General features: G+C 54.5%; 3 protein-coding genes across 4 annotated transcripts; 1 reads left to right on the top strand and 2 right to left on the bottom strand.

Moving 5' to 3' along the window:
* The first annotated feature begins 10,489 nt into the window (after window positions 1–10,489).
* Window positions 10,490–16,815, top strand: LOC133358715 (voltage-dependent calcium channel gamma-2 subunit-like). Its single transcript, XM_061577153.1, has 3 exons — window positions 10,490–10,575; window positions 11,188–11,328; window positions 15,880–16,815. The coding sequence occupies exons 1-3, from the start codon at window positions 10,506–10,508 to the stop codon at window positions 16,551–16,553; spliced, it is 885 nt and encodes a 294-aa protein (XP_061433137.1). The 5' UTR covers window positions 10,490–10,505; the 3' UTR covers window positions 16,554–16,815.
* Window positions 16,816–39,088: 22,273 nt separating this feature from the next.
* LOC133358723 (homeobox protein caupolican-like) lies at window positions 39,089–66,963 on the bottom strand. 2 transcript variants are annotated; one of them, XM_061577162.1, is made up of 3 exons: window positions 66,604–66,963; window positions 41,547–41,631; window positions 39,089–39,839 (listed from the first exon to the last, which is right to left on the bottom strand). In XM_061577162.1, the coding sequence occupies exons 1-3, from the start codon at window positions 66,961–66,963 to the stop codon at window positions 39,496–39,498; spliced, it is 789 nt and encodes a 262-aa protein (XP_061433146.1). In that variant the 3' UTR covers window positions 39,089–39,495. The 2 variants fall into 2 exon arrangements, with proteins under 2 accessions (XP_061433146.1, XP_061433145.1); XM_061577161.1 differs by having other exon boundaries at window positions 41,547–41,640; window positions 66,607–66,963.
* A 25-nt stretch (window positions 66,964–66,988) lies between these two features.
* Window positions 66,989–69,478, bottom strand: LOC133358718 (zinc finger CCHC domain-containing protein 14-like). The gene is made up of 3 exons (XM_061577156.1): window positions 69,343–69,478; window positions 68,608–68,779; window positions 66,989–67,679 (listed from the first exon to the last, which is right to left on the bottom strand). Exons 1-3 carry the CDS (start codon window positions 69,347–69,349, stop codon window positions 66,989–66,991), a joined length of 870 nt encoding a protein of 289 aa, XP_061433140.1. The 5' UTR covers window positions 69,350–69,478.
* Between the last annotated feature and the right edge of the window lie 2,611 nt (window positions 69,479–72,089).

Raw genomic sequence — 72,089 nt, 5'->3', positions numbered from 1 at the left:
ACTACTATACACTACACTACCATACACTACACTATTATACACTACTACTACTATACACTACACTATACCTACAACCACTATACACTACACTACTATAACTATGCTACATACACTACACTACTATACACTACACTATACACTACACTATACACTACACTACTATACACTACCTATACACTACACTATACACTACACTACTATACACTACACTATACATTACTATATACTATGCTACTATACACTACACTACTATACACTACACTACTATACACTAGTAGTCTGGGAGGTCTTGCCGCCGAGGGTTTTAGAGAGGGACGTTTGGGTTGGTTCGATTAGGGAAGTCGAACTCGTGATGATCTGTTAAGTTAACTGTCACGTTGCCATACATAGCAGGCGTGACTAAAAAAGATCTCCAAAATTATAAACAAACATAAGATCCAAGTCCGATTTAGTACAGTACATAAAATCCGTGATCTAATTCCATCTGTGAAGGATGTCATTCCTGACTTTCAATACCTGGAGTCTATAAACTGAGATGCAGCTGTGGTGATTGTTACATTGGGGAAACGAAACGTCATGTCTCTGATCGTGTCCGCGAGCACAAGTCAGATCTGAAACACGGCAAAATTGAGTCTTCCGCCGTTGCCGATCATTGCTACAACGCTGTGGGCTCTCATGAAATTGTTTAATCCGAGACCAAGGTGCTCTGCAAACCCTCTGGCTACCATCAAAGGTTTGTACACGAAGCCATCCAGATATACAAACACAGACATAATTTCAACCGTGATGATGGGTACAAACTGAGTAATCATTGGAAAGATGTTATTAACCATGCAAAAAGATTTAACTACACATTTTGTACAATCTTATTTGACAGGTACTATTCTACTTTACCGAGTGTTGACATCCCCAGCGTTTAACAGTACTCTCTTTTTTTGTATTGGGATTGTCAACCAACATTGGGTAAAACAACATATTAGCATTGTCGCTCTCTTCTAGCATGTGCACCTGTTGTTCTCTTTAGCCCCCCACGCCCCCCCAATACGTTCCATTCATTGGCTACCACATTCAGATAAGCCCCTCCCCCTCCTCCCCCCTTAACTTGTATTTAAGAACTTGTATCTTGGAATGTTTGCCTCATTTGATACAGTAATCTGGCTGTGACTGTCTCACCTGATGACGGAGACTTGTGTTGCCTCCGAAACGTCGTGATTTATTATTTATTTCTATTCTTACTTTAATTAATTTAAATTTTATTTTTTTACCTACGTGACTTTACCGAAAAAACCTAAGAGTAATATTAGACATTATTATAAACAATTAATAAAAAGTCAATCCTATGTGTTAGTGAATTTTTTTTATATTTTAGGCAGGAAATGAGTTTTCAAATTTCGATTTTTTTTTTTCTGGGGTGGGACCCCCAGACCCCCTGGAAGATTTGGTCCCCCCCAATGTTGACTCCATGGCTACGGCCTTGGTGTATAGTACGGTGTATAGTAGTGTAGTGTATAGTGTATAGCAGTGTAGTGTATAGTGTATTGTATAGAGTAGTAGTGTAATGTATAGTGGAGTGTATAGTAATGTAGTGTATAGTGGAGTGTATAGTAATGTAGTGTACAGTGTAGTGTATAGAGTAGTAGTGTAATGTATAGTGGAGTGTATAGTAATGTAGTGTATAGTGGAGTGTATAGTAATGTAGTGTATAGTGTAGTGTATAGAGTAGTAGTGTAATGTATAGTGGAGTGTATAGTAATGTAGTGTATAGTGTAGTGTATGTGCGTTGAACTTCTTTCGCACCGTACGTAGCCAACCGCACACCCCACACACCCCACACACACACACACCCCCACACACACACCCCACACACACACACACCCCCCCACACACACACCACCCCCCCCACACACACACACACCCCCACACACCACACACCCCACACACACCCCACACACACACACACACACCCCCCCACACACACACACACACACCCCCCCCCACACACACACACACCCCCACACACACACACCCCCACACACACACACCCCACACACACACACACCCCCCACACACACACACACCCCCCACACACACACATACACCCCACACACACACAGCGAAGGCACCCGACTCGGGAAACGAACCCGTCCCCTTCTTAGCTGCCGGACCACGTGGATGTGACCACTACATTACCCCCTACCGCCTCCTCCACCCCACAAAGCTGTCCGAGTGAAGCCCCGGGCGATGAGAGAGGCGCTTGCGTGCAAAACGACCACGTCAAGTGGTAGCGGCTGGCTGCTGCTGTTGCTGCTGCTACACGCACGCTGATGATGAGATATACTATATATATAATATGTATTACGGAGTGCTTAAACGCTGACAGATCATAGTTCTCATGGCGTATAGAGAGAGATATAGTTATGGCTTCAAACTGCAATAGCCTCCCTGTCAAGATTAAACGAAATCAATGACCGTGTTACACTCAATGGGCTGCTGCTGCTGCCAATGCCGCTGTTACCGCTGTTACTGCTGCTGCTACTACTACTACTGCTGCTGCCAATGCCGCTGTTACCGCTGTTACTGCTGCTGCTACTACTACTGCTGCTACTGCTGCTACTTCTACTGCTGCTTCTACTGCTGCTACTGCTGCTACTACTGCTGCTACTTCTACTGCTGCTACTACTACTGCTGCTACTGCTGCCGCTGCTGCTACTACTGCTGCTACTGCTGCCACTACTGCTGCTGCTACGACTGCTGCTGCTACTACTACTGCTGCTACTGCTACTACTGCTACTGCTGCTGGTACTACTGCTGTTGCTACTACTGCTGCTACTACTGCTGCTGCTACTACTGCTGCTGCTGTTGCTGCTGCTGCTGCTACTGCTGCCACTACTGCTGTGGTATAGAGGTTGACAACGCCGGACTTTCGATTCCACACTTGGACACACGTGTGTCGACAAAGAGCTTCCCGGCTCATCGGATTCCTCCAGGATGATTCCGATCTCCCGGCCGCGCGCCACTCAAAGCGGTGGGGCGAGCTTCTTGAATGAGGGCAGCGCAGAGGAGGGCAAGGGCAGGGCAAGGGATGACGGGGCATGGCTGGGCATGGCTAGGCATGGGCAGGGCAAGGCATGGGCAGGGCTAGAAGAGACGGTGGCCGGTGGCAGAGGTCGCAACCGGGTACCCGATACCCGTACCCTACCCGTACCCGGCCGGGTAGGGTACGGGTACGGCCGGGTACGGGTACCCGTTTGCGACCCTGGTGCGGCCGGGTACGGGTACGGGTAAGGAATCAAAACCCGTTTGCGACCTCTGGCCAGTGGTCACGAGCAGTGGCGTCGAGGCGAGGGATGGCATCGGGTCCGCGGGGTTTGGTGTAGGGGTCGCTGGGACGAGGTCTCGTCAAGGAATGACAGCCAAAGGCGGGAGAGAGAGAGAGACCCCCCCCCCACCCCCCCGAGAGAAACAAAAACATTTAACTGGCGACGGGCGACTACGGCCAGCCTCTATGTAACTGGGGCGACGTTTCGGGCAATGGCTCTTCTTCAGAGCACATCAATCATTTACGTGATGTGACTAAGGGTCCTTGTCGGAAAGAAGGCACGCAAAAAAAAATCACCGATGATTATCATCATCATCACGATTATTATTATTATTATACATCATCTTTGGGTCTTTCGGTAAAATCACGCGGATAAGTTCAAATAAATACAAAATAAATAAATAAAACTACGACGTTTCGTCTTGTGTTGCGATCGAAACGTCGTAGTTTTTTTTTAATTAATTTTAACTTTCTACGCGACTTTACCGAAAGACCCACAAATTGTGAATTCCTGCAGTCACGAAAGCTTTAAGTCAAGATAATTATTATTATTATGATACGCTTACGATCCGTAGGAGGAGTTTGGCTTCTATATTGGGGGGGGCGGTTAGGGGGATGGACAGGGGTTCGCTTTGTCCCTCACATTAGGAAATCGCAGGTGCATATGATGAATTGATGCATTTTTGAATCCTTTATATTAAGTTCACTTGCTTGCTTGCGCGCTTACGACCGTGCAAATCTTTCGGTCGTTTTTTAACCCACTTCCCGTGATCCAATCGAGCTGACATTTTGCACACAGACTCGTTGTGCGTGACAATTTATTTTCGTGAAAACAAATTTCCATAAATTTACACTGTTTAGGGAAAAATAAATTATATTTAATTACCAATTGCTTAATGGTGGCAGGCAATCATCTGACCCATAGGTGGCAGCCATCTCAAGCCAGAGGACGAGAGGACTCTAGCCGCCACTCATATCAAGGATTTATAGTGAAAAGCTTTGTTTTTACGTGTTAATTTTTTAAAATCTGAATTGTAGACGACTGAAAATTAATTAATAAACGTGCCCAGCCCACCGATGTGACTTATCCTGACACGCGGTGTTGTTATGGACAGGGAACGCGTTGAGTTGTTGATATTGTTGTTGATATTGTTGTTTATGTTGTTGTTGATGTTGTTATTCATGGGCAGAGTTTGCAGCGAGGGGGGTCAGGGGGGGGGGGCAACGAGGGGGTGGGGGGGGCAACGCCCCTACAAAACTGGGCACCTTCATGAATTTATTTTCAGTAGTTGACGATTAATATTTTAAAAATAAATGTTTTAGATGCACCCCCGATTCCTAATGGAAGGGACAAAGCGAACCGCTGGTTGGTGGGTGAAGTCACGTGTGGTATCGTGCATAGATCCGTGGGGGGTGTGGGATGAGGGGGGTTGGCGAAGTGGCGATCCGTTCCGGGTTTTGTGTTTGTGCTCGAGTCGCATTGCGTCCTCAGCGTGGCATCATCACCACGACGACGACGACGCGAAGCCACGTGCTAGACACCCCCCCCCCACATACCCCCACCACCACTCAGGGTGGTCTGACGTCACGTGTTACTCTGTGACGTCGGTGGCGATGACGACGACGACCCGAAGCCACGTGCAAGAGACACCCCCCCACACACACCTCCACTCGGGGGGGTCTGACGTCACGCATTGCTGTGTGACGTCGATGACGACGACGACGACCCGAAGCCACGTGCACGAGACAAAGAGACCCCCCGCTCCCCCCGCCCAAACATAGAAGTCAAACTCCGCCGATGGTGTCGTCGTTGTCGATGTTAACGGCGCTTAGTGCGCCACCGCCAACGCAGCAACAGCAGCAGCACCCAATCAGCTGTGAGCTCTGTCGGACTTGGTGCGCCAGTCGATGTGTCCGCACGAACATTGATTCGTCCTCGAGCCTGATCACGTGGGGCCCACGGCTCGCTCGCCAGAACCCCCACCCCCGTCCACCACATCCCTCGTCCGCGTTTCATTGGCCCCAGGAGACGCCTTTGAGTGGCCCCACGGCGTCCCCCGCGTCAGCAGCGTGGAGCAGACGAAACGAGTCGCGTCGCGAGACCTGGAATCAGTGGGGAGGTCGCTCCCTGCTCCTATGCTGCTCCCACTGACACGGAACTCCCCACTCACCCCCCCTCCTTCACCCCCCCGTGTTCTCCTCGCCGCATCCGCGAGGAGGTTTTCTCTGCCGCGTGCCGGGGTCCCCTCCCCGCACGCGCTCTCACCTGCCCCGTCGCGTTCATCTCCCCCCACCCCTCACCCCCCCTCCCTCCCCCCCTGTCTCCCCCTCCCCTCTGTCTCCCTCCCCCTCCCCTCTCCCCCCTCCCCCTTCCTCTCTCCTTCGCCCTCTGTCTCCCTCCCCCTCCCCTCTGCCCCCCTCTCCCTCCCTCTCTCCCTCCCTCGCTTGGGGCTGTGTTTCTCTCGTGTTTTACGCTCTCAGCACCCACTCCGCCTCCTCCGTGTCTCCAGCTCTCCCCACTCACTCCCCCACTCACTCACTCCCCCACTCACTCACTCCCCACTCACCCACTCACTCACTCCCCCACTCACTCACTCACTCCCCCACTAACCCCCCACTCACTCACTCCCCCACTCACCCCCCACTCACTCACTCCCCCACTCACCCCCCACTCACTCACTCCCCCACTCACCCACTCCCCCACTCACTCCCCCACTCACTCACTCCCCCACTCACCCCCCACTCACCCCTCACTCACTCACTCCCCCACTCACCCCCCCCACTCACTCGCTCACCCCTCACTCACCCACTCACCCCCACTCACGCACTCCCCCCTCACCTGATTCATCATTGAATTTGGGCGCACGGATCGAGTCGTGAAACGATGCTCCAGGTCAACTCTAGGGAAGTGGTTCACGACATTTTGCTTGGAGCGTAACTCTCAACTTGTCTGTGTACCCCTACCAGCCCTACCCCTGTCTGTGAACCCCTACCAGCCCTACCCCTGTCTGTGAACCCCTACAAGCCCTACCCCTGTCTGTGTACCCCTACCAGCTCCTACCCCTGTCTGTGAACCCCTACCAGCCCCTACCCCTGTCTGTGTACCCCTACCAGCCCTACCCCTGTCAGTGTACCCCTACCAGCCCTACCCCTGTCTGTGTACCCCTACCAGCCCTACCCCTGTCTGTGAACCCCTACCAGCCCTACCCCTGTCTGTGTACCCCTACCAGCCCTACCCCTGTCTGTGTACCCCTACCAGCCCTACCCCTGTCTGTGAACCCCTACCACCCCTACCCCTGTCTGTGAACCCCTACCACCCCTACCCCTGTCTGTGAACCCCTACCACCCCTACCCCTGTTTGTGAACCCCTACCAGTCCTACCCCTGTGTGTGAACCCCTACCAGCCCTACCCCTGTCTGTGAACCCCTACCAGCCCTACCCCTGTCTGTGAACCCCTACCAGCCCCTACCCCTGTTTGTGAACCCCTACCACCCCTACCCCTGTCAGTGAACCCCTACCAGCCCCTACCCCTGTCTGTGTACCCCTACCACCCCTACCCCTGTCTGTGAACCCCTACCAGCCCCTACCCCTGTCAGTGAACCCCTACCAGCCCCTACCCCTGTCAGTGAACCCCTACCAGCCCCTACCCCTGTCAGTGAACCCCTACCACCCCTACCCCTGTCAGTGAACCCCTACCAGCCCCTACCCCTGTCTGTGTACCCCTACCACCCCTACCCCTGTCTGTGAACCCCTACCAGCCCTACCCCTGTCTGTGAACCCCTACCAGCCCCTACCCCTGTCTGTGTACCCCTACCAGCCCCTACCCCTATCTGTGTACCCCTACCACCCTACCCCTGTCTGTGTACCCCTACCCCTGTGTGTGAACCCCTACCAGCCCCTACCCCTGTCTTTGTACCCCTAACACTCCTACCCCTGTCTGTGAACCCCTACCACCCCTACCCCTGTCTGTGTACCCCTACCCCTGTGTGTGAACCCCTACCAGCCCCTACCCCTGTCTTTGTACCCCTACCACTCCTACCCCTGTCTGTGAACCCCTACTACCCCTGTCTGTGAACCCCTACCAGACCTACCCCTGTCAGTGAACCTCTACCCCTGTCTGTGAACCCCTACCAGACCTACCCCTGTCAGTGAACCCCTACCAGACCTACCCCTGTCAGTGAACCCCTACCAGACCTACCCTTGTCTGTGAACCCCTACCAGACCTACCCCTGTCAGTGAACCCCTACCAGACCTACCCTTGTCTGTGAACCCCTACCAGACCTACCCTTGTCTGTGAACCCCTACCAGACCTACCCTTGTCTGTGAACCCCTACCAGACCTACCCTTGTCTGTGAACCCCTACCAGACCTACCCTTGTCTGTGAACCCTACCAGACCTACCCTGTCTGTGAACCCCTACCAGACCTACCCTTGTCTGTGAACCCCTACCAGACCCTACCCTTGTCTGTGAACCCCTACCAGACCTACCCTTGTCTGTGAACCCCTACCAGACCTACCCTTGTCTGTGAACCCCTACCAGACCTACCCTTGTCTGTGAACCCTACCAGACCTACCCCTGTCTGTGAACCCCTACCAGACCTACCCTTGTCTGTGAACCCCTACCAGACCTACCCTTGTCTGTGAACCCATACCAGACCTACCCCTGTCTGTGAACCCCTACCAGACCTACCCTGTCTGTGAACCCCTACCAGACCTACCCCTGTCTGTGAACCCTACCAGACCTACCCCTGTCTGTGAACCCCTACCAGACCTACCCCTGTCTGTCTACCCCTACCAGCCCTACCCCTGTCTGTGAACCCCTACCAGACCTACCCCTGTCTGTGAACCCCTACCAGACCTACCCCTGTCTGTGAACCCCTACCAGCCCCTACCCCTGTCTGTCTACCCCTACCAGCCCTACCCCTGTCTGTGAACCCCTACAGCCCTATCCCTGTCTGTGAACCCCTACCAGCCCTACCCCTGTCTGTGAACCCCCTACCAGCCCTACCCTGTCTGTGAACCCCTACCAGCCCTAACCCCTGTCATGTGAACCCCTACCAGCCCTACCCCTGTCTGTGAACCCCTACCAGCCCTACCCCTGTCTGTGAACCCCTACCAGCCCTACCCCTGTCTGTGAACCCCTACCAGCCCTACCCCTTGTCTGTGAACCCCTACCAGCCCTACCCTTGTCAGTGAACCCTACCAGCCCTACCCTTGTCTGTGAACCCCTACCAGCCCTACCCTTGTCTGTGAACCCCTACCAGCCCTACCCTTGTCAGTGAACCCCTACCAGCCCTACCCTTGTCTGTGAACCCCTACCAGCCCTACCCTTGTCTGTGAACCCCTACCAGCCCTACCCTTGTCTGTGAACCCCTACCAGCCCTACCCCTGTCAGTGAACCCCTACCAGACCTACCCCTGTCAGTGAACCCCTACCAGCCCTACCCCTGTCTGTCTACCCCTACCAGCCCTACCCTTGTCTGTGAACCCCTACCAGCCCTACCCCTGTCTGTGAACCCCTACCAGACCTACCCCTGTCAGTGAACCCCTACCAGCCCTACCCCTGTCAGTGAACCCCTACCAGCCCTACCCCTGTCAGTGAACCCCTACCAGCCCTACCCCCTGTCTGTGAACCCCTACCAGCCCTACCCCCTGTCTGTGAACCCCTACCAGCCCTACCCCTGTCTGTGAACCCCTACCAGCCCTACCCTTGTCTGTGAACCCCTACCAGCCCTACCCCTGTCAGTGAACCCCTACCAGCCCTACCCTTGTCTGTGAACCCCTACCAGCCCTACCCTTGTCTGTGAACCCCTACCAGCCCTACCCTTGTCAGTGAACCCCTACCAGCCCTACCCTTGTCTGTGAACCCCTACCAGCCCTACCCTTGTCTGTGAACCCCTACCAGCCCTACCCTTGTCTGTGAACCCCTACCAGCCCTACCCTTGTCTGTGAACCCCTACCAGCCCTACCCCTGTCAGTGAACCCCTACCAGACCTACCCCTGTCAGTGAACCCCTACCAGCCCTACCCCTGTCTGTCTACCCCTACCAGCCCCTACCCTTGTCTGTGACCCCTACCAGCCCTACCCCTGTCTGTGAACCCCTACCAGACCCTACCCCTGTCAGTGAACCCCTACCAGCCCTACCCCTGTCAGTGAACCCTACCAGCCCTACCCCTGTCTGTGAACCCCTACCAGACCTACCCCTGTCAGTGGAACCCCTACCAGACCTACCCCTGTCAGTGACCCCTACCACCCCTACCCCTGTCAGTGAACCCCTACCACCCCTACCCCTGTCCCTGTGAACCCCTACCCCTGTTTGTGAACCCCTACCAGCCCTACCCCTGTCTGTCTACCCCTACCAGCCCTACCCCTGTCTGTGAACCCCTACCCCTGTCTGTGAACCCCTACCCCTGTCTGTGAACCCCTACCCCTGTCTGTGAACCCCTACCCCTGTCTGTGAACCCCTACCAGCCCTACCCCTGTCAGTGAACCCCTACCCCTGTCTGTGAACCCCTACCCCTGTCTGTGAACCCCTACCCCTGTCTGTGAACCCCTACCCCTGTCTGTGAACCCCTACCCCTGTCTGTGAACCCCTACCAGCCCTACCCCTGTCAGTGAACCCCTACCAGCCCTACCCCTGTCAGTGAACCCCTACCAGCCCTACCCCTGTCTGTGAACCCCTACCAGACCTACCCCTGTCAGTGAACCCCTACCAGACCTACCCCTGTCAGTGAACCCCTACCACCCCTACCCCTGTCAGTGAACCCCTACCACCCCTACCCCTGTCTGTGAACCCCTACCCCTGTTTGTGAACCCCTACCAGCCCTACCCCTGTCTGTGAACCCCTACCACCCCTACCCCTGTCAGTGAACCCCTACCAGCCCTACCCCTGTCTGTGAACCCCTACCAGCCCTACCCCTGTCAGTGAACCCTTACCAGCCCTACCCCTGTCAGTGAACCCCTACCAGCCCTACCCCTGTCAGTGAACCCCTACCAGCCCTACCCCTGTCAGTGAACCCCTACCAGCCCTACCCCTGTCAGTGAACCCCTACCAGCCGCTCACAGCACTTGCCCCTAACAGTCTGTCGAGGCTACACGGGGGGGGGGTCCTTTGTCTTTGTGTAAATAATAACCCATGAGCTCGTGTGTTGCCCCCCCCCCCGACTCCGTGGAGGCTCCTTCAAGGGGATGTGCAAGAAGATCGATCACCTCCCAGACGACACGGAGATGGAGGCCGACTCTGCCGAGTACCTGCTACGTGAGTGGCTCCGTCTTCGTCGTCGTCGTTATCGTCAACGTCGTTATCATCATCGTCGTTATCATCGTTATCATTGTCATCATAATCGTCGTTATCATCATCATCATCGATATCATCGTCATCATCATCATCATCAATATCATCGTCATCATCATCATCAATATCATCGTCGTCATCATCATCATCGATATCATCATCGATATCATCATCGTCATCATCATCGATATCATCATCATCATCGTTACCATCGTTATAATCATCATCGTTATGATCTACATCATCATCATCGTCATCATCATCAACCAAACCATCGACTGCCAACATCATAAACACTCTGCCACTGCCTTCACTGCTTTAGACGAGGAACGGACGACGATCCGCTTCCTGATTCCGAACAGACGATCGAGTCGGGATAACCGCATCCAAAATAACATCTGCTAATCCGCCGCTATTAATCCGTACGATGAGAAGAAAGAAATCCCTCGACGGATGCACGATCGGAAATGAGACGCTCTCCTGCGCCAGAGGCAGACGAGAGAGAGACACAAACGTAATGATTGGGACCATCTGTTCCTCCACCCCCCCTCGGGTCGGCGTGTGTCCGCGTGCCAGGCGTGGTGCGAGCTTCCAGCGTCTTCCCCATCCTCAGCGTGACCCTGTTGCTCTTCGGGGGGCTCAGCATCGCCGCCAGTCGCTTCTACAAGTCCAAGAACAACGTCGTCCTCAGCGCCGGAATATTTTTCGTGTCGGCAGGTCGGTGTTTGTGTGGCCGCGACGGGTTGCGTGTCGTGATGTCACGTGGTGTCGTGATGTCACGTGGTGTCGTGTGGTGTCGTGTCACGTGGTGTCGTGTCGTGTCTCGTGGTGTCGTGATGTCACGTGGTGTCGTGATGTCACGTGGTGTCGTGTCACGTGGTGTCGTGTCGTGTCACGTGGTGTCGTGCCTCGTGGTGTCGTGTGGTCACATGGTGTCATGTGGTGTCACGTGGTATCGTGTCACGTGGTGTCGTGTCACGTGGTGTCGTGTCACGTGGTGTCGTGTGGTCACGTGGTGTCATGTGGTGTCACGTGGTGTCGTGTGGTGTCACGTGGTGTCGTGTCACGTAGTGTCGTGTGGTGCCACGTGGTGTCGTATCGTGTCGCAACATGTCGTGTCGCGGGCTTGGTTCACCCTCTCCTCGTTCTGCTTTGTCGCTTCCCTCCCAGAGGGTGGGGGGGGTGGAGGAAATAAAAAGAGACGATCTTTTCAAGAGGGTGCTGCCACGGTTTTCAAAGTAGGATGGGAGCGTGGTGGGTGGGGGGTGATATTGATGCTGCTGCGGTGGCTAGGAGATGTTAACTACCTCGCCTGGTGTTAGTGGTGTACAGGAGGTCGTGGGTTCAATCCCGACCCTCACGATGCCCGCTGCTGTATATTTGGAGTTTGGTGTCTCTCTCATCATCATCATCACGGTGGCGATTAGATGTTACCTACCTCGCCTGGTGTACAGGAGGTCGTGGGTTAGATCCCAACTCTGACGCCTGCTGCTGTATATTTGGAGTTTGCGTGTCTCTCTCCGTCATCATCATCACGGTGGCGATGAGATGTTAACTGCCTCGCCTGGTGTACAGAAGGTCGTGGGTTCGATCCCTCTTTCTCTCCCCGTGGTCGCGTGGATTTTTCTCCGGGTCCTCCGGTTTCCCCCCCCCCCCCCCCCCCCATCGCCCCGCGTTTAGAATCGACATCACGGAGTTATTTGGCTACTGCCATGAATTTCCACGTGATGATGATGACGATTAGAGACTTCGTTGAGGCTACCATTTGTGATAGCCACGTGGTTGCTTCTGAAAGAAAAGCTACTACGTTGCTCAGTCGGGGACTTAACACGGTAAAAGAAAAAAGAGTTGAGTTTGTAATTTGCAGATAAATATATATTTTTTTAAATCAGCGTTGGGATGGTTGCGTGGGTGAGTGGGTGGATGAGTGGGTGGGTTGGTGAGTGGGTGAGTGGGTAGGTGAGCGAGTGGGTGGGCGAGCGAGTGGGTGGGCAAGCGAGTGGGTGGGTGTGTGTGTGGGTGGGTGTGCGAGTGGGTGGGTTTGTGGGTGGGTGGGTGAGTGGTTGGGTGTGCGAGTGGGTGGGTGGGTGTACAAGTGAGTGGGTGGGTGTGCATATGGGTGGGTGTGCGGGTGGGTGGGTGAGTGGGTGGGTGAGTGGTTGGATGTGTGGGTGGGTGGTTGAGTGGGTGGGTGAGTGGATGGGTGTGTGGGTGTGTAGTGTACTAATTCAGAGACACTAGTAGGAGGCATTATCCATCTTGTTTATTCCAGCTCTCACAGCCATAGGGGACAACTCCATACCGGGTCTGGACAGCCAACATGTTTCCAGACCCACAGCTCGAAGAGGCAAAGACGACGACGACAGCAGCATGACGAGTTCCATTCCCAATGGCAGCAGGCCCCGACTGGGAGTCGGAGCTCGCCTTTTACTCTCCCCAGTGTGGCCCTCGGCCACGCACCCTTCTGGATCTTACGGGTCCAACTGGTAGAACGGGCTGCTACCCCTAAATCCATTGTCTACCAATCTCCCAGCGCCACACACTACAGTGACTCATTCAATGTCACTACATCACCCCCCCCCCCCCCCCCCCATGAAAAAAACAGCCGTCCCGGCTGGCCTTTATATGTCACATAGCGGGACGACGAACACAACAATATTCACGCGACATTCGCAATGCTGGACAAAGTGCACGATAGCCAACAACTCGCAGCGCGTGACACAATAGCGCTGCTCTGCAGGGGACAGCACTCAGCCACGCTCTCCAATCCGTTCTCCACCTGCGACAATATGGCGCCGATCCCGGTATCACTGGTGTCCGTATCCAACACAAAAGGCAATGTGAAATCGGGGTCATATTTTTGCAGGTGGAGAACAAGGCCATCTCGCAGCATAACAAATGCGGCCTCCTCCTCTTTCCCCCACCGAAACCTCTGGCTTTTTGCCGTGAGAACGTGGAGCGGCTTTGCGATTGTTGCAAACCCGGGCACGAAGCGGTGGTAATACGACACAAACCCCACAAAACTACGGACCTAACCCACCGACGTGGGGGTCGGCCACTCACACACGCAGTCTTTGTAGGGTCCGTGGCGATCTCGGACTCGATAACAACGTGACCCAGGTAGTGAACCGATTTTTTCAAGAGGTAACATTTCTGTGGCTTGAATTTTAAATTAGCCACCCGCATTTTAACAAATACCGCACGCAACCGCTGCAGATGTTCCCGGAACGTGCGACCGAAGACAATCACGGCATTCAAATAGATCAGACATGACTCCCATTGGAGCCCAGACAGTACCAACTCCATTAGTCGCTGGAACGTGGCCGGAGCCGAGTGAAGCCCCATCGGAAGCACGTTAAATTGAAACAGCCCTTGCGGTGTCCAGAACGTGGTTTTAGGTTTTGAACATTCATCCAGGGGCAACTGCCAAAACCCCGACAATAGATCCAGGGTGAAGAAAAACCACGCCCCCGACAGGGCATTCAACGAATCATCCATCCGTGGGAGCGGATACGTGTCTGCCACGGAGACTTTATTTCAATTCCGAAAATCTACGCAAAAACGCAAACTCCCGCCCTTCTTTTTAACCAGGACTATGGGAGCACCCCACGGACTGGTGGATGGGGAGATTATATTGGCGGCAAACATCTCATCGAACGCCTAACGAACGTAGTCCTTCTCCTTTGGTCTAAACCGAAATTAGTTCTGACGAATGAGAGCGGCGCCACCCGTGTCGATATGGTGATGCATCAGGGACGTGCAGCCCACATCAAATTTACCCTTACTAAATACATCAAAGAATTCCCGAAGCAATGCCCGCAACTCGCCCCTCTGTTCCCACGACAAATCCGGATTACCCACACACAACGGATCCATCCACGAGTCATCCAACACCGCATCCCGTTCAACCGCGGCCACGACCCAAGTGGTTACATCATCCGTTTCTCCACAACACGCCGCTGTCATGTGGGCCAACACCGTACCCGCCTGTATGACCGCGGTACCCAGCCCACCATTTAATATTTGCAGGAAGGGCTCCTAATCCCCCTGACTATCATCTGGGCCCCTATCAAAGTGAGACCACGAACCACTCTATTTGAAGGGGTTAAAAGAACCCAAACTGTGCGTATGCTTGCCGCAGCATTGCCCTGTCCGCCTGGGGAATGGGAAAAAACGCGGCGAAGGCATCATCTAGCATGGTGGGAAGAACATGTAGCACCTCCACGTCGGACCATGCTGTGAGCTCGCAAGTGGCGGCGAAACGCCGCCAGAAGGCCGCCCAATCACCCCCCGCAGCCGAAAATTCCTTAATAAACGGAAGCCGCTGCGCGAGGGAAGGCGCCCCCGGATGAGCTGTCAGCGGCAGGTTAAATTCTGCGGGACTCGATTCCCACCATTGGTTGTCAGTGACGGCGGAGTCGCCTGTTCGCTGCCCCCGAGTCGCAGACCCCTCCACCGGCTCTTCCTTACCCAGCTGCCCCACCAGCGCCGTCACCGCGTAGAGCAGCTCCACGATGCATTGAGTGCCCGCAGGCCTTCGCCAGCCGACGGCAGCGAGGGATCATCATCCTTCGCCCGCTGCCCGCCGGGACCGCTTCTCCGGGACCCCCACCGGGGTCCTGGCTATTGGGGCTGCCCGGGAACCCTCATCGCTCGAGGATATGCTGATGCAGGACCTCCTCTTTGCAGATTTTGACATAGCCTATTCTTCCCATAAGTATTTCGAAAATAAATTCCCAACAACGCTAAAACAAAAACTTTTTTCTTTCGATAACACTTCTGACACCAAATGTAGTGTACTAATTCAGAGATACTAGTAGGAGACGTTATCCATCTTGTTAATTCCAGCTCTCACAGGCATAGGGGACAACTCCATACAGGGTCGGGACAGCCAACATGCTTCCAGACTCAGCTTGAAGAGGTGAAGACCACGACGACAGCAGCATGACGAGTTCCATTCCTGATAGCAGCAGGCCCCGACTCGGAGTCGGAGCTCACCTTTATTCTCCACAGCGTAGCCAGGCACCGCCCTCGGCCACGCACCCTTTTGGATCCCCCAGAAGGGTCCGGGTTTGGCCCACGGGTCCAACTGGTAGAACGGGCTGCTACCCGTAATTTCATTGTCTACCAATCCCCCAGCGCCACGCGCTACAGTGACTCATTCAATGTCACTACAGTTGTGTGAGTGGGTGGTTGAGCGACTGGGTGAGCATGTGAGTGAGTGAGCGAGCGCGCCACGTCTCTCCGTCTCTCCCTCTCGCCCCGCAGGCCTGAGCAACATCATCGGCATCATCGTCTACATCTCGGCCAACGTGGGCGACCCCAACCAGAGCCAGTCCAAGAAGAACAGCTACTCGTACGGCTGGTCCTTCTACTTCGGCGCGCTCTCCTTCGTCGTCGCCGAGATGGTCGGCGTCCTCGCCGTGCGCATCTACATCGACAACCACCGGCTGGAGCGGGCGCGCTTCCGCCCCGACTTCCTCAAGAGGTCCACCGTGGCGCGCCTGCCCAGCTACGTCTACCGCTACCGCAGGCGCTCCCGCTCCAGCTCGCGCTCCAGCGACGACGAAGGCGGCGAAGGCGACGGCCCGGCAGCCGCGGCCGCTCGCTCCGACGACGACGACGACGACCGGACCGCCGCTCTCAAGGGCTACGTGACTCCCCCGCACCATCCTCTCCATCCTCCGCCGGTGGCGTTGACGCTGTCGCATTCCCAGCAGCTGCAGCAGCAGCAGCAGTCCGCCAACGACATGGCCATGTACGCGCTCGCCAACAGGGACGGTGTGGGCAAGGGCATCCTGGGACCCGCGTCCTACCTCAGCTCGTCCGAGCGGCTGGCGGCTGAGGCCGGCTTCCTGCACGTCCACAACTGCGTCCACAAAGAGCTGCCGGAGGGCCTGCTGAGCAGCAGCCTGGCCAACAGGAGGACCACGCCGGTGTGATCGTCCGCGCTGATGAGAGCTGCTGGCGGAGAGCGGCGGCGTTGTTGGTTTTTTTGTTCTTTTGAGCTGGGGGCGCCCCCCCCCCTTCACCTCCAACCTCTCTGTTGTCAAATGCTGAGCTGCGAGGTGGTCCGGTAGAACGGGGCCCCCCCAGGTCATGTGACACCGTCATGGAGCTGAGCGGTGTGGATAGTTACTCATTCATCACCCCCCACCACCACCACGCTTCGAGGGCCCTTCCCTCTCTCCCTCACCTCTGTCCCCCCCCTCCCTCCCATCTCCCCCTCCTCCCTCCCCTCTCTCTCTCCCCTCTCTCCCTCCCTCCCCTCTCTCCCTCCCTTCACTCCCTCCCTCCCCTCTCTCCCTCCCCTCTGTCCCCCCCTCCCTCCCCTCCCCCCTCCCTCCCTCCCTCCCTCCCTCTCTTTCTCCCTCCGTCCCTCCCTCCCTACCTCTCACCCTCTCCCCGCCCTCTCTGTCTCCCTCTCTCAACTCCAGTCTCGTCGTCTCCCCCCGCCCCCCGCCCCCCTCTGCGTCAGTCTCCCCGTGGAAATGACATTTTCTGCCAACCCGGAATCCCGAAGGCGACACTTTGGCCCAGCGACTTGTGATGGGCACGAGGAGGAGTTGGTTGTGACACTCGCGAAGGAACGGCATGTTGGCTTCGTGTTGTTGTTGTTGTTTGTAGGGGGATTCATTTCGCTGCAGAACTGTTTACTCATTCGGTGGATGGCGGGCGGTTATTCTAAAGTGCCCGGAGGGATGACACATCCCAAGCCGCAAAAACTGCCGACCAATTCGCCACCAAGTGGCGGTGACGTCACTGCGGCGCCTGTGCCAGGCTACGTGCACGTGGAGGCCTGGGCGGGAGGTCACGTGAGCATGACCCAGCCAGCAGGAGCCGCCGTGGGTTGACTTGAGCGAGATGACACGTGGACACAGAGAGACGGCGACATCGCCCTGTACCTGGCGCAGGAGGTGCCGTGGGGGAAGACGGGGAGGAAATCTGTGCGCTGTAAATAAAATAAATATAAGTTAAATAAATAAATGTTTGCTTCATAAATAAAGTAAAGATGACGTATGTATTATTCTTTTATATTTGTTTTATTAATAAAATAAATATAAAATACGTATTGTATTTATTTTATCAATAAAATGAATATTTGTTTTTATATTTCAAGAAAATAAATATAAAATATTTCTTATATTTATTTTATAAATAAAATAAATATAAAAAAATATTCATTTTATAAATGAAATAAATATAATACACATTTTATATTTATTTATCAATAAAATAAATATTAAAAATATTTATTTTATAGATAAAATTTAATATATTTATTTTATCAATAAAATAAATGTACAAAATATTTATTTTATAACTAAAATAAATATAAAATATTTATATTTATTTTATCAATAAAATAAATGTTACAAATATTTATTTTATAAATAAAATAAATATTTAACATGTTTTATATTTATTTTATAACTATTATTTGATAAATAAAATAAACATAAAATAAATTTTTAATTTATATTTCCCGTCGCGATGTCAGAAGCTTCATACTTTCCCCCGCCCCCTCCCTCCCCCCACCGGATTGTTGTGTTGTTGTTGTTGTTTGTTTTGTTTGCAAAATCGTGTGTTGCCGTTGTACCGAACGCGAGACGCCGTGGATACAGGGGTGGAGGGGAGGGAGAGGGGGGGAGGGGAGGGGGTGTGGGGGATGTGGCAAGTCAACGTCCCGCCAAAACCGGGCCAATTTATTAATTTATTTCCAGTAGTTTACAATTAATATTAAAAGTAAATAATAATTATATGCACGCGCAATTCCTAATGGGAGGGACCAAGCGAACCCCCCCCACCCGCTCCCCGCCCCCCCCCCCCCAAATATAGAAGTCAAACTCCACCTATTGTTGGTGGAGTAGTGGGGGGGGTGGAGTCGGGGGTGGAGTCACGTGTGGTATCAGTGGATCGATCGGGGTGATCTGACGTCACGTGTTACTGTGTGACGTCAGTGCCGGTGACGACGACGACCCGAAGCCACGTGCAAGAGACCCCCCCCCCCCCACACACAACCCCCACCCCCATTCGGGGTGATCTGACGTCACGCGTTGCTGTGTGACGTCAGTGCCGGTGACGACGACGACACGAAGCCACGTGCAAGAGACACCCCCCCCCACACACCCCCACCCCCATTCGGGGTGATCTGACGTCACGCGTTGCTGTGTGACGTCAGTGCCGGTGACGACGACGACACGAAGCCACGTGCAAGAGACACCCCCCCCACACACACCCCCACCCACCACTCGCGGTGATCTGACGTCACGCGTTACTGTGTGACGTCGGTGGCAGATGCGCGTGACGGCAATGACGACGATGGTTATGATGATGATGGTGACGATGATGATGACGATGGTTACCATGATGACGACAATGATTACCATGGTAACGACGATGGTTGTGATGATGACGACGACGATGGTTATGATGATGATGGTTATGATAATGATGATGACGATGGTTATAATGATCATAGTTATGATGATGATGGTTATTATGATGATGATGGTGGATTGTTTTTTGTTTTTACAAAAGATAATATCCTGAAAAAGCCGTTCGACGTTCCTGCTTCAATGCCGCATGGGGAAGGCAGGCTTTGGGCCCGGTTACAAATGTTGTTAATTGTCACAAAAATAAACAAACAAAACCCCACTTGGCCCTCCAACCACGTGACTTCGGGCTGCGGAGCCGCGCATCGTTCGGGCGCAGCGGCCCGACGTTTCGCCGCACGCGCCCGGAGCCTCCGCCGGTACCGTGGGCGAAACGTCGGGCAACGTGCCCGAGCAACGGTGAGCGTCGACCGCGACAACCTTCAGACGAGGTGGCATTTAAGAAAAAACAATAAATATATATAAAGCGATCGTGCTCCCCTTGTTTGTCCACTTTTTAACGGATTTCAAGGTTGTCTTCCACTTGTTGGGGGCCACTTTGACCATAACTTCACAGTGCTGGGCCGGGTGAAGGTTTTCGGGGGCTACCACGGCGCTTGCTCGCTCGGAATTTTCGCCAAAACGTCGTCTCCAGCCACAGCTGAGCCTGGAAGATGTGGGCGCCGCGGTAGCTGGGAGATGTTAACTACCTCGCCTGGTACACAGGAGGTCGTGGGTTCGATCCCGACCCTGACACCTGCTGGAGATTTGGAGTTCGAGATTCTCTCTCTCTCATCATGATCACGGTGGTTAGGAGATGTTAACCACCTCACCTGGTGCACAGGAGGTCGTGGGTTCGATCCGGACCCTGACGCTTGCTGTATATTTGGAGTTTGCGTCTCTCTCTCTCTCATCATCACGGTGGCTGGGAGATGTTAACTACCTTGCTTGGTACACAGGAGGTCGTGGGTTCGATCCAGACCCTGACGCTTGCTGTATATTTGGAGTTTGAGTTTCTCACTCTCTCATCATGATCACAGTGGCTAGGAGATGTTAACTACCTTGCCTGGTGCACAGGAGGTCGTGGGTTCGATCCGGACCCTGACGCCTGCTGTATATTTGGAGTTTGCATCTCTCTCTCTCATCATCACGGTGGCTAGATGTTAACTACCTCACCTGGTGTACAGGAGGTCGTGGGTTCTGTCCCGAACATGACACCTGCTGCTGTATATTTGGAGTTTGCGTGTCTCTCTCTCCCCGTGATCGCGTGGACTTTTCATCCAGGCCCTCCATTTTTTCCCCCACATTTAGAATCGACGTCACGCATTTCGAGAGTTATTTGGCTACAAAAAAAGGAAACCACCTGATCATCCAACTTCATTTGTCATAGCAAGATCGCTTCTGCTTTATAAAAGAAAACAAAAAAAGATTGACTTAAAACTTTCGTGACTGCAGGAATTCATATTATTCAGGGTCTTTCGGTAAAGTCACGTAGATAGAAAAAAAGAAAATAACAATAAAATAATAAAAACGAAAATAAAGTGAATAAAAATCATGAAAATATAACGACGTTTCGATCGCAACACAAGCAATCGTCATTAGGAGAAAAAAGAGGGGAAGCAGGGGCGGTTTCTTCATTAGGGCGATTGGGCGACGCACCACCAATGTCATTCAACCACAGAGTCACGCGAGCCGTCACTGTGCCTCTGGATATAGTCCAATCAGCGTCATGTCACGTTCTGTGGAATACCGCCTCTTTTGGGGCGATTTCACTCCGGCTGAGAATCGCCCCGAGTGGCCCCATAGACTTACATTCAAAGATGTTTTTTTTCGAACGGGGGCGCTCCAATGCATTCTCTATGGCTTCCGGGAGGGCTCGCCCTAACGTGCTTACGTCATCATACGTGCTTACGTCATCATACGTGCTTACGTCATCATACGTAAGCACGTTTCATCCAACAATATAATTTATCGCCACCTAGTGGAATTTTTAATAAAATAAACTTGAGTGGTTTGTTTTAATAGTGAGTATAGAAACTAACAAGATGTATTGTAAGAGTCACTTTATTTTTCATTAATATTAAAGAAGTGAAGTTGCCTTTACATGCTTAAGCTGTTAATTTATCCATTGCATGGGTGGACCTTATCCTTATCAATCATCCAGAGATTTGCCCCCCCTGAGAGATTTTGCAGGAGCCGCCACTGAGGGGAAGAGCTGCTGAGGCAGGCTGTTTTAAAGGTTTGAAATGGGTGTTGCCCAAGGGTCATAAGCGAAGTGGGCGGGGCTATCTTCTTGGTTCTTTCGGTAAAGTCACGTAGAAGGGAAATAATAAAAATAAAACATAATAAAATACAGTTCTCTTATTATGTTTTATTTTTATTATTTCCCTTCTACGTGACTTTTCCGAAAGAACCAAGACGATGAATCCCTGCAGTCACGAAAGCTTTAAATCGAAATTATGGCGGGGCTAGTGATGTGAAAGTGAGAAATTTGCATGTCAATGTAAAATCGGAGAGCTGCCTCCATGACGAGGGTGCGGAGGTGGCCATTGTATTGTGAGAGATTAGCATGTCAATGTAAGAGATTAGCATGTCAATGTAAGAGATTAGCATGTCAATGTAAGAGATTAGCATGTCAATGTAAGAGATTAGCATGTCAATGTAAGAGATTAGCATGTCAATGTAAGATCGCGGATCCGCCGCCATATAGAGGACATGAGCAACGGCGGCTGTGTTAGTGTGAAACTGTTAATGTCAAATCAGAGTCTAAAATAACTGCTAACATTAGCAGGTAGGATGGAAACATCACAGACAGTTATGACTTAAACTGGTTAATAACGTCCTTCCAATGATTGCTCAGTTTGTACCGATCTTCTCGGTTGAAATTGTGTTTATATATCTGGATGGCTTCATGAACGAATCTTTGTTGATAGCCAGTGGGTTTGCAGAGTACCTTCGTCTTGGAGAAATCAATTTAATGTGAGCCCACCACATTTTATTCACTTCGTTAAAATCTTTATTATTTTATTGTTATTTTTCTATCTACGTGACTTTACCGTAAGACCCAAAGAATATCAATTCCTGCAGGCCCGAAAGCTTTAAGTCAAGATTTAACCGCCTCTACGGGGAGGGTTTCCACACAACTATTAGATATTTTAACAAACTTCTAGACAAGAAGGTTAATTTGATCAAGTCGCTCACATTTCTGAAGAGATGCCGCGACACTAAGGTAATACCGATCGCCTTTACGCTCACATCTGCTGCTGTCACTTCTCCTAATGCTAAACGGATCTTGTTCAGGGCCGGCCTAGCCCTGATCTCAGAGAGAATAAGATTGCTCCGATTTAAACTCGACAATTTAGACAAGACTCTCTTGAAATCACAGAAAAAAATGTCTACATCTGATTGGGAACATGTAGATGACATGACGGCCTCTTCAGCTGCCTCAATGTCAGCTAAATGCAAAGATAGCCTGATTTCCAAGTTCAACCTCCTTTTCAAGAACAAGCTTAAATCGGTTCTAGCTAAAGGGTTGAATTTCGCTACACCCCTAAACACATCCCAGTTGATGATATCATTGCCCAGGTCGACGTAGCTCTTAATGGTTTGGGACACGTTTCTGCAGACGTGGCAAGATCGGAAATCACTGCAATCCTCAAAAACGCTAAGACACCTATTAGCAACATCAGTAAAGATGAGCGCTTTGAGCTTTCTCAATTAACAAAGAGAGATGACATAGTCATCCTCTTAGCCAACAAGGGCAATGCCACTGCCATCATTGACAAAACCACATACAATAACAAAATTCAGGACCTACTTAAAATGATGGTAGCTATACCAAAATCAACAGAGATCCCACCAACCACCTGGTTATGAAAACCAACAATAGTATCACTGATTCAACATCTTTAATCGAACCAACCAAGTTGCTTTCCTAAAAACCCTCTACTGCTAGACCACCCAGATTGTATGGCTTAGCAAAGATCCATAAAGAAGGCACACCACTTTGTCCTATTGTCTCCACCATTGACTCACACACCTACAAACTGGCCCCATTTATGTCTGAGACCTTACAACCATTCACGGGTAAGACCTCTTCAGCTTGGTATCGTTAATTAAGGACATCTCACTGTCTCCAGGTGATTTGCTCATCAGTTGCGATGTGGTGTCTTTGTTTACCAAAGTTACTGTGCCTGACACCACTGCAATCATTGAAGATTTGGTCCAACAAGGATTGAACGCTGATGTACCGGCCCTGGTTAGACACTGCCTCACCAACACTTACTTCACCTGGAATGGAACATTGTACAAACAAGTTGAAGGTACCCCAATGAATTCTCCCTTATCTCCAGGAAAATTTCGAGACAGATACCATCCAGGCATCCACTCTACGTCCGTCCTTGTGGAAGAGGTACGTAGATGACACATTCGTCATCTGGCCGCATGGCCTGCCAACTCTGAACCAATTCCTCAACCATATCAATTCCATACACCCAGCCATGAAATTCACCATGGAGGTGGAAAAGGATGGCAAGTTACCATTCTTGGATGTTTTAATCCAAAAGAGACCAGATGGCTCAATGGGACACTGTCTACAGGAAAGCCACCCATACGGATGCCTACCTACCTTAAACCTGACTCCCACCACCATCCATCCCAGAAGAATTCCCTCATCAAAACTCTACACCATACAGCTCGATGTATTTCTGACCATTACCACCTAGCCAGTGAACTGGAACATGTACACCAAGCTCTCAAGACGAATGGATATTCGGACTACACAATACGTAAAGCTATCAGCCCAACCGTTGGGAAAGAACCATCTGAGGACCCAATCAAAACCATCACCTTGCCATACAAAGCAGGGGTCACCAAAAAGATTTCCAAAATCATGAAAAAACACGAAATCCATGTTCGATTTAACACAGTACGTAAAATTCGTGATCTGATTCCATCTGTGAGGGGTGTGATCCCTGGCATGCAATACCCCGGCGTCTACCAACTAAGCTGTGCCTGCGGCAGCAGTTACATTGGGGAAACTAAGCGACATGTCTCGGGACCGTATTCGTGAACATAAGGCAGATCTGAAACACGGTAGGACAAATACCTGATCATTATTTTAACGCTGTCGGCTCACACGAAATGTATTTCTCCAAGACGAAGGTACTCTGCAAACCCACTGGCTATCAACAAAGATTCGTTCATGAAGCCATCCAGATATATAGACACAATTTCAACTGAGAAGATGGGTACAAACTGAGCAATCATTGGAAGGACGTTATTAACCAATTTAAGTCATAATTGACTGTGATGTTTCCATCTTACCTGCCGATGTTAGCAGTTATTTTAGACTCTCTGATTTTACATTAACAGGTTGACACTAACACAGACGCCGTTGCTCATGTCCTCTATGTGGCGGAGGCTCTGCGATCTTACATTGACATGCTAATCTCTCACAATACAATGGCCACCTCCGCATGTGATCTTACATTGACATGCTAATCTCTCACAATACAATGGCCACCTCCGCATGTGATCTTACATTGACATGCTAATCTCTCACAATACAACGGGCACCTCCGCATGCGATCTTACATTGACATGCTAATCTCTCACAATATAATGGCCACCTCCGCATGCGATCTTACATTGACATGCTAATCTCTCACAATACAATGGCCACCTCCGCATGCGATCTTACATTGACATGCTAATCTCTCACAATACAATGGCCACCTCCGCATGCGATCTTACATTGACATGCTAATCTCTCACAATACAACGGGCACCTCCGCATGCGATCTTACATTGACATGCTAATCTCTCACAATACAATGGCCACCTCCGCATGCGATCTTACATTGACATGCTAATCTCTCACAATACAATGGCCACCTCCGCATGCGATCTTACATTGACATGCTAATCTCTCACAATACAATGGCCACCTCCGCATACGATCTTACATTGACATGCTAATCTCTCACAATACAATGGCCACCTCCGCATACGATCTTACATTGACATGCTAATCTCTCACAATACAATGGCCACCTCCGCATGCGATCTTACATTGACATGCTAATCTCTCACAATACAATGGCCACCTCCGCATGCGATCTTACATTGACATGCTAATCTCTCACAATACAATGGCCACCTCCGCATGCGATCTTACATTGACATGCTAATCTCTCACAATACAATGGCCACCTCCGCATGCGATCTTACATTGACATGCTAATCTCTCACAATACAATGGGCACCTCCGCATGCGATCTTACATTGACATGCTAATCTCTCACAATACAATGGCCACCTCCGCATGCGATCTTACATTGACATGCTAATCTCTCACAATACAATGGCCACCTCCGCATGCGATCTTACATTGACATGCTAATCTCTCACAATACAATGGCCACCTCCGCATGCGATCTTACATTGACATGCTAATCTCTCACAATACAATGGCCACCTCCGCATGCGATCTTACATTGACATGCTAATCTCTCACAATACAATGGCCACCTCCGCATGCGATCTTACATTGACATGCTAATCTCTCACAATACAATGGCCACCTCCGCATGCGATCTTACATTGACATGCTAATCTCTCACAATACAATGGCCACCTCCGCATGCGATCTTACATTGACATGCTAATCTCTCACAATACAATGGCCACCTCCGCATGCGATCTTACATTGACATGCTAATCTCTCACAATACAATGGCCACCTCCGCATGCGATCTTACATTGACATGCTAATCTCTCACAATACAATGGCCACCTCCGCATGCGATCTTACATTGACATGCTAATCTCTCACAATACAATGGCCACCTCCGCATGCGATCTTACATTGACATGCTAATCTCTCACAATACAATGGCCACCTCCGCATGCGATCTTACATTGACATGCTAATCTCTCACAATACAATGGCCACCTCCGCATGCGATCTTACATTGACATGCTAATCTCTCACAATACAATGGCCACCTCCGCATGCGATCTTACATTGACATGCTAATCTCTCACAATACAATGGCCACCTCCGCATGCGATCTTACATTGACATGCTAATCTCTCACAATACAATGGCCACCTCCGCATGCGATCTTACATTGACATGCTAATCTCTCACAATACAATGGCCACCTCCGCATGCGATCTTACATTGACATGCTAATCTCTCACAATACAATGGCCACCTCCGCATGCGATCTTACATTGACATGCTAATCTCTCACAATACAATGGCCACCTCCGCATGCGATCTTACATTGACATGCTAATCTCTCACAATACAATGGCCACCTCTGCACTCTCGTTGTGGAGGCAGCTCTCCGATCTTACATTGACATGCAAATTTCTCACTTTCACATCACTAGTCCCGCCCAAATTTCGATCTAAAGCTTTCGTGACTGCAGGGATTCATCTTCTTGGTTCTTTCGGTAAAGTCGCGTAGAAAGGAAATAATTAAATAATACTTTTTTCACATACGAGAATTGTATTTTATTATGTTTTATATTTATTTTATTATTTCCCTTCTACGTGACTTTACCGAAAGAACCAAGAAGATAGCCCCGCCCACTTCGTTCATGACCCTTGGGCTACACCCATTTCAAACTTTATAAACAGCCTGCATCAGCAGCTTCCCCCTCTTTTTTCTCCTGATGACGATTGCTTGTGTTGCGATCGAAACGTCGTTATATGCTTATTATTTTTTTCACTTTATTTTCAATTATATAATTTTATTATTATTGTTTTTTTCTATCTACGTGACTTAACTAAAAGACCCAAAGAATAAAAACAAAAAGAGAGAGAGAGCTACTACATAGCCTTCCCTGGTTAAACATAAAATACTTTAAATACTTGTAACAGCATGGGAAATCGAGCCACACGGTTACTTCAAGCCACAGTAGCTCAGCCTGCAGGCTACTTCACCGCGTGTAGGCAGTGCAGAGAACGAGAGAGATTATCCGAGGTCTGAACTCTCAAGCGAAATCCATCGGCGGAAAGGTCACAACGATGTCCCACGGTCTCGGCCTTCACACTTTGTCTGTGTGGGGGGGGGGGGGGTCATCGTGCCCATGGAATTGCGGCAGCTGAACGCCATTGCCCCTTCGAGGTCACGGGGACTTCCCAGACACAACAACAACAACCTTCATATCGCGACTCAAAACGTACCTGTTTCAAATCGCTTTCTTTCTCTCTCTTTTTTTACGATCAGAGGAAACAAGAAAATTTTCGGTGTAGTTTTTTTTTGTTCAATGCTTTGCTTTATGTGCCCCCCCCCCCTTTTTTTAAAAGAAAGATTTCACAAAAGATTGCACGCTCCGCTCTCCCTCATCTTACATATTCCCTCTCTCTCTACTCCCTCTCTCTCTACCCTCTCTCTCTAACCCCCCACCCCCCCATCTCTCTATCCCTACCCCCTCTCTCCCTACTCTATGTCTATGTTCCCCTGTTTTCTATGTAATATTCTTTTTTTACTACGACAAGTGCTGCGTCTGCACCCAGCCCTTCTCGCAGTCCTACGGCCTCCGACGGTAGCTCGTATCTGCATGTGTAGGGGCTACTGCCTCCCGATTCCTCTCTATGTGACATAACTCTCAGCTGGTCCCTTAGCCACCTTGTTCATTCAAACACCCTCCTCGTGCCTTCCCTCAAACATTGGTAATAACTACCCGCACGCTACTGCTCAACTCCGTGCACGCTCTAGAAATCGCATTGGCAGCTGGGGGTCGGAGGTTGGAGGGCCATGGCATTGCTCGCACACGCATGGCCACCATGAGCGGTGATAACGCTCGTTTAAAGGGGCCGTAGAACAGATGTTTGCGGTGGGTGTGAGCCCGCACGCAGCACGCGTCTCAACACCGACCACCCACGTTACAAACGCGACACCTCCCCTCACACAGCCCCGCGCAGCACTCACCTGCTGTGAGCGTACGTACACACAGCACCGCGCGCGTTCACACTCTCGTCGAAACCACACGAGGCTACGATTAGTTATTAATGATTTATTGCCGGCTGACTGCGATTCGCTGTTAAGTCAGTAAGGATCGACAAGGCAGGCCTACACTATTGCCCAAGGGTCTGTACCAGATTTATCTAATTTGATAGGCCCTAAGCAGATTGGTTTTTATACTAAGTCTCACCCTTCTCTCTCTCTCTCACTCACAGTTAGACGCTCCTGTCGGCTTGTCCTCGCAGCGCGTCGACACGTCTCACCGACGTTCGAGTCGCTGGATTCCGGAGTTGACGGCACGGGAGCTGACTGGAGAAGAAGTCCCCTATGCTTCTCTCACCCCTCTCTTTATCCTCCTCCCCTCACAGGGGGTCCCGCTCCGCTGGCCAATCACAATGCTTCACCTGTCCCCTGGCTGGCTTCGGGCAGTTCGAATCTGGTTAGCGCGACGGATTACGTCGTCTAGTCGAACAGTGGGCGGGGTCCCGTTTTCCCGCCATCCGTTTGTGGATTGCGGACCCCTGCCTGCCTTGTCGATACGTGTGTGTGTGTGGGGGGTGCGTTTCAACCGTGGTGGCTGGACAGCTCTCGCCGTGACCATACAATCTCAACCCGGGTCACAGCGCCGCGGTGCGAACCAGCATCGGGGGAGGTCGCCCAATTCCCTGGCCGCAGGAAACCGTGAAGATTATCCCTATGAGGGCTTTCGGGTAAAAACCTTCCGGCCAGGAGACCTCCCCTCGGAGCTCTAGGTAAAAAATTGTGAGGGTGTGTTTATGTGGGGGGCGGTGAGGAGGAAGTGGGGTCGGCCCCGTCGCTTGGTGGTGGCGAGGTTGTAGAAGGGGCGCCCGCCGAGCGGCTTTGCGGAGGCGGCATCACACATGCAGAGCTCTCCGTCTTCTGCCTTATTCTATGGATCTTTCGGTTCACTTTATTTTCATTTTTATTTAATTGTTATCATTTTTTTCTATTTACGTGACTTTGCCGAAAGAACCATAGAATTTGAATTCGTACCAGTCACGAAAGTTTTAAGTACAAATTTCAAAGCCGTCTTTCTCACTTCTCGTTTGCTCGCTTGACGTTCAACTACTTCCCATCTTTGCCGTGCACAGCACCGCGCGACACGCCGGGAGTTGAACAATAACAGCAACAAACAGCAGCAGCAAACAACCCCAAAACCCGCCATAAGCGACGGGCGCGATGAACGGGATCGAACGGCGAGCATCCCAGCTGCAAGCAGGCAGGGGCAGATTCGTGCGGTGTCTGCTCGCCCACACAAACAACAACAACCGCCATTCGCCACTGTGGCGGTGACGTCACCACGACGCTCGTGCCAGGCCATGTGCACCTTGAGGCCACGTGAAGTGTCGAACGCCCGCTGGCAGGAGGTCACGGGGCAGACCCAGTAGGTGCCACAGGTCGACTGACTGAGATGACCGAGATGACTGGCTGATGCACCACCTGTGCCCCCTACTGTGCCAACTTGCTGTGCTTTAGCAACCCGGCGCTCCGCTCGTTGTTGTGAGCATCGCTCCTCCGCCCTCTGTTGTTGTTGGAAGGCGACTGCCTCCAAATGCCCAGTAGCGTCCTTCACGAGCCTCCTCCACAGAGGACGATCTTGACACAGCTGGTACCAGTCATCAGCAAGTCCACTCAGCTCCACATCCTCCTGTACCACGTCACTCCATCTCTTCTCTAGCCCGTGCCGCGCCCGTTTAGCCCCCTCGATCCGGCCGAACAAAAGCTGTTGAGGCATGCGGTGATTGGGCATGCGGGCTACATGGCCCAGCCAACGCAGCCTTGCCTGCCGGAGGTGCTCACCGATGGGACTTTGTCCAGATCTTTCAAGGATTTGTGAGCTCCTTACACAATCCGGCCTGGTTAAACCCAGGATGGATCGTAGGCAGGCCAGCCTAAACGTTTCTAACCAGCAAAGATGTTCTATTAGAGGAGTTCACGTTTCGCAAGCGTAGAGAAGGGAGTGAATGACTGTGGCCGAGAAGACCCGAAGCTTCGTGCAGAGCGACAGACCAGGTAGCTTCCACACAGTATTACACAACCTGATGAAAAGATAATGCCGCTCGACTGATTCGGAGTGAGACCTCTGCTGTTAAACGGGAGCCGGTCATGAGCACACTGCCCAGGTATGGGAAACTCTCTACTCTCTCCACAACTGTCACCCATCACCGATTGGGAGTTGTGGGGGTGGAGTGTCCGATGGTACAAAATACCCAGGCAGGTGCTTAGTTTTGGTGGGGCTGATGGTAAGGCCCCACTTCTTGGTGGAAAGCTCCAGGTTCAGCAGCAGCACCTCCAACTCCTCCTCTGAGTGAGCAGCAATTACCAGATCGTCGGCATACATAACATGGTTAAGCAATAGGGAGCCATCCCTTGACCGCACCCGGGCATCGATCAGCCTCCCATTGTTTCTGTACCTAATGGAAATTCCTCCGGTACAGCTATTGAAGGCTTCACGAACTACGTGGTCAAAATAGATGTTAAATAATGTGGGAGCCAGAGGACATCCCTGTCGCACCTCAAGGTGTACATGGAAAGGTCTGACTCCCAGCAACGTAGTTTTACCCGGGCCCGCTCACCATCATGAAGGTCCTTAATGATCGTGAGCAGAGGGTCAGGGACTCCGAAAGCACGAAAAACAACCCAGAGCCCAGGCATACTGATGGTATCATAGGCCTTACCCAGGTCAATAAAGCAGAGATGTAGGTCTTGTTGGAATTCCCTCCACCTCTGCTGTAGCAAACGGACAAAGAATATGGCATCTGTGCAGGAACGCCCTTTCCTGAAACCGCATTGGGGCTCCGCAAGCCTCTCCTCACGTGCCTAGCAAGGCGATGTTGAATAAGCCTTGCCAGGACCTTTCCCGGCACACTGAGGAGTGAGATGCCCCTGTAGTTGTTAGAGTCTGTGCGGTCCCCCTTCTTAAAGAGGGGGACCACCAGGGCATCATTCCAATCCTGCAGAACCCGTCCAGTGGTTCAGACTGTTGTTATGTCATGTAGGGCAGTCTGTGCACAAACGCCACCCTCCCTCAGCATTTCGCTTAGGAGATCATCTCTGCCCGGTGCCTTTCCTGGTCTCAGACTCTGGATCGTCTTCAGTACTTCCTCAACAGATGGCACCTCAACCAGCCACTCACAGGGAGTGACTTCCTCCTCCGATATTTGAGGCACCGCAGCCTCAGCAGGGTCATCCCCACTTTGTTCTCCTGGCTGAGGGATTTCCCCTCCCCCAGGACCTCACAGAAATGCTCAGCAAATCTGCAATCTTCTTCCTGGGGGTCAGAGATTGGATCGCCGTTCTTTCCCCCAATGATGGTAATAGGTGTGGTGCTGCAGGTTACTTTTTTATGGATTTAAAGAGTGATTTGTGATCGCGGGCCACTGAGGCAGACTCCATCTCCTCAGCAACCCGCGACCACCACCCATCCTTGCAGCACCTCACGGCTCTCCGAACCTCCGAGCGAAGGCTGCGGTAAGCCTCCTCATTCTCCGACGTGGGATGCTGTAGCCGATGAGAGTGGGCCTGTCGCTTTTTCTCAGCCAGCTTGAACACCTCCTCTGTCAGCCAGGGTCTCTGGGGAGGTCTGGACCGTATACCCAAAGCAGCCATTGCAGCTGCATGAGCCACAGTCCTAAACCTCGCCCATTTCCCCTCGACATCAGGAGTGGGGGACGATGCAAACCCCAGATGCAAGTGATACTGAAATTCTCGCTTGCAACTTTCATCAGCTAGCTGAGACCATGCCACTATGGGTTTGAATGGGGTCCTGGGTATACACCCACCACCGGAGTGGAAGAATGGCAGGCACATCTTACAGATGACAAGTCGATGGTCAGAGGGCAGATCAGCTCTACGGTAGGTCCTGGTGTCAAGGACATGGGACCGCATCCGCTGTTCCGTCACTACGTAGTCCAGCGATTATCGGAACCGCTCCTGGGCCTCCCCTAGGTCGACTCAGCCTCGAGTACTGTACCACTGTGGAGACAAAGGCTGCCGGGCGTGGTGCTGGCCACCCACCCCCTCATGTGCCGTTTTGGTCTTCATAGGTGCTGCTCGCTAACAGCACTTGCCCCAACAGTCTGTTACAGGTTACACAGGGGATCTTTGTCTTTGTGTAATGATGAACTTCTTTTGCACACCGTCTGTAGCCAAACGTGGTCATCGATGATACGGGCAGGGCTAAGGACAACACAGATGCTGTTTTCTCAAAAAGCGAGCGTCGGATGAAGCTTACCCACCACCCCGCCAGCTTGAGGGGCAGGCGGTACTTCTCGGAGGACCCAACACCAACAACAAACAGGGTGACGACAACAACAACGAGAGGCTTTGCGAAAGGATCATTGCAATATTCTGAAGCGATAAAAACATGTTTTAATAACGCAAAGACTCAATAAACGGTTCAAGAAATATGTTTTATTACTCAGTTAGAATGCAATTTTTTGTATCTCCATTTTTATCTATTTTCGTATTTTTTTTTACACATCTTATTTTCTTATAATTTCTACGAATTACTTATGAGCGCGATGCCGATGATGCTGCTGCTGATGCTGCTGCTGATGCTGCTGCTGATGCTGCTGCTGGGGTAGACTGTGGCGAGACCCGCGGGATTTGCAAAGGGATCACGCCAGCTCGGCTCGATCTCTAAAAAAATCTCCACCACCTCCACCACCTCCACCACCACCACCACACCCCCCATGGCAACGGTTAACCAAACCATACGGTGGGCAGATTGGGGAGGGAGGAGGGGCAAAAACGTGGGCAACTCCAACCAGCCACATTTACAAGGTACAAGACCCAGTGTGTAAGAGTAGGCCAAATACCCTCCAAACATAGGGGGGTAGGGGAGGCTTTTCTCGAGTGGTCTTTCGCTTCCGCGAGCAGTGGAGTGAGCGAATGATTGCAGAGGTCCTTCTCATTCATCCCAATAACATCGTCGTCATCATCATCATCATTCTAGAAAGTCTATTGCTTTACGAAACAAACCTTGTGCAAACCAAAACCAACGAACTTAACACGGGAGGGGGGAGTAGGCGAACAGAGAGAAAATAAACGGATTCCTTTTTCTACGACTACTGGCTACTCGAGGAAATATTTAGGCATAAAGATATTACTAAATTATTGTACGGGATAAACATTCCCATACACAATCCCATACACAATCCAATACACATTCCCTTACTCAATCCCCTACACAATCCCCTACACATTCCCCTACACATTCCCCTACACATTCCCCTACACTTTCCCCTACACTTTCCCCTACACAATCCCCTACACATTCCCCTACTCAATCACCTACACATTCCCCTACACAATCCCTTACACAATCCCTTACACAATCTCCTACACAATCTCCTACACATTCCCCTACTCAATCACCTACACATTCCCCTACACAATCCCTTACACAATCCCTTACACAATCTCCTACACAATCCCCTACACATTCCCCTACACTTTCCCCTACACTTTTCCCTACACTTTCCCCTACACATTCCCTTACACAATCTCCTACACATTCCCTTACACAATCTCCTACACAATCCCCTACACTTTCCCCTACACATTTCCCTACACATTCCCTTACACAATCTCCTACACAATCCCCTACACAACACAACGCCCTACACAAAGCTCCAACACATTCCCCTATTCAACACAATCCCCTACACGTTCCCCTTAACAACCCTCTACACAACATAATCTCCTACTCAATCCAATACTCAATCCCCTACTCAATCCAATACTCAATCCCCTATACAATCTCCTACTCATTCCCCTACTCATCAATCCCCTACACAATCCCCTACTCAATCCCCTACACATTTCCCTACTCATTCCCCTACACAATCCTCAACTCATTCCCCTACTCAATCCCATAAACAACACAATCCCCTAAACACAATCCCCTACACACCGCGATGTCAGATCCCGAAAGCTTTCACCACGGGATGGATCCCCACCACGTGAAGCGACAACTTCGCGATTCGCCGATTTACCAAAAGACGTCTTCCTTTCTTACCCCGACAAACATAACAAACGACAAACCGAAGCCTTTACAGCGTTAATAATCATTTTGTACAGCTATTAAATTAACAATCGTTAACTATAAACCTCTGAGGGGGATGGGGGGGACGGGGAGATAATCATCGCGCACTGCCAGCGACCCATTGTGGCTCTGTCAAGTGTTTAACAGCGTGGTGGTGGTGGTGGTGGATGTTCACGTGTTTTTGTATTTAAACTTTTTTTTTAACTTTTCAGTTAGAAATTTTTTTGTTTGTTTGTTTTTTTTTACAATTTTTATTTTATATTTTTGCTATTTTTTATTTTTTATTCATTTTTCGTATTTAAATTGTTCTGGTTTGTTTTTAACTTGCTTTCTTGGCTCTATCGTTCGAATGTGTTTCCCAGCTTTTAGGGGTTCCCTCACTAACATCCATTCTCCTGCCTTTGCTCAAAGACGTAAAAACTAATAACAAATCGATGTTTTCTCACGAAAGAAAGAACGGCCCGTCCTTAAAGTGAAGGTTCTCTTGCTAAAACACCGCGCAGCGACACGAGAGAAGATCAGAAAAAAGAAGATCAGATTTAAAAAAAAACTAAAACTCTGGATAATATATATATGTGTGTGTGCGCGCGCGTGTGTCAATTTGCGTTTCTGTGTAATTTAGACGTGAGCTCGGGGCATAACCGTCGCCGCTGGGGTCGTAGCGCGTCAGCAGCGCGGAAAACCCAGCGGAGACTAGCGACTCCTCAAGGTGGGGGGGGGGGTCCAGGTTGGACTCCGTCTCCCCGCACGGACACCGCCTGTAATCAACGCCGCCGGTTGTAATCGACTTTGCCGGCTTCCCAAAATCCCTCAAAGATCGCCCCGTGTCGGCCCCGCCGCCTCGGTCCACTCGGCGGTGAGGAACGCGTCGAAAACCGCGGTCAGCCGACGATCGGCGGGGTCGCGTGTGGCGGCGGCGCTGCAAGCGGCGCTGCGAACCCGGCGAGCCGATGTTCCATTTCCCGCTCGCGGCTGCCACCGGCACCGGTGAGGGATCATCCGAACAGGGACCTGGGCCTCCCCTAGGTCTACGCAGCCACAAACGAGTGACCCGGTGCGACGTGTTAAAAATCATCGCTGCCGGGGAAAGACAAAGGCGGCGGGGCGCGGCGCTGGCCACCCACCCCCCTCGTGGCGCCACCGTGCCGGCCCTAACGGGTGCCACTCACGGACAGCGCTCGCCCCAACAGTCGGTCAAGGCTACACGGGGGATTCTCCGTCTCTTTGGCGGGTGCAATGAGTGGGTTACTGGTGACCTCCTCCCCCACGATGGAGGTTTGGCGGCTCTCACGAGGCCTCCCCCGAGAGTCGGAGTGGTCATTCTTCGCCTGGGGTGCCCGCACAGACCCTGAGGGACGGTGCCAGATGCCCTTTCCTGCCAGATTTTATTTTTTTCAAGGTATATCATCGAAACGAAAATAAAGCACGGGCAAGACAAGCGACAACTTCCTTCGTCGCGTCAAACCCGACGTTGTTTATTGACATCATGAATTTTTGTTTCTTGAGCGCTTCAGAACCGATGGAGTGCCGAGAGGCTTCGGCAAAGGTGAACGAGCCGATTGGTCGAGACGCGAGAGCAGGCGGGCAACTGACAGCACTTGCTTCCTTTCGTCTCTTCCCAACTCTCCGTAGTAATCATCGTCGTTGTTGTTGACGATCGGTGCCGGGTGGCGTGAACGACAATTTGCCGACCCCAAAAAAACCGAGGCGGCGTCAAATTGTGCGTGCGGTGGTTTTGAGGAAACGGCTGCTGCCGCTTTACGTGCGAGAGACGGAGAGACCCCCCCCCCCTTAGGGACCCCCCCCCACCGACTACGGGAACGAGTGACGCGTTCGGGCGGAAACGGAATAAGGAACGCGCAACTCACTCGCTCGCTCGCTCACTCGCTCACTCGCGCGGGGGAATGCGAGATCTCTTCCATTTTCAAAACACTCGCGACACTCGGTGGGGGGGGGGAGGGGGTGTGGGGGGGGCGTACACGTGACGTCGACGACGGCGGCGAACGCTCCCAAACGAAGAAAATAAAACCTCGAAACGAGAATCGTGCCGAGACTGGAAGGCGATCCACAACCCCCCCGCGCCCCCCCGCCGCTCACCCATCTCGAGGCACCGCACCGCCCCCCCCCCCCTCCCCCGCCCACTGCCCCCCGCGACCGGCCGGTCTCTCCCCGGCATCCGCCGGGTGCGGCTTCACCGGCACCGGGCGTGCGGCGGCACGAGCGGTTTGCCAACCGGTGGCGACGACGACGACGTCGCACGCGCGACACCGCGTGTCGCGTGTCGCGTATCCGGGCTCCCGGAACTAATTTAGATGTCATTTTTTACGGGACGCGACGGCGTAGAATTTCGAGGATGCGCCCCCCCGCCGCTCAACAACTCTCTGCCCGGGGGGGGTGGTGGGGGAGCCCGCGGGCGTTTCGATCGCTTGGGCCTCCGCCGTGCCGACGAAAAGATTCGCTTCCCTCCGCAACGGTGGGAGGGTCGCTTCCTGAAATAGCTCCCCGGAACGCGGAGCGAAACGTCGGACGCCGCGGCCCGTCGACGCATCGCCGGCGCAACCACAAGGCGCCACGCAGAGCGAGCGAGCGAGCGGGGTTCCTGTAGACGTTCACGAATCTTCACCTTTTGACGCAACTGCCCCGGAAGACAGTACCCCACACCCCCCCACCAAGACAGTCGGATGATGTGATGTTGGCGCCCTTTGTGGGACGCCACTGCCGCTATGGTTTGCACACATTTTTTTTTAGAAGTTTGTAATATAAACATTTTTTTTACGTATTTTTCTCTCTTCGTTATATACTTTTTTCAAATTTTTTTGTACTTTTTAAAAATAGTTTATGTATCCACGACGACATCATCTTAACGCAACGCTCAAATTTTTATGTTTTGTTAAAAACCACTATACATCATCCCACTTTTATATAAACTAAAAACAAACTTTTTTTGCAGGTTTTTTAATAGAAATTTTATAGATTTTTTTGGGGTTTTTTTTATTATTTTTTACTGTCGTTGAATATTTTTTTTTACGGCTTTTCTCTTTTTTTGGTTCGCTCCATTTTAAATGAAACACAAACCCACACACAACAAGTAACCCCCCCCCCTTGCCCCCCACCCCGCCCCCCGTCCTGCCCCCCGTCCTGCCCCCCATCCGCCCGCCGGTAAAACAACGGCCGAACCTCCCGGCAGCGACCCCCCCCCCGCCCCGTAACATTTCTCCAACGCCGCGGCACCAACGTACTCCGGCGGTTGACGGTTTCGCCGATTTTAACATCGCCCGCGAGCGCACGGGCGGGGGGGGGCGAGGTGAGACCCCGGGGGGGGGGGGAGGGGGTGAGAGACCCCGGCACCCCAAGAGGGCGGCATAAACGGCAAAGCGCCGGAGCCGACGGTGGGCGGCTCGTGCCGCGGCACCCAAATCCGGCAACCGCCAAAACAACGGCGGCGTGGCGACGGCCGCGGGCAACGCCGAGGCGACGGGAAGCTTCTCAAATCCCACGCCGCCCTCCCCGCCCCCCCGCCCCTCCCCGCCGCCACCTCTCCGCCCGCGCACAAAAGTACGAATGGGCCCGCCGCAGCGAGGTCCGACGAACGGGCGGCAAGGTTGCGTGCGCGCGACTGCGGGGGTCAAGCGCGGGGGGGGGGGGGGGAGGACTGCCAACAAAAACCCTTCCCCCGGGACATTCCGGATCAACGCCCCCCCCCCCCCCCATTCGAGGGCTGCCGCTACAGAGTTCAGAGACGCGACGGAGGGAGCGCCGTTACTCCGGGAAATCGTCGCGCCAGCGGGCAATCGCACGGGGCGTCCGCGGGGACGACGGGGATATTTACTCGACGCTGCCCCCCCAGCGTGGGTTGACTCGCGACGGCGATGACCAAGGGGGCCCCCCCCCCCCGTCACTCCTGCTGGGGCATTAGCGGCAAATCAGCTCGGCCGGGCTAATGGAGGGTGGGGGGGGAGGGGGCAAATCATAATTCTTAGCCCTCCCCTCCAAAGTGGGGGGGGGGGGGAATTGATAATAAAAAATGTCTACAGCTGTCTCCATGGTGAGGAATATTGAGAGAGAGAGAGATGGGGGGCGGGGGGGGAGGCGGGGGGTTTGTGACTTTGCTTTGTCGGGGATCGACCGCCGCATCGCGCGGAAATCACCCGGTGCGGTTCGCGCGCGTCGCGGTAATTTCCACGGTGGACATCAAACGCCGGCGAACAGCGCGGCGGCGCCGTCTTAGCGTTTCGAGCCCAGCGGGCCTCACCGCCCCCCTGGTTATTTTCTAGCGGCGATGCAATGGAAATGTTGTTGTTGTTGTTGCACTACCGCTACAACCGCTACGACCGCTACTACCCGCGCCGTCCGCTGCGAGTTAAACCTCCCCTGGGACGGCATTCTGACGCGACGGGGTCGACGCCGTCCGCCAGAAAAGTCGGTGGAGATTCCTCGCAAACGACCTGCCGCATTCCCCCGAACTTATCGTTCGAAAACGACACCGGCAAATCTGCCGACGGGGTAAGAGCCACACCGCAGCATCGCCCCCCCCCCCCCCCCGTAATGCAGACTCTGTCCGTCTGTGCCACACACACAGCGGCGGCACCTTCTTCCCGGAGCGATCGTCGCCTTGCGGCTCTGCAAGGGGCACCCGACAGACGGCACGGCGCGTCCAACGGAATCGTCCCGACGCGACTCCCGTGCCCTTGACGCTCAAACTCGAGGCCCGACCCGAGCGCTCCGAGCTCAACCATCGACGGGGGCCTCCCGCTCCGTCGATGCCTTCGCGCGCAAACTTGACGCGCGCCCACGCATATACAGGTATACATACGTACATTATACATATATACACAGGCCGCAACGAACGTGCGAGCAGGTAAAAAAGAACCAAGACAAAATCTACTCGCCGCTCGCCGCTGTCGCCAACACTCTTGGTTTCTCTCTAGGCCTCCGCCGGCGTTACCGCACCACCGCGGCCGCCGATCTCCGTCGGCAGCGGCGTCTTGAGTCCGATCGGTGACCTCATGAGAGATTCCGGTCAAAGCCCCCCACCCCACCACTCCCCCCCCCCTCCCACCCCCCCCCCACCGATCGACACGGAGCACAACGCTCCGGACGACTCCCTCGTGTAGGTCACACGGGGGGTGGCTATGGGGACCGAGGCGATGGTCGAGGGGAGGGGCTGTGATGGGGACCGAGGGGAGGGGTTGTGGGGGGATCAAGGGGAGGAGGAGGTGGGGGGGGGGAACGTATTTAGACGTAAAAAAAAACTATTAACAACGCAGTCGGCAGATTTCACGAGTCAGATAAAATACAGACCGCCGAGGTAAATCGACAGCGGACAAACCGTAAAATCCGAACTCGACCGAACCAAACTTCCAGCTGGCCGCTTGTCGACAAGTCCGTGGACCCGAGCCGCCGCCGCCGGCCACACCGACACCGCCCCCCCCCCAACCCCGCGGCTTCCCGGTGGCCGTTCACTTGAAGTAGGAGTAGTAGCCGTTGTTGGCGTGCGGGGCGGAGTCGGGACTCAGGCCCTGCAGGAAGGGCAGGCCACCGCCAGCGCCGCCGCCGCCGGCACCGGTTACCGCCGGCCCCGTCGCGCCGCCCCGGCGGTCCGCGCCGTCGGGCGGCGTGGGCTTGTGCGGAGGCGGTGGCGTGGACCGCACGGCGCAGGCGTACGACTTCACCGCCCTCGTGTTGCCGCCGCCGCTGCTGCCGCTCGCTCCGACGCCGACGGTGGCCGGCGCCGCGCCGGTGCCGACGGCGGGTTTGCCGTGAGGCTGGACGTCGGACGGGGCGGATTTGGTGGCCGTGGGTTCTGCGCGAGACGGCGGGGTGAGAAGGGTTGAGTGCGGCGATGCGACGGGTGCGGTAGATACGTCCGCGCATCATCATCGTAATCATCATCATCTTCATCGTAATCATCATCGTAATCATCATCATCGTGGTCATCATCGTAATCATCATCATCATGGTCATCATCGTAATCATCATCTTCATTATCATTATCATAATCATCATCATAATCATCGTAATCATCATAATCATCGTAATCATCATAATCATCGTGGTCATCATCGTAATCATCATCATCATAATCATCATTATCATCGTAATCATCATCGTAATCATCGTGATCATCATCGTACTCATCATCGTAATTATCATCATCGTAATCATCATCATAATCATCGTGGTCATCATCGTAATCATCATCATCATCGTAATCATCATTGTAATCATCATTGAAATCATCATCATCATCATCGTAATCATCATCGTAATCACCATCATTATCGTAATCATCCTCGTAATCATCATCATCGTCGGCATCATCATTATCATCATCGTAATCACCATCGTCATCATCATAGCCTTTAACAGGCTGTTGGGGCAAGTGCTATTAGCGAGCGCCTATGAAGGCCGGCACCGTGGCACACGAGGGGGGAGGGTGGCCAGCACCACGCCCGGCCGTCTTTGTCTCCCTCGCGGCGATGTTTACTACACACCGCCGTACCCAGATACTCCCCCCGGCATCTCCACCGACGCTGCGGCCCGACTTACTAAACCAGTTCCACCCACCCCTCTCTCTGGGACACGTGAGAGTCTGCCCAACCCCGGTCGGTCTCTTCAGCCACCTTCGGACACCGCAGACAAAGCCGACCTTTCTATGGAGGCCAATCACCATCGATTGCGAGGGATAAGCCTACGATGGTGATGACGATGGTGGAGCAGGTACGACCTAGGGAAGGCCCAGGACCGTGGGGACGGGAATTGACCCCCGGGTCGCCGGGTTCGTTGTGCGCACACACACATGGACACGGACACATGCACAGACACACACACGGACACATGCACGGACACAGACACACCCACGGACACACGGACACATGCACAGACACACGGATAGACACACACACGGACAGACACACACACGGACACATGCACGGAGACGCGCACGGACACACGCACGGACACACGCACGGACACAGACACACGCACGGACACACACACGGACAGACACACACACGGACACACACACGGACACACACACGGACTCACGCACGGAGACGCGCATGGACACACGCACGGACACACGCACGGACACAGACACATGCACGGACACACGCACAGACACACGCACAGACACACGGATAGACACACACACGGACAGACACACGCACGGACACACGCACGGACACATGCACAGACACACGCACAGACACAAGCACAGACACAGACACCGCACAGACACACGCACAGACACACGCACAGACACACGCACAGACACACGCACAGACACACGCACAGACACACGCACAGACACAAGCACAGACACACGCACAGACACACGCACAGACACACGCACAGACACAAGCACAGACACACGCACAGACACACGCACAGACACACGCACAGACACACGCACAGACACACGCACAGACACACGCACAGACACACGCACAGACACACGCACAGACACACGCACAGACACACGCACAGACAGACGAGCAAGCTCCCTCACCGGTCAGCTGAGCCGCGTGGCTGCTGTGAAGCTGTGCGGTGGAGCTCGCCTGCCTCTGGTACAGCGGCCGCCCCGCGTCTCCGTTCTTGAAGTGCAAGGACAGAGTGGAGTGGTGGGGGTGGTGGGCAGGGGGGGGGGGGGGGTGGTGTATATGGGGGGAGGGGGGGGCATAAACACAAGGGGTGAAAAAGTTTGTTGTTAATTTGTATTTCCCCACGTCCCATTGACAGATGGATTCTCGCGCCGACCGTTTATGATTTGTCATTGATGCTCTGGGATAACATTTGCTGTCCTCAAGTGCCTCACCACCTCCACCACGTACTCCACCACCACCACCCCACCACCGCACGTCCACCACCACTCCACCCCACCATCACTTCCACCACCACCACCCCACCACCATCACCCTACCACCATCACCCCACCACCACACGTCCACCACCACACCACCACCACACCACCTCCACTACCACTACCACCATGGCGTCACCTTCAAAACCACAACCCAACCACACCATCACACCATCACCACACCACCACCACCCAACCACACCATCACCACACCACCACCATCTCCACCTCCACCTCCACCAACACCACCTCCACCACCACCACCTCCCCCACCTCCACCACCACCACCTCCACCTCCACCACCTCCCCCACCTCCACGACGAGCGAACGACGATGGCCACGTGTACGTTGCCAAGGTTTTTCACCAAGCGCCGACTGTGACCGGTCGAGCTCTGCTCGCCGACCGAGCGGCGAGCAGAGCACGGTGGCTTCTCACGACAAGACGCGGCAACGGCGGCGGTGTGGCGAGGGACCGCCGCCCTCCCGGGGGCCGCCATCGTCCGCCATGGCTGCCCGCGGCGCGTCTCGTGCCCGAGCAGTGGTGACAAAGATCCCCCGTATAGCCTTAACAGACTGTAGGGGCAAGTGCTGTTAGCGAGCACCTATAAAGGCCGGCACGGCACATGAGGGGGTGGGTGGCCAACACCACGCCCGAACGCATTTGTCTCCCCAGTGGCGAAGTTTACACACCGCACCAGTACTCATTTGAGGCTGAGTCGACCTAGGGGAGGCCCAGGACCGGTTCAGATAATCGTCACTGGGTGTTGGCCGTGAGCGGCAGTGGTGACACACACACACAAGCGCGCTGACGCGAGGATGACTCGGAGAGAGAGGACTACTCGGAGAGGACGACTCAGAGAGAGAGAGAGAGAGGACGACTCAGAGAGAGAGCGGACGACTCACAGAGAGAGAGGGAGAGAGAGAGGACGACTCGGAGGCGCCAGGAGGAGGAACCACAGACAAGCGCGGAAGGCAGCGGCAGCAGCAGCGGCGGTGACCTGATGCCAAAATTCCCCTCTCCAAGCTCCGTGGGTCCTCTCCGTGCCAAGATGTTAACGGGCAACGAACGAGCGTCCACATACCACAGGAAAATCGCAGCGGCGCCCGGAGACAAGCCACGCACGCGAAGGGTGAGGGGGGAGGGCGACACGCTCGATCCCCGCACGGGAGGAACAGGTGGGCCGTCCACACGTTGGCGTGCAGGCCTGCTCCTGGGCTAGCCAGGGTTACGGGAGCTTCACAGCAACATCTGCGTGCAATCCACCAACCCCTCCCCCCCGCCGCCGCCAGCGCCGGATTGCAGGTGGCCGCGTGCGTAGCCCAACCAACGCCACGGTCAGCCGGTACAGCCGGGCCAAGCCATCGATTTGAAACGATCCAGCGACCCTTGCCGTGAACCTGCCCTCGCTGTGTCTCCGATCCATGCATTTCTCTCTTTCCCACTCCCCACCCACCACCCACCACCCAGTAGACACACGTAAGCTATATACATATTTTTTTCTAGATTTGAAGCTTTCGTGACTGCAAGGATTCATACTCTTGGGCTTTTTCGGTAAAGTCACGTCGGTAAAATTTTTTATTAATAGAAGTAATAGTAGAAATAAAATAATAAATCACGACGTTTCGGAGGCAACACAAGCCTCTGTCATCAGGTGGGACCGTCACAGCTAAATTTACTCACTTGTTTCTATTATTACTTCTATTAATTTCATTTTTATTTTTTACCTACGTGACTTTACCGAAAAAAGCCTAAGAGTACATATTTTTTTATTTTCATAAACCCAATAGAGTTTTTAAGAACACGCTGGGCGCGCGTGAAAGATGCAAGAGGCGCCGTTGTTTTTTATATTTTTCCCCCCGCCCACCCAATGCATCCGCGGAGTCTCCGAGGCGAGCCTTCGAAAAGTCGCCGCCCGGGAAATCCATCCCCGCTGCCAATTACGGCCTCGCCGCGCGCACGAGCGGCCGTCTCTCTCCGAATTAATTACGCGCATTTATTCTCGCGGACGTCACGCTTAATGGGACACCCACCCCCCCTAGCGCAGCCGTCTAAAGCACACAGCCCATTAGTCAACGCCGCCGCCGCCGCTTCCTGCAGGGAGCAGGTGAGCGGAGGGAGGGAGGAGAGGGAAGAGAGGGAGGGAGGAGAGGGAGGGGAGGGAGGGAGGAGAGGGAGGGGAGGAGAGGGAGGAGAGGGAGGGAGAGGGAGGGAGGAGAGGGAGGGAGGAGAGGGAGGGAGGAGAGGGAGGGAGGGAGGAGAGGAGAGGGAGGAGAGGGAGGGAGGAGAGGGAGGGAGGAGAGGGAGGGAGGAGAGGGAGGGAGGAGAGGAGAGGGAGGAGAGGAGAGGGAGGAGAGGGAGGGAGGAGAGGGAGGGAGGAGAGGGAGGGAGGAGAGGGAGGGAGGAGAGGGAGGGAGGAGAGGGAGGGAGGAGAGGGAGGGAGGAGAGGGAGGGAGGAGAGGAGAGGGAGGAGAGGGAGGGAGGAGGGGGAGGGAGGAGGGGCAGGGGGAAAGGGAGGGAGGGAGGGAGGGAAGGCCGGCACGGCACACAACGAGGTGGGTGGCCAGCACCACGCCCGGCCGCCTTTGTCTCTCTAGTGGCGATATTCACGTATCGCACCAGGTACTCATTTGAGGCCAAGTCGAACCAGGGGGAGGCACAGGACCGGTTCAGATAATCATCACACCGGGGTTGGCCGTGAGCGGGAATCGAACTCGGGCCGCCGGGTTCGTAGCGCAGCGTAGCGCTAACGGCTACACTACCGCTCACCACACACAAACAACAACAACAATCACCATTCGCCACTAAGTGGCGGTGATGTCACCACGACGCTTGTGCCAGGCCATGTGCACCTTGAGGCTGCCACGTGAAGTGTCGAACGCCCGCTGGCAGGAGGTCACGGGGCAGACCCAGCAGGTGCCACGGGTCGACTGACCGAGATGACCGAGATGACTGGCTGATGCACCACCTGTGCCCCCTACTGTGCCAACTTGCTGTGCTTTAGCCACCCGGCGCTCCGCTCGTTGTTGTGAGAGACGAGCGAACACACTGACACACACACACGCACCACCTGCTTCACAGCTCCCATAGCGACATCGGGACTAGAGTAGGCCTCCATCCTGTGCCAGAGTCACCGGGCGTAAAAATAATATTTCGCCAAATTCGCCAAATTAGTCGACTGGGATTACGCTCAGCAACATCGCCACCCGCCCTCTGCAGCCAAACGACTGCACCACGTGTCTGTCGGGGTCGTAGCAGCGCCTTCTCCCATGGGGGGCGGATCGCCCTGCGCCGCAAGAGTGGCAGCTCCAGTAACAAATGCACGAAAGGTGGTGGTGAGGACGACTTGGTCAACCACTGCACTCGCTCACCCACACTGTGTTCAACCACTACACCACCATCACCACCTACACCACCTACACCACCTCCACCATCACCACCTACACCACCTACACCACCTCCACCACCTCCACCACCTCCACCACCTCCACCTCCACCATCACCACCTACACCACCTCCACCATCACCACTTACACCACCTCCACCATCACCACCTACACCCCACTCGCCCACACTGTGTTCAACCACCACCACCACAATGGGGGCCACAACAACACACTCACACACTCACTCTCTCACTCGCCCATTCACCCACCCACTCACCGACTCACGCACCCACACGGTGTTCAACCACCACCACACTGCAGGCCACAACAACAACAACACCCACCCACCATTGGAACCTCATTTGCCAGTAAAAAATATGATAATTGATTTTTTACCCTTCTATCTGGCAACAAAACTGACACCTTTTTTACAAAGAGTCATGTTTGCATAGACCACAATACCTGCAGTCATAATGCAAACAAAAAACACAACTCTGATAATGTATGCACTGTCCTTGATGTTGATTGGTCCACACCCGAGACAGCTTTCCTTAGAGCCTAGTCTCACATGGTGTTGGACCAAATGACGCCAAAAGGCGCACAACTGAAAGACAATGCACCATCAGAGTATGAGAGCTCGGGGTAAGCATTTACACCATTGGAACCTCATTTGCCAGTAAAAAATATGATAATTGTTTTTTTACCCTTCTATCTGGCAACAAAACTGACACCTTTTTTTTACAAGGAGTCATGTTTGCATAGATCACAATACCTGCAGTCATAATGCAAACAAAAAACATAACTCGCAACGAGAGAATATTTCCCCCTCTGTTCGGCTCAAGAACGACGGCTCTAAATAAATGTAACAAAAATAAAAATGTAAACTCACACAATCCGTCAATCGCACTGCGTGGCCTTGAATGGGGGAAGAAACGAAATAAATAGAGAACGGGTGACACTTCGGGACCGACGGCCCTGCTGCCTGAACGGTGCGTGCGCTGATGGAGGTCCATCGCCCGAAACGTCACCCCCGCTTTAAAGATATCCGTTTTCTTTCGAGGCCGTGCGTGCAAGCGCGGCGTTGTTGCCGCTGCCGCTGCTGCTGACACGCGCGTTAGGTTTGACGCTGCTGCTGTAAACCCTTTCCCGGTGCGATGTCGTACCTGCGTGTACATCATCATTTAACCCCCCCCCTGTCTGTCCGTCTATCGAAGACCGAAACCGGAGGAGGATTTCTCCACAACTCTGTCGCTGTCCCTGCCTGATGATGCCGCCGGGTGTTGTTGCTGTTGCTGTGATCACCGGCGAAACGTCACGGTTACTCGGATTGTAAATGTTGTCGTGGATTTACTCTCCAACATGCAACTGGTGTGTGTGCTGAACTAGTATACTACACTATACACTACTATACACTACTATACACTACACTATACACTACACTACTATAAACTACACTATACACTAAACTATATACTACATTATAATTGGAAATGTTGTCGTGGGTTTACTCTCCAACACACAACCGGTGTGCACTGAACTGGTATATATTTGACGCCATCTCACCCAAAACCCCTCGACGATGGATCCATCATCGGCATTGGAGCAGAATCGGAAGCAGAAGGCCACGCGGAGGTGGGCGGGGGGGCAGTGCGTGCGTGCGTGCGTGGCACAGCGTCGGCGCCAGCGAGCAGAGAATGGCGTTCCGGCACGCGGCGGTGAACGGGAGACACTCACAACCATACACCGCAACCCTGCAGCTGCTTGCAGATGCCTCGGATACTGGGATGGAAAGAGGGGTTCTTGTGACACTTACGCACCACTGCTGCCAATGCAGCATCAGCAGCAGCAGCAGCGTCACCAATTAATTTCTGAAAAAATATATACAAATGGCTATATTTTTTTTCGATTTAAAGCTTTCGTGACTGCAGGGATTCATCTTCTTGGTTCTTTCGGTAAAGTCACGTAGAAGGGAAATAATAAAACAATAATAAAAAATATATTTTGGTATGTAAAATTTTTATTATTTTATTATTTCCATTCTACGTGACTTTACCGAAAGAACCAAGAAGATGGCTATATTTTATTTCATCGGCGTACGTATGTGTGTGTGCGTACGTGTGTGTGTGTGCGTACGTGTGTGCGTGCGTACGTGTGTGTGTGTGCGCACGTGTGTGTGTGTGTGTACGTGTGTGTGTGCGTACGTGTGTGTGTGTGCGTACGTGTGTGTGTGTGCGCGCGTGTGTGTGTGTGCGTGCGTGCGTGCGTACGTGTGTGTGTGCGTGCGTACGTGTGTGTGTGTGTGCGTACGTGTGTGTGTGTGTGCGTACGTGTGTGTGTGTGTGCGTACGTGTGTGTGTGTGCGCACGTGTGTGTGTGTGCGTACAAGCGGCGTGTCTACGGATTGTAATGGATCGTCGTTCGCGTGCCGCTCGCGCCCGTCCTGCGTCGAGCGCATTTCTCCCGGCGAGACGCTTCTGCTGACCGTGCACGTGCCCCACATGCGAATGGGAGGGCCGGGGACATGCGCTTGCGTTCCATGGGTGCCGCTGCCAAACACGGCTGCCGAGGGGACCTACTTAAGCGGCCGCATCGTCCGCCCGCCTCCCCGCTCGCCCGCTCGCTCATCCGCCCACTCGCTCATCCGCCCACTCGCTTATCCGCCCACTCGCTTATCCACCCACTCGCTCATCCGCCCACTCGCTTATCCACCCAGTCTCCCGCCCGCTCGCTCATCCGCTCGCTCTCCCACTCGCTCGCTCATCCACCCGCTCATCTACCTGCTCTCCCACCCGCTCGCTCGCCCACTCGCTCATTTGTCCGCTCGCCCATCTACCGAAACGCCCACCCGTCCGCTCACCCACCCGCCCACTCGCTCATCCACTTGCTCTCCCACCAGCTCTCACGCCCACTCGCTCATCCACCCGCTCGCTCATCTACCCACTCGCCTGCCCACTCGCTCATCCACCCAATCTCCCGCCCGCTCGCTCATCCACCCACCCGCTCATCCACCCGATCTCTCGCCAGCTCTCACGCCCAATCACTCATCCACCCGATCTCCCGCCCGCTCGCTCATCCACCCGATCGCTCATCCACCCGATCGCCCGCCCGCTCGCTCATCGACCACCTAAGCCATTCACCCGCCCCATCCAACCGCCAACCCGCTTGCTCACCTACTCACCTACTCACTCGCTCACCTACTCGCCTACTCGCCCGCCTGCCCGCTCATCTCCTCGCCCATCCACCCGCTCTCTCACTCGCGCGCACACGCTCAACCCCGCCGGCGCAATCGCTCGCCCGCTCCACGCCCGGGATTTACGACGCGCCGATGCCTCCCCCCCCAAGTTCACCCCCCCGCTCCCCCGTCGATGAATCACGCGACCTTCCCCGCGGGCCGACACGAGAGCCCGTCTCACACGACCGCCAGCGGCGCGCTCCCGCGTCAGCCTGCTCGACGAGGGCCACGTCCATTTATCTCGCGTCCCGTCGCTAGCCGCGGCCGCTTCAGATTTAGTCCCCGGTTTTGATTTATAAAAAAAAATAAATTTAAGTGGGTGGCGGGAGGGCGGGGGTCCCGGTAAACTGCAATAAAATGAGGAGGCTGCGTTTTTTTTTTCGAATTCGGTCGTAAAAACAAAAAGCAAAAACCTACCCGATATCTCAAGCGCCGCGCAATGCGACGTAGCGAATATTTACGACGATGAGACGGTCGGGGTGGTTTCCCAATGAATGACTTTGCGAGGCAGCGCCTCAAAGGGTCCGCGCGCACGCCGACTGTATCAAAGTCTATCATCATCATGATCGTGGTTGTGATGATATATTTGGATACAGGGACTCCTCTAATTATGAGCACACGACTAACGGAACTTTCAAAGATGCGAACAAACCTGTCCCCGTATGTCCAGTTGCCCGTTCGGAGCGAGAGTCATAAGTTCAACCGCCGTGCAATAGATGGCGGTGGTGGCATCTACATCTACAGAACGTGAAGAACCAGTGGCATCTACATCTACAGAACGTGAAGAACCAGTGGCATCTACATCTACAAAACGTGAAGAACCAGTGGCATCTACATCTACAGAACGTGAAGAAACAGTGGCATCTACATCTGCAGAACGTGAAGAACCAGTGGCATCTACATCTGCAGAACGTGAAGAACCAGTGGCATCTACATCTGCAGAACGTGAAGAACCAGTGGCATCTACATCCGCAGAACGTGAAGAACCAGTGGCATCTACATCTGCAGAACGTGAAGAACCAGTGGCATCTACATCTGCAGAACGTGAAGAACCAGTGGCATCTACATCTGCAGAACGTGAAGAACCAGTGGCATCTACATCTGCAGAACGTGAAGAACCAGTGGCATCTACATCTGCAGAACGTGAAGAACCAGTGGCATCTACATCTGCAGAACGTGAAGAACCAATGGCATCTACATCTGCAGAACGTGAAGAACCAGTGGCATCTACATCTGCAGAACGTGAAGAACCAGTGGCATCTACATCTGCAGAACGTGAAGAACCAGTGGCATCTACACCTGCAGAATGTGATGGACCAGTGGCGTCTACATCTACAGAACGTGAAGAACCAGTGGCATCTACATCTGCAGAACGTGAAGAACCAGTGGCATCTACATCTACAGAACGTGAAGAACCAGTGGCATCTACATCTACAGAACGTGAAGAACCAGTGGCATCTACATCTGCAGAACGTGAAGAACCAGTGGCATCTACATCTGCAGAACGTGAAGAACCAGTGGCATCTACATCTGCAGAACGTGAAGAACCAGTGGCATCTACATCTACAGAACGTGAAGAACCAGTGGCATCTACATCTGCAGAACGTGAAGAACCAGTGGCATCTACATCTACAGAACGTGAAGAACCAGTGGCATCTACATCTACAGAACGTGAAGAACCAGTGGCATCTACATCTGCAGAACGCGAAGAACCAGTGGCATCTACATCTGCAGAAGGTGAAGAACCAGTGGCATCTACATCTTCAGAACGTGAAGAACCAATGGCATCTACATCTGCAGAACGTGAAGAATCAGTGGCATCTACATCTGCAGAACGTGAAGAACCAGTGGCGTCTACATCTGCAGAACGTAAATAACCAGTGGCATCTACATCTGCAGAACGTGAAGAACCAGTGGCATCTACATCTGCAGAACGTGAAGAACCAGTGGCATCTACATCTGCAGAACGTGAAGAACCAGTGGCATCTACATCTGCAGAACGTGAAGAACCAGCGGCATCTACATCTGCAGAACGTGAAGAACCAGTGGCATCTACATTTGCAGAACGTGAAGAACCAGCGGCATCTACATCTGCAGAACGTGAAGAACCAGTGGCATCTACATCTGCAGAACGTGAAGAACCAGTGGCATCTACATCTGCAGAACGTGAAGAACCAGTGGCATCTACATCTGCAGAACGTGAAGAACCAGCGGCATCTACATCTGCAGAACGTGAAGAACCAGTGGCATCTACATTTGCAGAACGTGAAGAACCAGCGGCATCTACATCTGCAGAACGTGAAGAACCAGTGGCATCTACATCTGCAGAACGTGAAGAACCAGTGGCATCTACATCTGCAGAACGTGAAGAACCAGTGGCATCTACATCTGCAGAACGTGAAGAACCAGCGGCATCTACATCTGCAGAACGTGAAGAACCAGTGGCATCTACATCTGCAAAACGTGAAGAACCAGTGGCATCTACATCTACAGAACGTGAAGAACCAGCGGCATCTACATCTACAGAACGTGAAGAACCAGTGGTTTGTCAATCGAGGTGGCGATATAAAAGTGCTGATGACGTCACCCTGATGCTGCTCTATTTAAGACTGGAAGCAACAGGAGAGCTTCACCATTCTTGCCCGATGAAGCTGATTGTAATTATCAGCGAAACGTCGTACTAGTCAAATTTTTAAATGCTGTTGATTCTCTCTTCAGCACACCACCGGTGGGCTAAAGAAGTCAATTATTTTGTCCTTTGAAAACGTGACACATTTTTTACTGTTTGGCCGTGTCGGGTGGTGGAGGGTTACGACACATTTATAAATAACGCGATCCGACCAAAAAACCTATATTATGAATAAAATTGGTCGCGAAAGCCTGCTACGTGTTAAGTTTTTTTAGTCACGTGACTTTCTTTAGGGGAAGGGAGCCGGGGGTTGCTGAAGGAGGGGCCGAACGCTGGGCTCGGGGAGGGGGGGGGCGGCAAGGAGTTGCAGGAAGCGGGCTGCCGCTGTACCAAGAGCCTCCTCCCTGATGGCAAGAGGCCTCTCGCAGCTCGGCAGATGGCCGTGGCTAAACGACGCCGCGCCGGCCGGCAATCGTCCACGGATGCTGTTGGGGGGCGGCCGCAGCCGCCACGGCACCGCAGCCGCTTGCGAGCCAGAAGTCGCCGGGAACCATCCCAACTCCGGTGGAAATTAATTGGGCAGGTTTCTTCAATATTTTCCGCTGTCAGCCCAGCGCCCCACCAGCACCACAACCCTGGCCCCCCCGCGCCCTCCGATACCCCGACCCCGTGCCTCTGCCCGCGGAGACGCGGCACAAGGCGGGAGACGGCGGTGGGCTACTCGGGGCGAGCTTGCTTCCAGCAGCGGACCGACCGCGGCCGATGACGTACGATGTATGCTGTACGTAACGTATGTTGAAATTCTTGTGCACCGTGCTGATTGAAGGTGCGACGGGCGTGTTGGAGGGGGGGGTAAGGATGTCAAACTAAACACAAAAATGTGTCGTTAAACCCGCCACCACCCGACACAGCCAATCCAGTAAGGCTTCGTCAAGTAAACAGAACGTGCCAGTTCTTTACTGGTACAGCACACCGGTGTGTCGGAGAGTAAAACCCACAACATTCACAATTACATTTACGCCATCTAACCCAAGAACCTCTCTAATGGACAACATCGGTCGCGAAAGCCCTACCAAGTGTCAAACCAAACAGAACAGAGGACGACAACGCTGATGGTGATGAACACGATTTTGAATTCTCGAACGCGGAATCAATTTTCCGTTTAGCGGGGGGGGGGGGGGGATGGGCGGACGTCACGTGATCTCATCATCGTTCACGGTCCCTCGATGGCCTCCAAGCAGCAGCCCCCCCCCACCGCCCTCCTTAGTGAGCGGCCTCACTCCGGCTGTCAGCGGCTAATGCAGCAGCCCCCCACCGCCCTCCTTAGTGAGCGGCCTCACTCCGGCTGTCAACGGCTAATGCAGCAGCCCCCCCCCCCCCCCCCCCCCGCGGCTAATTGATTGTTTACAACCCACGGTCTCCTTCTCAGGTCGCGACACTTTCTCTCTATCGGTCTTTTTGTTTGATTCGACCAATGGGCTGTGAGGCGGAGGGAGGGAGGTGGGGGGGGGAGGTGGGGGGGAGGTGGAGGCGGGTGGCGGGGGGGAGCGACGTAAGTTATGGGGGGGGGGGGAAGATCGGGGGATGAGGTGGTGGGGGGGGGGGATGTGGTGGTGAGGGGGGGGGAGGTGGAAGCAAGTGGTGGTGGGGGGGGGAGGTGAGTGGTGGTGGGGGGAGGTGAGGGGAGTTGGGGGTAGGTGGAGATAGGTGGAGGCAAGTGGTGGTGGGGGGGGGAGGTGAGTGGTGGGGGGGGGAGGTGGGGAGAGGTGAAGGTGGGGCGATGTGGTGGTGGGGGGGAGGTGGGGGCAAGTGGTGGTGGTGGGAGGTGAGTGGTGGTGGGGGGGAGGTGGGGAGAGGTGGAGGTGGGGGGATGCGGAATCAAATAGGAGGGGGGGGAGGTGGGGTCAAGAGGCAGCCAACAAGGAGAGGCACAGCGCCTGCGATGGGGAACGACGCAGCGAGGGCGTCTAGGAGGTGCGAGGCAGCGTCTCCGAGACCTTTGGGACCGACTCCTGGGCGCGAACACGCCAACAACACGCTAACAACACGCTAATAACACGTCGGCCAACTCTGTCACGCCATGAGGCCGGTCGTCCCCCCCCACCCCCAACTCCCGCCGGCAGTGAGAGCAGTGACTGCCGCGCCCTAAAATTAGAATCGCTGATCCGCGACGGACCAGAGATACCCTCCCACCCCCGCTGAATGTGTTCACAGCGTGCCAAACACACGGAAGCAGTGGAGGCTCCTGCAAAATCTCTCAGGGGGGGGCAAATGTCTGGATGATTGATAAGGATAAGGTCCACCCATGCAATGGATAAATTAACAGCTTCAGCATGTAAAGGCAACTTCACTTCTTTAATATTAATGAAAAATAAAGTGACTCTTACAATACATCTTGTTTGTTTCTATACTCACTATTAATACAATCCACTCAAGTTTATTTTATTAAAGATTCCACTAGGTGGCGACAAATAATATTGTTGGATGAAACGTGCTTACGTATGATGACGTAAGCACGTTAGGGCGAGCCCTCCCGGAAGCCATAGAGAATGCATTGCAGCGCCCCCCGTTCGAAAAAAAACATCTTTGAATGTAAGTCTATGGGAACACTCTGGGCGATTCTCAGCCGGAGTGAAATCGCCCAAAAAGAGGCGGTACTCCACAGAACGTGACATGACGCTGATTGGACTATATCCAGAGGCACAGTGACGGCTAGCGTGACTCTGTGGTTGAATGACATTGGTGGTGCGTCGCCCAATCGCCCTAATGAAGAAACCGCCCCTGCACGGAAGGGAGACGCCACTCCGCTCACTCACAACTGGTATGACACGGCGTTGGGTCAACGCGGCTCCCGTGAACTAAAACTAAACATCTTCTTGGCTCTTTCGGTAAAGTCACGTAGAAGGGAAATAATAAAAGAATAAAGATAAAACATAATAAAATACAATTCTCACGACGTTTCGGCCGCAACGCAAGCAGCCGTCCTCAGGTGAAGAACAGGTCTGTCGGAAAAAAATGTTGTGGATTTAGCATTCAGACGCTGTCTTTCCGACAGACCTGTTCTTCACCTGAGGACGGCTGCTTGCGTTGTGGCCGAAACGTCGTGAGAATTATTTAATTATGTTTTATTTTTATTATTTTATTATTTCCCTTCTACGTGATGACTTTACCGAAAGAACCAAGAAGATGAATCCCTGCAGTCACGAAAGCTTTAAATCGAAATAAAACTAAACAATAAAAATGTTTTTTTTTTACCAGGTCTCAGGCTCCCGCTCAGCTGCTACGTGGCTAATTTTTCTGAAGCGACCACCTGCCCCATCGCAAACGATTGCTCAACAAAGAAGCTTATTCTTTAGTTCTTTCGGTAAAGTCACGTATAAAGATAAAATAATAAATTAAATAATAGCATACGACGTTTCGATTGCAACACAAGCAATCGTCATCAGGTATAAAAGAAATAGCAACAAAAATCTAACGAGAAAACTATAGACAGACATATAAGCAGACAGACATCACAAAGATACACGCGCCGACTCTAAACGTGGAGGTAGAAACCGGAGGACGCGGACACAAATCCACACGGCCACGGGGAGAGACACGCAAACCAGAGGTCGCAACCGGGTACCCGATACCCGTATCCTACCCGATACCAGGCTATCCGTACCCGGCCGGGTACGGGTAGCCGTTTGCGACCCTGGTGCGGCCGGGTACGGGTACGGGTAAACCGTGAATCACTGGTGAGTAACTGTTTGTCACTTCTCTTCTCACAATTCAAGTTCCTAGAATCAACCCACCCGCGCCTGCAACATGGCTTCATCCCAGAGGTCGCAATCGGGTACCCGATACCCGTACCCTACCCGTACCCGGCCGGGTAGGGTACGGGTATGGCTGGGTACGGGTACGGGTACCCATTTGCGACCCTGGTGCGGCAGGATACGGGTACGGGTAAGGAATCAAAACCCGTTTGCGACCTCTGACACAAACTCCAGGATTGGGATCGAACCCACAACCTCCTTTTAACACGTAGGCTTTCGCGAACAATATTATTCATAATAAACGTTTTTGGGTCAGATCGCGAATTGCTCGATGATGCTGGATGTAATTACCAGCGAAACGTCGTACTCAAAAATTGTAAATGTTGTGGATTCACGCTTCAACACACACACCGGTGGGCTAAAGCAGTGAACGATTGGTCTTTTGTCAACGTGACACTTTTTTGCCGATTGACCGTGTCGGGTGGTGGAGGGTTACGACACATTTATAAATAACGCGATATAACCCAAAAACGTTTACCACAACCTCCTGTATACGAGGCGAGGTAGTTAACATCTCATAGCCACCGTGATGATGATGAGAGAGAGAGACACGCAAACTCCAAATATACAGCAGGCGTCAGGGTCGGGATCGAACCCACGATCTCCTGTATACGAGGCGAGGTAGTTAACATCTCATAGCCACCGTGATGATGAGAGAGAGAGAGACACGCAAACTCCAAATATACAGCAGGCGTCAGGGTCGGGATTGAACCCACGACCTCCTGTATACCAGGCGAGGTAGTTAACATCTCATAGCCACCGTGATGATGATGAGAGAGAGAGAGACACGCAAACTCCAAATATACAGCAGGCGTCAGGGTCGGGATTGAACCCACGACCTCCTGTATACCAGGCGAGGTAGTTAACATCTCATAGCCACCGTGATGATGATGAGAGAGAGAGACACGCAAACTCCAAATATACAGCAGCAGGCGTCAGGGTCGGGATCGAACCCACGACCTCCTGTATACCAGGCGAGGTAGTTAACATCTCATAGCCACCGTGATGATGATGAGAGAGACACGCAAACTCCAAATATACAGCAGCAGGCGTCAGGGTCGGGATCGAACCCACGATCTCCTGTATACCAGGCGAGGTAGTTAACATCTCATAGCCACCGTGATGATGATGAGAGAGAGAGACACGCAAACTCCAAATATACAGCAGGCGTCAGGGTCGGGATCGAACCCACAATCTCCTGTATACCAGGCGAGGTAGTTAACATCTCCTAGCCACCGTGATGATGATGAGAGAGAGAGACACGAAAACTCCAAATATACAGCAGCAGGCGTCAGGGTCGGGATCGAACCCACGATCTCCTGTATACCAGGCGAGGTAGTTAACATCTCATAGCCACCGTGATGATGATGAGAGAGAGACACGCAAACTCCAAATATACAGCAGGCGTCAGGGTCGGGATTGAACCCACGACCTCCTGTACACCAGGCAAGGTAGTTAACATCTCATAGCCACCGTGAGCCCCATGTGTCCGTCCCCCCCGCCCCCCACCCCCCTCCCGTGGGCCACGTATAATTGGTGAGGCTGCAGCGTGGGCAGCGTGGGTGGTGTAGGCCGCAGCGTCCGCCCGCGTGCGTTCCCGCTAACACGGCTCAAGACGAAGCGGCGCGCGACCGCACGGAGCGCCGCGTGGTTTGCGCGTTCGCCGCGTGAGCTGCATGGCCGAGTGGGTTTCTAGCGCCGAGAGAAAGATCCCCCGGCACCCACTCCCCGATCGCCTCGACGGATCGTTGGCGGCGAGTGCCGTTGGTGGAGCAGCGCCTACGGAGGCTGGCACCGGTGCTAATAAGTAAACCCGTAAAAACAAAGTTTTTCACTATAAATCCTTTATATGCGTGGCAGCGAACTTAATATAAAGGATTTAAAAATATATTCGCCTGTGGAGGACGCGGGGATCGATCCCGCGACCTTTGGCATGGGAAGCGAGGGCGCTACCAACTGCGCTACTCCGCCACGGCCTGTGGAGGGGTTACGCTCTGGGCTCTTATACTGTGACGTTCAGCCAAAGCCATGAATGCGTTCTATTTGAATATATGTAAAATAAAAACATTTTGCCTAAAAAGTGTACAATTTTGGGAATTTTTTTTCACGAACATTAATTGTCTGGCACAACGAGTCTGTGTGGAAAATGTCAGCTCGATTGGATCACGGGAAGTGGGTTAAAAAACGACCGAAAGATTTGCACGGTCGTAAGCAAGCAAGCAAGCACGCAAGCAAGCAAGCAAGCACGCAAACTTAATATAAAAGATTTAAAAATGTCGTGGACCTGGTCTCCAGCACGCGACTGGTGTGTGCTGTGCTAGTGGCGAGTTGCCGCGTTCTGTCTACGTGACAAACCCCTCAGCGATTCTAGATTTGAAGCTTTCGTGACTGCAAGTATTCATATTCTGAGGTTTTTTCTGGTAAAGTCACGTAGGTAAAAAAATCAAAATTAATGAAAGTAAAATAAAAATAAAATAAAAATCACGACGTTTCGGAGGCAACACAAGTCTCCGTCATCAGGTGGGACCGTCACAGCTAAATTGACTGCATCAAGAAAACAATTACTGCACCAAGGTGATGTATGTATCTATCACTTGACGCGGTCATTTTAGCTCACCCATTGGCTGTGTCGGGTGGCGGCGGGTATAACGACACATTCATATTTACGCGATCTAACCCCAACAAAAACCCGTATTGTGGATGACATTGGTCGCGAAAGCCGACTACGACTACGTGCTAAACTGAGCGGGGTGGGGTTGGCGGGCTCTCCGCCCACGCGGCCGCCTTTGTCTCCCTAGCGGCGATGTTCACACGTCGCACCGGGTACTCGTCCGAGCCGTGAGCGGGAATTTAAAAGCGGGTCGCCGGGTTCGCAGCGCAGCGCTAATCGCTGCACGACCGCTCCCCGCCATCATTATATACACACACACACCCCTTCATCCATCACACTTAGCCAATTATAATCACCAAAACAGTCAGGGAGGGAGAAACAAAGAAATGAGGTGAGACGCTCATTCGCTGCATAAGCGGCAAGAAAAACCTTCCCGTCACCTTCCCTCCCTCCCTCCGTCCGCCGCCCCCCCAACCACCACCACCGCTCATTGGCATGCGTTGGGAAGCTTTGGCGGAGGAGCCGAGCGTGGCGTCTAATTAACGTTTAATTAGAGGTGACCGCCAGCAGGGGGGTGGGGTGGGGAGGTGGTGGTGGTGGTGGGGGGGGTTTAAATTCTCGCCGGACGCGTCCCCGGGAAGCGCCGCGTCCGCCGGGGTAAAGCGGCGTCACGGCGACACGGTCGGCAGCAGCCGCGGGCTCGCACGGCGATGAGCGAAGGAGAACACTCGATGTGGTGAGCTGGGCGCGGTGGCAATAAAATATTACCGGGGTGGGGGTGGGGTGGGGGGGGTGGAGGGTGGTCACCGACCCCAATATTAGTCATCGATAATAAAACCGCATTTACACGGCGCTCGCTTGAATGCATCGGCGAGCCCGAACGGCCCGACACATCGCTGCACCTCAAACGCTCGGAGGGCACCACCCCACCCAGACCCCCCCCCCAGACCCCCTCCTACACCCCCCCCCCACACCCCCCCCCACACCCCCCCCCACACACCTCCCACCCCCCACCACCCAAGTGGAAGCTGTCCCCGCGTGGCACAAGGCGACCCGGTGCCCGGTCTGCGACCCGGGGTAGGGGGTGGGAGGGCGAGATATATACCCACAAAGACAAAGATCCCCCGTATAGCCTTCACAGACTGTTGGGGCAAGTGCTGTGAGCGAGCGGGGAAGGAACAGAGAGATAAGTGAGGTGACGTGCAGTGCGGCGGGCAAGTGGTGCGATTTGCAGAACGGTGAGCGAGCAAACGAGCGAGCGAGCGAATGAATCAAAGAGCGGGGTTAGTGTGACCAGCAGTGCGGTGCGGTGCGTGAACAACGAGTCTGTCATTCCACTGCTGGATGAAGGCCGAGCCCCGGGCCGTGCTGGTTGTTGTGAACGCGAGGAGCACAAGACGTGGGGACCACAGAAGTGCAGTACAACAGTGGATTGTCTGCTCTGCTGCTCAGCGCATTGACTCAGACAGACTGTGCATGGAGCAATCCACTGCTGGATTAAATCCTTCCCTCCCACCCCCCCTCTCCCCCCCACCGCCGCACCACCACCCCCCCCTTTCTCCCCCCTCCACCCCCCCAATCCCCCACCCCTCCCCCCCCGTCCCCCACCCCTCCGTCCCCCCTCTCCCCCGTCCCCCACCACTCCCGCCGTCGCCACGTCTCAGGGCTGTGCGTTGTCAAAGCACGTTCGGCGCCACGCCGCCGTGAGATGATTTGCTCCGATTTCCATTTAGCGATTGATTTTTTTTTTTGGGCGAACGCCAAAGCGTTGCTCGTTGCAAGCACCCTCCCCCCCATATCCCGGTCCTCTGACTTCCTCGCCGGGGGTCAGAACAAACAAGCGCGACTTGACACGCGACGTTTCTTCTGAATACACGGGACCGTCGCAAGCGCCACGCAGCGCCACCAAGCGCCACCAAGCGCCACCAAGCGCCACGCAGCGCGACCAAGCGCCACCAAGCGCCACCAAGCGCCACCAAGCGCCACCAAGAGCCACCAAGCGCCACCAAGCGCCACCAAGCGCCACCAAGCGCCACCAAGCGCCACGCAGCGCGACCAAGCGCCACCAAGCGCCACCAAGAGCCACGCAGCGCCACCAAGCGCCACCAAGCGCCACCAAGCGCCACCAAGCGCGACCGACACGCACGTCCATCATCGCTCGACGTCGCAGTCTAGCGGGTTGCAGGGTTAATGGCAGGGCGGCTGTTTTAAGACCGCGCACGGGGGTTGGATTACTACGTCGATCGCCCACCCCCCGCTCCCCTCCCCTCCTCAACCCCCCCCCCCCACTCCCCTGACCTGCCCCCCACTCGCCTGCCCTCGCCCCCCTGTTCTCTGCCCTCCATTCCATTCCACTGCCGTCCCCTCTCTCGCAATCCTCTGCCAGCCACCCCCTTGACTCCCCTCCCCATTGCTCCCCTCTACCGCCCTCTACTGCCATCCCCTTCACGACTTTCCCCTGCCCTCCCCACCCTTGCCCTCCCCACCCTTGCCCTCCCCACCCTTGCCCTACCCACCCCTGCCCTACCCACCCTTCCCTTGCCCTCCTGTCCCCTCCCTTCCCTTCCCCTCTGCATCCCCTTGCCCTCCGCTGCCCTCCCTTCGCCTACCCTATCCTGACCTCCCCTATCCAGCCCCCCCCCCGCCTCCCCTCCCCGTGCCCTCCCTTCCCCTCCCGCTCCCCTCCGGCACAAAAACCGCCCAATCGATTCTCCGCCGGGGTGCGCACGCCGCCCGCCGAAGCTGCGGCGGTGGCGTTGCACGCGTGATTAATGTTTCATAGACACGGCGCCCGCTCTCCGACAAATGAAGTATGGATTTTCAATCGCAACCGCGGCTCGGAGCCCCTTTAACCCCCCACACCCCCCCCCCCCCATCTCTCTCGTCGTGAGCTCTTCTCTCCTGCCGGCGGTGGCGGTGCCGCCGGGAGGCCTCGGCCCGGCAACGGCCGGTGGGGAAGGGAGGGCAAAACCTTCGGGGAGGCACCGGCATTGTTTTTGCACTGCCGAAGCACGGAGGGGTGGCCGCTCATGCCGCACAAACTTGTGCAGAGATCCTTGGCATCGCACCACGGAGGCCCACAGACTCGCGCAGAGACCCACAGACCCACGCAGCAATCCAGAGATTCACGCAGAGACCCACAGACTCACGCAGAGACCCACAGACTCACGCAGAGGCCCACAAACTCACGCAGACTCACAGACTCACGCAGAGGCCCCCAGACTCACGCAGAGACCCATAGACTCACACAGAGACCCATAGACTCACACAGAGACCCATAGACTCACACAGAGACCCATAGACTCACACAGAGACCCACAGACTCACACAGAGACCCACAGACTCACACAAAGACCCACAGACTCACACAGAGACCCACAGACTCACACAGAGACGCACAGAGGCCAACAGACTCACACAGAGGCCCACAGACTCACACAGAGACCCACAGACTCACGCAGAGACCCACAGACTCACGCAGAGACCCACATACTCACACAGAGGCCCACAGACTCACGCAGCAATCCAGAGATTCACACAGAGACCCACAGACTCACGCAGAGACCCACATACTCACACAGAGGCCCACAGACTCACGCAGCAATCCAGAGAATCACACAGAGACCCACAGACTCACGCAGAGACCCACAGACCCACGCAGCAATGCAGAGAATCACACAGCAGGTGACGAGGGTCGCCCCGGCCAGGGAGGGGTTAAACCCGACGCCTCCCGCTTCTGACTTGGCTCTGCGCGAGTCGGCGAGCCGCCCCTCTCGCCTCCCTCCTCCCTCCCCCTCGCTTGGCGCTCGCGATTGATTACTCTCACGCTCTCCATCCCGGGGAGTGGGGAGGTGGGGGTGGGAGGGCGGGGGGTGGGGGGGTGGGGGGGGGGTGGTGTGGGGGGGTGGGGGGTAGCACACCAGGCACCGCCGCCACCGCCGCCCCGAGCGGAGACGCCGCGGCAGAAGCAGAACGGAATCGGAGCGGAATCGCACGGCAGCCGGGAGGCGATGGCGCCGCGAAGCGCCGGAGCGAGCGGCGGGAAGAGGGGTGGGGGGAGGGAGGGAGTGGGAGGGAAGGAAGGGGGAGGGAGGGATGGGGAGGGAGGGAGCCACAGGGGTCAGTGGCGAGAGCGACGTTTGATTAGTGTATGAACAACAACGACGACGACGACACACACAGCCCCCCCCACTACCTGCGCAGCACCTTGACACGCGGCGGCACCTACGTGCTGCCACCGCATGTCCACGGTCGCATCGCGCGGGTCTCTACGCGAGTCTACAGGACCCCACAGGACCGGAGGCGAGGGGGGGGGGAGCGGATGGGAGGCTACCGATGCGCTGGATCACGGCGCGAGCGACGCCAGCCGGTCCCCCGTGGCGTCGCCGGGTCATCGGCACGCGACCCCGCTCGTTCACCGCGCTCGCTAAGTCAGCGGCGCGGCAAGGGCGGTGGGGCCCGGCGCGGGTCTCGCTTGTGCCGGTGGACGGAGAAGAGAAGAAAGACAAAAGATAGATGGGCCACGGCGACTGGCAAGCACGAGAGCACATTAAATTCTGCGCGCATCGGTCAAGATACTCGCACGCAACACACACGAACACGCACACACATGAACACGCGCATACACGCTCGCACACACAAACACACACACACAAACACACGCACACACACAAACACGCGCACACGCACACACACACACAAACACACACAAACACACACACACACAAACACACACACGCACACAAAAACACGCACAAACACACACACAAATACACGCACAAACACATGCGCGCACAAACACATGCACACACGCACAAACACACACACACACACGCTCGCACGCACACACGCACAAACACACACAAACACAAACACGCACAAACACACACACGCACAAACACACACAAACACACACACACAAACAGACACACGCACAAACACACACACACACACAAACACACACACGGACAAACACACACACGCACAACACACACAAACACACAAAGACACACACGCACAAATACATGCTCGTAAGCACACACACATGCACAAACACACGCACAAACACACACACACAAACACACGCACAAACACACACACGCACAAACACACACATGCACAAACACACACACACACAAACACACGCACAAACACACGCACGCACAAACACACACAAACACACACACGCACAAACACACACACGCTCACACACACACACACGCACAAACACACACACACACAAACACACGCACACACGCACACACGCACAAACACACACACGCACAAACACACACACACACAAACACACACACGCACAAACACGCGCGCGCAAGGCAATTGAATAGCAAATGGCAGCGCCGTCACTGTCGACCCAAACTCTTCCACAAATGTCATTTCAATTACTCAGAGAGAGAGAGAGAGCGCGGGACGGGTCCAAAACATGCGGCCCTCTCCTCCCCGCTCGCGCTGCTCCCTCCCACCCTCCCACCCTGTGTGCGAGTCGACGGATACCTCTGCGAGTCTGCGGGCCGTAATGTGAGTCTACGGGTCTCTACGTGAGTCTATGGGTCTCTGTGTGAGTCTATGGGTCTCTGTGCGAGTCTACGGGTCTCTGTGTGAGTCTATGGGTCTCTGTGCGAGTCTATGGGTCTCTGTGCGAGTCTACGGGTCTCTGTGTGAGTCTATGGGTCTCTGCGTGAGTCTACGGGTCTCTGTGTGAGTCTATGGGTCTCTGTGTGAGTCTACGGGTCTCCATGTGAGTTTACGGGTCTCTGTGTGAGTCTATGGGTCTCTGCGCGAGTCTATGGGTCTCTGCGTGAGTCTATGGGTCTCTGTGTGAGTCTATGGGTCTCCATGTGAGTCTACGAGTCTCTCCGAGTCTCGGTGTCTCGATGCAGAGTCGTCGGTGATTTGGTTTGAGAACCCGGATTGCATCCGGGTGCTCTACAGCGCCAGCTCGCCTCTCAAACCCTCGGGGCCACCACACAAACTCGCACACAGAGACCCATAGATTCACACAGAGACCCATAGATTCACACAGAGACCCATAGATTCACATAGAGACCCACAGATTCACACAAAGACCCATAGATTCACACACAGAGAGACCCATAGGCTCACACAGAGACCCATAGATTCACACAGAGACCCATAGATTCACATAGAGACCCACAGATTAACACAAAGACCCATAGATTCACACACAGAGAGACACATAGGCTCACACAGACCCATAGCTTCAAACACAGAGGAACCCAGAGATCCAAAGTAAAACCCAAAGTCTCGCCCAGAAACCCACATACTCGCAGAGAGACCCACACACTCAACATAAACCCACAGATTTCGATTTAAAGCTTTCGTGACTGCAGGGATTCATCTTCTTGGTTCTTTCGTTAAAAGGGAAATAATAAAATAGAAAAAATAAAACATAATAAAATACAATTCTCACGACGTTTCGGCCACAACGCAAGCAGCCGTCCTCAGGTGAAGAACAAGTCTGTCGGAAAGACAGCGTCTGAATGAAACGTCGTGAGAATAATGTTATTTTTATAATTTTATTATTTCCCTTCTACCTGACTTTACCGAAAGAACCCAGAAGATAAACCCACAGACTCGCACATTGACCTACAGACTCACGTGGGGACCCACAGATTGACGCGGAGACCCTTGTACCCGCACGGCGACCAAACGGCCTTCGCCGAGACGAGACCCCCCAGAACCACCGAACACGCGTCGGCTCCCCCGCCCCCCGCCCAGCCCACCGCTATTCACATTCTGCTGCGTGCGTGCACGCCCCGGGAACAGAGAGGGCCGTGACCCCATCTATCCGTGCGGCGCTGCCAGGGTCCCCCCCCCCCCTGCCCCCCCCCCCTTCTTCGTCTCTGGGTGGAGGGGGGCGGGCGGGCAAGGTCACCGGTGCAGCAATTGGAATCTGCCGTCGAGGGACGTGCGTTGGAGGCTCCGGCGTAGCCGTTCGAGCGCCATGCAAATGAAAAAGACCCCCACCCACCACCACCGCCGCCGCCCCGACACGCTCGCTCCCAATTGAAATCGGCGCGGCGGCGGCGGCGGCGGCGGCGGTGAGGTTGGAAAGAAAAAAACACTTAGTAGCGAGACGGAGAGAGGAACGCGCGGATTACAGAACATAAACGTCGTCGTCGTTGTCGTCGTCGTCGTCATAGCGATCAGAGGTGCGATGGACAGGGTGGTCGCTGCTGAAAAAGAGCTACGTAGCTCAGCGGGGCCTTACACCACGAAAACAATATTTTAGTCTTTAGCGTGCCAGCGTCACTGTGCAAAGCACTAATTTGGAATCAACGTAGGAATCATTGCACTACCCCCCCCCCCCCAGTCTTCCACGTCACATGCCGCAAGAAAAAAATACCCAAAAAACAGCTTGTCAGGACCCGCTTGCAAAACAGTCGCCAAACATAATGTGAATCTACTGCTGGATGAAGGCCTACTGGCGCCAAGGGGAGGGTACACGTGGGGTTTGAAGAGCGACGTTCTCTTGGTTTGCCTGCCCGTCGGTCACACGACCGGGGTGGGGCGGGGGGGGGGGGGGGGGGATTGGTGGTCCCGGCGTTCCGAGAATAATTAACAAACGAAACTAATCGCTGGCCAATCAGCGCCGTGCCGGCAACATCGGCGACTCCCAGACGACAAACGGCCGCCACGCGCGATGACGCCGACCATCACGGAGCAACAGCAGCAACGACGGTAATCATGGCGACGATACTTGTGCGCTCAGGGATGTACGCCAACATCGTTCGGAGACATTCTTAGGTTTTTTCGGTAAAGTCATGTAGGTAAAAAATTAAAATTAATAAAAGTAAAATAAAATCACGACGTTTCGGAGGCAACACAAGCTTCTGTCTTCAGGTGGAACCGTCACAGCCACGACAGCTGTATCAAGTAAATGAGAGATTACAAGAGCTACCACTCCGTATATATAATGGTTGAAGAGGGGAAGGGCCAAGTACGGCACACTTGTTATTAATATGGTAAGGTGAGGCTTAAGACTAAGAATAGACTGCATAACAAACGTCGTGATTTTTATTTTATTTTACTTTTATTAATTTACATTTTTTACCTACGTGACTTTACCGAAAAACCCTAAGAATATGAATCCTTGCAGTCACGAAAGCTTCAAATCTAGAATCGTTCGGAGAGGTGCATTGCTCAGGTTTCCATCCCCCGGACACACACACACACACCATTTCGAACGACGCCACGGGGGGGGGGGAAGGGGGTTTCTCTTCGCGTCCGGCGCGTGCGTGCGAGCGCCTAAACTTCTTTCACACCTTCTTGATTCTTTCCGTAAAGTCACGTAGAAGGGAAATAATACAATAATAAAAATACAACATAATAAAATCAAATTCTCACGACGTTTCGGCCACAACACAAGCAGCAGTCCTCAGGTGAAGAACAGAGCTGTCTGAAAGACAGCGCTCCAATCAACACTGCTAAGCTTAAATTTCGATTTAAAGCTTTCGTGACTGCAGGGATTCATCTTCTTGGTTTATTCGGTAAAGTCACGTAGAATGGAAACAATAAAAATAATAAAATAAAACATAATAAACGTCGTGAGAATTATTTTATTATGTTTAATTTTATTATTTTTATTGTTTCCATTCTACGTGACTTTACCGAAAGAACCAAGAAGACTGCTCAGCTTGGCAGCGTATTTGAAGCTGGGTGGGAGGAGAAGAGCGCCTTGACAAGAAAAAATTATTTCGCACCGTACATGAGCCAACCGTAGCTCACCGGCGGTGCGTCCGCTGCACGCACGCACGCACGTGCGTACGGTACGCTGAACTTCTTTCGTACTGAACGTAATACAACCGTGCGCCTGGCACGCACAGCAGCGGTGACAAAGGGTGGTGCCCCATCGGATTCAAAGCGCGAGCCTCTGCTGCGTGCGGCCCAACGCCGCTCGCCACTGGGACGCGTCGCCACCCCACCCCCCCCCCAGGCTTCTGAATCCGAGTGTTTGTCCGTACCGGGAGGAATCCGATGGGCTACGAGGCACTCACGTGATCGGGGTGCGTGGACGTTGAGAGCGGGTGGAGGTGGTGCGGAAGCAGAAGCTGATGGTGCTGGTGAAGCTGCTGCTGCTGCTGCTGGTGCTGCTGCTGCTGCTGGTGCTGCTCCATCTCCACACTGAGCCCCGGCTTCTGGGACGGCCCAGGCCTGAGCAGGGGGTCCGACGTTTCGGCGCCCGACGGCAGACACAGCACGGAGGCCGGAGGGCCGTAGTGGCTGGGGAAGTGAACGGCATCGCCGCTGGCGCTGCGCAAGCCGTAGCGCTGCTGCTGCTGCTGCTGCTGCTGTTGCTGCTGCTGCTGATGGTGCTGGTGATGGTGCTGGTGGTGGTGGTGCTGGGCGCTCGTCATAGCCGAGGGAGGCCAACCCGAGCCGTCAAACTCCCCGCCGGGCGACGGCACCGCCGCGCGCCCGTTCACAGCCGGCGGCGGCGTACGACTGAACGACGGAGGACGGCGACGACTGGGCGGTCGCGGCGCCGGCCATCGGATCGGCGCCGCCACCGCCGGCGCCTGCACCACCGCCCTCCTTCCTGGGGCTGAGCGCCGCTCCCAGCAGCAGCCCGTGCGAGAACCCGTTGTAGATTTGCGCCGCCGGGCCCCCGGGCCGTTCCAGGTCGGCGTCGCTCGCGCCCACCATCGCCGGCGACGGCGGCGACGGCTGCTGCTGCTGCTGGTGGTGATGGTGCAGGCCGCCGAAACCGGCCGGGGGCAGGTTCGGCACTCCACCTCCGCCGGCGCCGTGAGGGTACATGCCCGGCGCAAAGTGCGCCAGCGTCGGCCTCGAGGGCAGCGCGTAGAAGGGCGACGGCGCGTACTCGGCGCTGCTCCGGGCGTCGGGGCCGCGCCCGGGGAAGTTCGTTCGGCCCGGCTGGGCCGCGGCGTCGTCGGCGGCGCCGGCGCCGGCGGCGGCCGAGTTGCCGAAGGGGTGCGGCGAGACGGCGCGCTGCGCCGCGCACGCCTGCTTGTACTGCAGCAGGCGCGACTGCGGCACCAGCGAGGGCTCCGCGCGCATCTCGCCCAGCTTGGGCAGCCGCTGAGCGGCGGACAGGGGCAGCCCGGAGAAGCTGGGGGGGGGGGGGGGGCGGCACAGGGCAGAGGGTCAGGGTCCGGTGGCGCGCCCGGCGGAAGGCCTTCGCGGTCGGCCTCGGCCTTCCCCTTCCGCGTCGGCCAGTCGCCTTGGGGCGGGCGGGCGCGGCTGCTGGGCGCGTGGACGGCGTCACAAAGCAGCTCGACGCACGTGCGCGTCCCGAGAGGCGGCGCGGGAGGAGCTGCCCCTGCCGTCAGAGCGACCCGCCGATAAGTCTCGGGGCGCAAAGAGGTGGTGGGGGTGTTGGGGTGTGGGTTCAACGCAATCCGTCTCCCCCCCACCCCCCCCCACCGTTTCTACTTCCACGCCGGGGAGGCGGCGAACGCAAGCGGCGACCCTCTGATCCGCAGGCCTCGGAGCGCCCACCACTTTCACCCCGACGCCCCCCCCAGACACGCATCAGGTCGGACGTTCAGGAGGTGGTGGTGGGGGGTAGGGTGGGTGGGTGGTGGTGGGGGGGGTGGGTGGGGTGGGTAGGGTGAGTGGGGTGGGTGGGTGGGGTGGGGTGAGTGGGGTGGGTGGGTGGGGTGGGTGGGGTGGGTGGGTGGAGTGGAGTGGGGTGGGTGGGTGAGTGGGGTGGGGTGGTGGGTGGGTGGGTGGGTGGGGGTGGGGTGGGTGGGGTGGGTGGGATGTGGGGGTGGGTGGGGTGGGTGGGGGTAGGGTGGGTGGTGGGGGGTAGGGTGGGTGGGGTGGGGTGGGTGGGTGGGTGGGGGGTGGGTGGGGGTGGGTGGGTGGGGGTGGGTGGGGGTGGGTGGGGGTGGGTGGGGTGGGATGGGTGGGGTGGGTGGGGTGGGTGGGTTGGGTGGGTGGGTGGGTTGGGTTGGGTGGGTGGGTTGGGTGGGTGGGTGGGTTGGGTGGGTGGGCTGGGTGGGTGGGTGGGATGAGTGGGGGTCTTGGCCACGCACTTGCGCGAGTACGGCGAGGGGGGCCCCGGGAGGCCGTTGGCGGTGAAGGGCGACCCCTGGCCGAGGGCCGCCAACCGCTGAGCGTGACCGCCGCCCATCGACAGGTGCTCCTGCAGCCGCAGCTGCTGCTGCTGCTGCTGCATCAGCTGACGTCGTTCCGCCAGGGTCATCTCTGCGTGTGTGTGTGGCGGGGCGAGCGTGTGTGTGTGTGGTGCGGTGAGCGTGTGTGTGCGTGTGTGTGGCAGGGCGAGCGTGTGTGTAGCGAGCATGTGTGTGGTGTGGCGAGCGTGTGAGTGTGTGGTGTGGCGAGCGTGTGAGTGTATGGTTCGGCGAGCGTGTGTGTGTGGTGTGGCGAGCGTGTGTGTGCGTGTGTGTGGCAGGGCGAGCGTGTGTGTAGCGAGCATGTGTGTGGTGTGGCGAGCGTGTGAGTGTGTGGTGTGGCGAGCGTGTGAGTGTATGGTTCGGCGAGCGTGTGTGTGTGGTGTGGCGAGCGTGTGTGTGTGTGGTTCGGCGAGCGTGTGTGTGTGGTGGGGCGAGCGTGTGTGTGCGTGTGTACGTGTGTGTGTGGTGCGGCGAGCGTGTGTGTGGCAGGGCGAGCGTGCGCGAGAGACGGGAGAGAGGGAGAGGGAGAGACGGCACGCAAACTTCTGTCAGGGGAAGCGGCGGGGACATCGGCAACTCTTGCCGCGCGCTCATCCTCACGCGGCGGTGAGCGTTGTGCATCACCACGCCTACCGTCCATGCCGACGTGCCCCAGCGACGCGCCCGCCGCCTGCTGCTGCTGCTGCTGCTGCGGGGGCTGTGGGGAGGCCACGGCGGCGCCCCCCCCGACCCCCGTACAGCTCGGGCCACCCCGACGAGGCGGCCGGCGGCGCCACGCGGCCCAGCGACACGCGGCCGACCGCCTCCGAGCCCAGCGGCAGCAGGCCCAGCGCCGTCAACGACTTGTGCTGCTGCTGCTGCTGCTGCTGCTGCAATTCGGCTGCCGTGTGCTGCTCCAGCTGCTGCTGCTGCTGGAACAGCTGCGGCGCGAGCGGCGGAAGCTTGAGGCCGTCGGCGGGAGCCATGCCGTGCACGGCCTCCGAGCCGAAGAACGCGGAGGGAAAGATTCCATGCTGCGGCTGCTGCTGCTGCTGCTGCTGGTGCCCTCGCGCCAGCTGCTGCTGCTGCTGCTGCTGGTGATGCTGTTGCAGGAACAGCTGCTGCGCGCTGTGCGTGGAGGCAGGCATGAGGCTGCGGAAGTACGCGTGCTGCTGGTGCTGCTGCTGGTGCTGCTGAGCGTCCGGACCGAGGAACGGTGGCGTCGGGCACCCGGCGAGAAAGTCCGCTTGCTGCATGCGCTTCTGGGCGTCCTTGCCGGTGGCGCCCGGAGCCACCGCAGCCAGCGCCAGATTCACCTGCTGCCCGTCAGCTTCAGCTGTGCCGGCGGCGGCACGGGCGGCGCGTGGGTGTGTGGTGAAAGCGGCGGCGGGGGGGAGCGGGAAGGAATGGAGAGATCATTATTTTTATCGACGGTTGTCGCGGTCGCGCGATCATCGACGTGGCCACCGGCATCGGGAGCCCGTACCGGTGGTTTTGTCTCACCGGTTAAATTGCCGTTGCCGACCCAAACCGCGATGACGTCTGAATCTGGCTCGGGGGGGTCAAGCAGGGTCACGGGTGGGGCGAACGATACGTTCACCGCGCGCGTGAGGACAGTCGCTACGTGGCGAGCGAGAGGCGTCACCGCGTGCCGGGCTGGCTGGGCAAGGGCCTGGCCTGGTCAGGGCCTGGCACGGCACGGTTTGTGACGGTGGGAAAAAAATTAACCCGTAAAAACAAAATTTTTCACAATAAATCCTTTATATGCGTGTTCAATGGGCCACAACCCAGCCCACATTGGTCTTTGAAACGGGCGGCTAGAGTCCTCTCGTCCTCTGGCTTGAGATGGCTGCCACGTATGGGTCAGATGATTGCCTGCCACCATTAAGCAATTGGTAATTAAATATAATAATTTTTTTTTTACCTAAAAAGTGTAAAAAAATTTAAAAAGAATTTTCACGAAAAGAAACTGTCACGCACAACGAGTCTGTGTGCAAAATGTCAGCTCGATTGGATCACGGGAAGTGGGTTAAAAAACGACCGAAAGATTTGCACGGTCGTAAGCGCGCAAGCAAGCAAGCGAGTGAACTTAATATAAAGGATTTAAAAAGCGGAAGCTGTTTGGAGTACGAAGCCGCAGAGGTGCACGGGCGAACCTGTTTATCATGAAGATCCAGATCTGGAGTCACCGATCCGCCAGAGTTTCCTGGGAAGGAGCGGCGGGGCGGGGGGGGGGGGGGCAACGTGAGCACGATACAACAGCGCGCGATACAAATTGGCGTTTGGAGAGGGGGGGGCCCCAACGGGACAAAAATTCAGAGTCAAGGTTGGGGGGCCCCCAATGGGACGAAAATTCAGAGCCAACATAGGGGGGGCCCTGACGAGACGAGATTACTACAGCAGCAGCAGTAGCAGCAGCAGCAGAAGCAACAGTAGCAGCAGTAGCAGCAGCATCAGCAGCAGTAGCAACAGCAGCAGCAGCATCAGCAGCAGCAGAAGCAACAGTAGCAGCAGTAGCAGCAGCATCAGCAGCAACAGCAGCAGCAGCAGTAGCAGCAGTAGCAGCATCAGTAGCAACAGCAGCAGCGTTATTATTCTTATTACAATTGCCACCCTCGCAGGAATCCCAAAACCAATTAGGACAAACGACATGAATCATGTTTTCCTATTAGAATTCTCGACTTAGAAGTAAATAAACGTCAGCCTATCTCATCCCCTGCACCCCTCCCATCACACCGCCCCACCCTCACTGACACACCCCCCCCCCACAACACCACCCCCCACGCTGTGTGACAGACTTGAGAATGACAATATTAATGTATCCCGCAGGAGAAACCCGGTGAGCCATCAAGCTCTTTCTCACAAATGCCCAGCGGGGGTTACGGGGTCAGAACGTTACAATGACAAATCGCTTCGTGAAAAAAAAACACAAATTATTTTTTATTTTTTTATCGTACTAGGTAAGGCGCACTGAGCTACGAAGCAGCTTTCTTTCAGAAGCGAGCGTGGCGATCACTAATGATAGATCAACAAAAATGACATTTACAGCAGCCAAATACTCTAAACGGGTGACGTTGATTCGAAATGTGGAGGAAACGCCAGAGGAGCCGGAGATAAAATCCACGCGACCACGGGGAGAGAGACACGCAAAAATATACAGCAGCAAGCGTCAGGGTCGGGATCGAACCCACGACCTCCTGCATACCAGGCGAGGTAGTTAACATCTCCTAGCCACCGTGATGATGAGAGAGAGAGACACGCAAACTCCAAATATACAGCAGGCGTCAGGGTCGGGATCAAACCCACGACCTCCTGCATACCAGGTGAGGGAGTTAACATCTCCTAGCCACCGTGATGATGATGAGAGAGAGAGACACGCAGACTCCAATTATACAGCAGGC

This window comes from Lethenteron reissneri, chromosome 63, assembly GCF_015708825.2.
Source record: "Lethenteron reissneri isolate LAM-NWPU_2019-01 chromosome 63, ASM1570882v1, whole genome shotgun sequence".
Lineage (NCBI taxonomy): Eukaryota > Metazoa > Chordata > Hyperoartia > Petromyzontiformes > Petromyzontidae > Lethenteron > Lethenteron reissneri.
The sequence above is the reverse complement of the archived record's forward strand: the minus strand, read 5'-3'. Positions and strand labels throughout refer to the sequence as shown.

Coding starts and splice junctions, on each gene's coding strand:
- LOC133358715 (XM_061577153.1), top strand. CDS start 10,506: ATGTGCAAGAAGATCGATCACCTCCCAGACGACACGGAGATGGAGGCC. Junction 10,576..11,187: donor CTCTGCCGAGTACCTGCTAC/GTGAGTGGCTCC, acceptor TCCGCGTGCCAG/GCGTGGTGCGAGCTTCCAGC. Junction 11,329..15,879: donor AATATTTTTCGTGTCGGCAG/GTCGGTGTTTGT, acceptor CTCGCCCCGCAG/GCCTGAGCAACATCATCGGC.
- LOC133358723 (XM_061577161.1), bottom strand. CDS start 66,963: ATGACGAGCGCCCAGCACCACCACCACCAGCACCATCACCAGCACCAT. Junction 41,641..66,606: donor CAACGTCCACGCACCCCGAT/CACGTGAGTGCC, acceptor ACTCTGTCCTTG/CACTTCAAGAACGGAGACGC. Junction 39,840..41,546: donor CCACGCGGCTCAGCTGACCG/GTGAGGGAGCTT, acceptor CGTCTCGCGCAG/AACCCACGGCCACCAAATCC.
- LOC133358718 (XM_061577156.1), bottom strand. Junction 67,680..68,607: donor CCCTCGCCGTACTCGCGCAA/GTGCGTGGCCAA, acceptor CCCCCCCCCCAG/CTTCTCCGGGCTGCCCCTGT.